Source organism: Apium graveolens, chromosome 5, assembly GCF_009905375.1.
Source record: "Apium graveolens cultivar Ventura chromosome 5, ASM990537v1, whole genome shotgun sequence".
Classification (NCBI taxonomy): domain Eukaryota; kingdom Viridiplantae; phylum Streptophyta; class Magnoliopsida; order Apiales; family Apiaceae; genus Apium; species Apium graveolens.
Window position 1 is genome coordinate 54,360,393 of NC_133651.1, and position 72,089 is coordinate 54,432,481.

At 36.5% G+C, this 72,089-nt stretch overlaps 3 protein-coding genes across 3 annotated transcripts; 1 reads left to right on the forward strand and 2 right to left on the reverse strand.

Moving 5' to 3' along the window:
- Positions 1 to 25,749: 25,749 nt before the first annotated feature.
- Positions 25,750 to 34,294, forward strand: LOC141724030 (phragmoplastin DRP1A-like). The gene is made up of 16 exons (XM_074526016.1): positions 25,750 to 26,109; positions 26,928 to 26,991; positions 27,066 to 27,170; positions 27,324 to 27,425; positions 28,694 to 28,744; positions 28,897 to 28,958; positions 29,079 to 29,169; positions 29,614 to 29,678; positions 30,229 to 30,423; positions 30,673 to 30,792; positions 31,030 to 31,100; positions 31,194 to 31,419; positions 32,667 to 32,717; positions 33,321 to 33,549; positions 33,706 to 33,845; positions 33,928 to 34,294. The coding sequence occupies exons 1-16, from the start codon at positions 25,981 to 25,983 to the stop codon at positions 34,054 to 34,056; spliced, it is 1,830 nt and encodes a 609-aa protein (XP_074382117.1). The 5' UTR covers positions 25,750 to 25,980; the 3' UTR covers positions 34,057 to 34,294.
- A 725-nt stretch (positions 34,295 to 35,019) lies between these two features.
- LOC141660070 (uncharacterized) lies at positions 35,020 to 35,658 on the reverse strand. The gene has a single exon (XM_074467029.1). It carries the CDS (start codon positions 35,656 to 35,658, stop codon positions 35,020 to 35,022), a length of 639 nt encoding a protein of 212 aa, XP_074323130.1.
- A 1,927-nt stretch (positions 35,659 to 37,585) lies between these two features.
- Positions 37,586 to 49,612, reverse strand: LOC141660071 (uncharacterized). Its single transcript, XM_074467030.1, has 2 exons — positions 49,067 to 49,612; positions 37,586 to 37,747 (listed from the first exon to the last, which is right to left on the reverse strand). The coding sequence occupies exons 1-2, from the start codon at positions 49,610 to 49,612 to the stop codon at positions 37,586 to 37,588; spliced, it is 708 nt and encodes a 235-aa protein (XP_074323131.1).
- Between the last annotated feature and the right edge of the window lie 22,477 nt (positions 49,613 to 72,089).

Genomic DNA, 72,089 nt, shown 5'->3' on the forward strand with positions numbered 1-72,089 from the left:
CATCCTCCTCCATCTCAGGCTCCTCCTGATCCTCAACATCTAGCAATGCCTCATCATGCTCACGCTCGAACATCTCAGGGTCCTCTATCTCAGGCGCCTACACATTAAACGAGCTAAGTTACTATCATGATACTTATAAGGGTTCCCATAAGGGTTTTAACTGTCAGCACTACTTTAAGTAGTCCGACCATGAACTTGGCAAGAGTTCTTATTATCTTTGTGAGTTTGTTATTATATCGTCGCATCATCTCTGAGGTTTATAACGCTTAGCTCTGATACCATTTCTGTAACACCCCCAAATCCGGGGTCGGGGATCCGGGTTGTCACGGTCTTTCTTTCCACAATATCACTTCACTTAATTAATAATAATTAACCTCATGTTGTGACCCCACATTAACACACACCACAACCCGTTATAGTCTCAGAGATGAAATTGAAATAAGTACAAGTCTTTGAATCCATAATTTAAAATTATTACAACCCAAAGTGATTACTTGATAATTTACAGTTAATTGCCATTATCTGCCACAAGTTATAATTATACATAATTTGATTCTCAAAAGTAGATGGTCTGAACTACAATGGATCTACCTCTGCAGCTATAGCAGCCACAACATCATCGGGAAGACGCGGGGCGCTTCCCACGCGCTTGCGCTGGGTCTGCTGGAGTCTGGCCATCTCTCCTAACTGTTGTTGTGTGATGAAGAAATAAAGCAAGAGTGAGCCTTACAGCCCGCAAGATAATACATAGTGATAACAATAATATAAGTATCTAAATGGATACTCACTATAATCTTTATCGTGTGTAAGATAATTACTTACTAGATATAATGTAAAAACAAGGAATGAAGTTACCAATACTTCACCACACTTATATCATTTATAAAGCTACTTGAACTACCACCGTTCAAAGTATTATAAGTTTTAAGAAAAACATCCCATAGATGAGACCACAAGTTAAGACTTGAATAGATTCAATCTTTGAAATATTATTGAATGAAAAAGTTATGAGATACTTTATTTAGTCCCGATATATATATATATCCACATATATATATCTCTAAAACATTTCCTGGAACCTCTGTTATGTAAAGTATGAACAGAGTTGCAATATCCAATGAATTTGGAAGGAAAAGAAAACCTTTGGCATAAACCAGATATCTTGCTGATCAGGCAAAGATACCCATAAGTAACCTTTTCTACTAGTAGATGGACGAATTCCCCACTGGTCATCACCCTGGTCATAATTAGGACCTTATGCTGGACTGCCACTCAGCCACTTATGCATTTGATGGACTCCCACTGAGCCACTTACACTATCATGGACGCCCACTGAGCCCATGTTGCTTATGCCGACTCAATAGATGGACTTACTTCCCGAACGTTGGGTAAGTAATCAATTCATTTACCAAAACTGCAACCTTGTTGCGAAAATACACCACAGAGCCGGATCCCTCAGGTTTTAAGCGAGTATTTAAATCCCCTTTAAAGGAAGATCTTAAATATAAAATGAGTTTTGGGATCCGCTCTAACTTTTAAAAATCATTTTGAAGACTCGAAAACACTTTAAAGAGTGTTTGGAGTAAAGCTGATTTAATGAAGTAAATCAGTCCCCAGAATATTTAGAAAATGACTGAATATTATTATTTAAATAATATTCCCATAAAGAATAATCTTTTATATAAAAAAATAATTGAAGTAGAAGTTTTAAAACTTATACTTGAAACGAGTATTAAATAACCAAAGATATACTTATATAAAAGTATTATCTTTAATTGAATAATCGAAAATAAGTTTGATTATTTACACCTTATTCTTTAATAAAATAAAGAATATATTTCAGCAAATAATCGGAGTCATAGATCCTCAAATGAATATTCAAATAATATTCAATAAATAAAATAAGCTGAGTCATAAGCCCTCGAATGAATATTCGAAATAATATTCAATAAATAAATAAGCTGAGTCATAAGCCCTCGAATGAATATTCGAAATAATATTCAATAAATAAATAAGCTGAGTCATAAGCCCTCGAATGAATATTCGAAATAATATTCATTAAATAATAAGCTGAGTCATAAGCCCTCGAATGAATATTCAAAATAATATTCATTAATAAAGTAAAAGGATTCATAAGTCCTCGAATGAATATTCAAAATAATATTTATTAATAAAATAAACGGAGTCATACGCCTTCGAATAATATTCGAAATAATATTCAATAAATAATATAAAAGAGTCATAAGTCCTCGAATGAATATTCAAAATAATATTTATTAATAAAATAAAGTTAAAGTTATCGAATAAACCTTATTCGATTAATAGTTTGGAAAAACTATAACCATATATATATATAAATATATATATATATATATATATATCCATATCCATATATATACAAAATCTACTCGGGATCCTCGACTCCCGGTTTTAGAAAATATTTTCACCTTTGGGTCCCTATACTAAGGGTATATGCAAGTTACCGCTATCCTCTAGCATAGGTATTATCAACTGAACCAACAGATATATATTCCAAGAATATGAAACAGGCATGCATATATACCATATCACATGCTACAATATATCGCATCATTTGCTAATTATCCAACATGCATCTATCGCAAGATAATGCAAATACATATATTCATCACAACAACAGTATAACGGATAGAATACTTGCCTGAGCGACTTGGGGGTGAGAAAGGCTCGGGACGAGTCTGATAACCTATAAACAACAAGTAAGTTGGAATTAAACCAAAATCACTTGTAAACCTATACTTTAACTAACTTAGACTCTAACGCTTGTTTTGCGCTCACCGATTCGCTTAAGTCACTCGGGTACCCTCGGCTCCACCATTTTTAATAATTTAACCTTTACGAGTTTTAAAGCGATTCCTTCGCGAATGTCTTACCAACTGCCTAACACACTTACCATAAATGTTTCATACATTAATTAACCCTTTTTGGTCTTTAACCTATGTTTCAAAGTAAGGCGAGGGAAAAAGTTTCGTTCGCGAAACGCCGTTACTTGAAACGGTCGTTTCTCCTAAACCGTGCATCGGAATCGAACGAACTACATATCAAAACGAAGCTCGTAACATGAGCTATCTAAACATGGCAGTGGTCATAATCTAGCAGGGGGTTCTCGGGTCCTAATGCTATGCACAAAAACAGTCCAAAGAAAATCGGACGTTACGACGGCTATGTTTACGCGATTTCCAAATTTTAAACCATACAAAACCAACCACAAACCAACCTCAAATCCAACACACAACCAACATCCATCCTTATCACATCATAACAACCCCAACCAATTCAATTTAATCATTCATACTTATGCTTAAACTTAACTTTAATCATACTTAAGTTCCTTTAAATCAAAACCACAACAATTACCATTCCATTTCACTACCATTCCAAATCCCAAACTCTAAATCATAACAACAAACTACAATATCAACCCTCTAATCAAAATCATCTTATAATATATAGGAATCTAGGGTTTGGAGATGGTATACCTTCCTTGAAGTGGTGGGTGGAGCTAGGAAGCCTTAAGAAGCTTTGAGAAGTCTTAAGAATGCTTGGATCTTCAAGAAAAACAAGAAAAAGTTCAAGTTAAAAACTTGAAAACACTATTCATTGTCTTCTTCTTTGATTAAATGAAGAAGATTGAGAAAGAATTAATGGCTTAAACTCATGATATAGTCCTAACTAAGCATGAAGATGATTAGGGAATTATCTTACCAATTTAGGAAGCTTGGATCTTTGATTTTGAAATTCTTTGCCTTTTGAATAGTGAAAAGCCGTGAGCAATGAAGAACAAAGCCTTGGTTGCTTTTGATTTTTGATGAAAATGATTTTACTTGGCTTGGTTGATTGGTTTTTGTGCTTGCTTTAGTCAATTACTTTCTTGCCCTTGAAATTGTGTGGTTACAAAGCTACCACACCTCCTTCCTTCCCATGTCATGCTTATGTCATCCTCATGATGTCATCCTCCCTTCCTTGTCCTCTTTCTATTGGTTGGATGACATCTTTCCCCCTAATCCCTTTGATTAACTTCCTAATCGTTTGCTTAATGACCGCTGATCTGTTATACGGTTCGCTTAACTTTCGTTCTCGTTTATCGTTTGAAGGATCATACTCGGGATCTTATTACTTAGGTTCCCTTAACCTTTCTCAATACATTATATTCCTTTTTATGATCCTCTATTATAATCCTTTAATTTAAATCCTTTTTATCCTGTTACCTTATATTCAATTCTCTCCGTATCTTGTGGATTTCCGGGAAAAACCAAAGTGTTCGGAATTGGATTCTGACGATCTTTACATACACTTATATACTTCATAGAGTACTAATAATATCCCAGAATATCCATAACAGAACCCCTACATAGTGTGGCATGAAAAGTTTTCTCATTCAGCTAAAACACTATTCACAAGGGTTACAAAAAGTTGAAAATTTTGGGGTTATTACAGCTCATTTCCAGTTGCAGCTCTCATTGGTACATGAGGACCTCTCTCTATGCAATCCACATAGGCCTCATCCTGAGAAAGTAAATGAAGATGCATCTTTACCTTCCAGTGATGGTAATTATCTTTGTCCAGAAAAGGAATCTTGACTCCAACATCCTTCTTGTTCATCTTGCTGTTTGTTGTGATCTTTAAACTCTTTGTACTTCAAGAGCTTGCTCTGATACCAATTGTTAGTCCCTAACAATGCAGCAAGAATTACAGAAGGGGGGTTTAATGTAATTCTAGTAAACTTTTTCTTGAGCTATAAAATGTTCTAACTCAAACTATATGAATATATATATATAAGTGTTTTGATTTGCAAGGTGCGGAATCACAAGTTAAATAAATCAAAAACATAAAGTAATAAAAACACAAGTCTGTACAACTTTCTAGTGGATTTGAAAGTATCCACCATATATATATATATTGAATTAAGAACTCTGTGAAGAACAAATTGTCTCACAGCTGCTTTACAAGTGAACAAACAAACTACAGAGAAATTCTTAACAGTTACAGCTTTTTCTATTTCTCTTCTAAAATTGTTTGCTTATTTGTTTGTTCTACTAGCTACACTTGGTTTATATACCACCAAGTTTACATGGTAATAAGACATGATAATAAAACAAACTTATCAAGTCAAACTCCATGCTACTTCACTACTCTATTCCAGCACTTTGAAAATCTTCTTAACTAGCATGGAAATGGTAATGCTTTTTTGTTCTTCATTTCTTGTTAAACAGGCTGCCACATTCCTTTTGCAAACACCCAATGCATGTGACTGTGTTGTCACTGTCAACAGATGTTTGAATTGATCATCCGTCGGGTACATGCTTGTCATCCGTCGGGTTGTCTTGTTGATCATCCGTCGGGTAGCTTTGTTAATCATCCGTCGGGTAGCCATTTATCACTTGACTCCATTTCATTTGTGCAGAATTACAAGACATCTTATATTTACATTTAATCAACCTATTCTACACATCTACTAGCAGTCTACATGACTCATAAGCTACTACAGAATCTACACAAAGATGTTTGCAGAAATGTGCTACATGACTTATTGTTACATAAGCTACTCACCCGATGAATATCAATTAGTCATCCGTCGGGACTATATTGAATCATCCGTTGGGACTATAATTGATCATCCGTCGGGTGCTACATTTTTCACTAAGTTAAATCTACTAAGGTGTTTTGTTTAGCTTATTATCAAGTACACAACATATTCCTAACAAATATTTTTCTAATATATGGCGCACGCGTACACACAAATATATCGTGTATATGATCCGTACATACATATTTTTGTGTATATGATTGCGAATACATGGTTTGATCGTGATCCAGTTGTTATATACTTAATGACAAATGTTTTATATCTAATTTTATCTAATTGAGCATCAATTTTAAAAGTAACATTTAAATTATATATATAATTATAAAAATAAATTATTGATATAATTTTACTAATATGAACATGGGTAAAATTGTCATTTGAAATTGAAAAAAATGTCTCATGAATTTAGAAGCTAATAAAATGTCTCAATCTTGCACCATTTTTGACATGAGACATTATTAAGCAATGTTACGGAACATAGAGCGTACAATTTTGTTGGGGTTAAACCCAATAGATAATATTGGCTTGGTGATAGAAAGTATAATTGGATTGGGTAGACAATTATTATCATAATTAAGTTCCATAATAATTGTATGTGTTGACAATTATTATTATAATGGGAATGGGTAATAATTGTATGGGCATATAATTATTATTGTAATCAGATTAGGTATGTCTTGTTGGCTAAATTTATGATGGCTATATATACTGTTATGGATAAAAAACTAAGGTTATTATTTGCTGTATTTATTACTAAGATTCGGGAGCTCAAGGCCTTTAATGGCTGCTCTCGTGTTTCGTAGCTTAATTCTGCCTTTACGAGATGCCTACGTATCTCTGTGAATTAGAGAATCAAGCCAAAAAATGTAGTTCTGATTTGTGGGGTGAGGCCCCTTATATAGATGTTGGGAGTCCTTGATTTGGACTTGGTATAGGAGACTTGGTGGGCAAGTCTCATAATTAGAATGGACTTTGGAGTCCTAGATAGTAGGAAACTGATTCCTTATCCTTTTAGGTCCCCTTGAGGCTAATCTATAAGGATTTATATCCTTATCGGGACTCTTCTCAATAGCTGATTTTTCCCTTATTAATTAATTATGAAATTAATTAATAATCAGGGCTTTTGGGCCTTCTTTATTCCATCAGACCTGATCTGGTCCATCAGGCTTAACCTTTCTGGTCTGAGTATCATATATTATTGGGCCTAGCAGCCCACACCTTGCAGTATTAAATTATACTATCATAATTTATTTATCCCTATCATTTGCCCCCCAACTTTTGGGAAACATTGATTAGGTTTCGCAGAAGTTAAGTCTGTTTATTCCCTTACAGGGTTTCGTTTTCGCGTAAAGTGTGGAGCGACCTACACATTTACAATGAATTTTCCTTTTATTCAGGAATTATCTTAATTTCCAGGAATTTTTCCCTTATTTCCGGGATTTTTCCCTAATTTCCGGAATTTTTCCCTAATTTTCTGGATTTTTCCCTTGATTTTTGGATTTTTCCCTAATTTTTTGGGATTTTTCCTTAATTTCTGGATTTTCCCTAATTTTCTGGGATTTTTCCTTTAATTTCTGGATTTTTCAGATTTCCAGCCCTTTTTCGACCAGGATCCTAGTCGAAATTTCGACCTGGATCCTAGTCGAAATAAGGGTCAGCCTTGCCATCCTGGTCGAAGGAATTCGACTAGGATCCACGACCTGGAATTCGACCAGGATCCTAGTCGAAATTTCGACCTGGATCTAGGACCTGGAATTCGACCAGGATTCTAGTCGAAAATTCGACCTGGATCTAGGTCGAAAATTCCCCCATCCTTTTAGCTTTTTGTCATGAGCCTATCGACTAGGATTTCGACTAGGATTCTAGTCGACATTTCGACCTGAATCCTGTTCGAAAATTCTTTAGTTTTCTTGCTTCCTGGTCGAAGGATTTCGACTAGAATCCACGACCTGGAATTCGACTAAGATCCTAGTCGAACTTCGACCTGGGTTTTTATCCCCCATTTTTGAAAGATGCTTGGTTTATTCGACCTCATTCCTGGTCGAAGCTTCGACCTCAATTCAGTTCCGTCATTCCAGCTATTTTCGGGTGTCTACTCGAAAGATTTCGGGCAGGATTCACGACCTGGAATTCGACCTGGATTCTGGTCTTTTTTACCCGTTATTTTCGGGTGTCTGCTCGAAAGATTTTGGGCAGGATTCACGACCTGGATTTCGACCTGGTTTCTGGTCTTCCACTAGCCTTCTTCATTTAGCTTTAATTTAGGGTATTGTATTTTCCAAATCCTAATTGGATTTGGGCCTGGCCTTTTTTATTGGGCCTTATTCAAATCTTATTGGGCCTCTTTTATTGGGCTTTTTCAAATCTTATTGGGCCTCTTTTATTGGGCTTTTTAAAATCTTACTGGGCCTCTTTTATTGGGCTTTTTCAAATCTTATTGGGCCTCTTTTATTGGTCTGGGCTTAATACACCCTGTTTAGAATGCTCTAGAATTCCTAGGAATATTCTGGAATATTCCTTTTTCTGGGCTTTTTCCTATGGGCCTTTGTCCTTAATGGGCTTTCGTTCCTTCCACTTCCTTTTCCTCTTATATAAAGGAATGAGGAAAGGCTACTACTCCTCACCTTCTCATTTCTAAGTTTTCTTCTTTCTCCTCCTGCTAAGATTCTTAGAGCAATAACAGCAAGTCGGAGCTCAAAGCCTTTTTCAGGAGTGCTTCTTCAGGTAAAATTCCTCCCTTCGCTTTTCGTATCTATTTTTCCATTGTGTGCCATTTTAAGATAGCCTGTTTACGTGCCCCCTTTTTTTTTTTTAGATGGCTGATAAAAAAATGACTCGCCTGGCCAAGATGAATGTGGCTAGAAAGTCCAACGAGTTCCCTATTCGATCGAGGTACACTTCTTTAATCGATATGATAAACACTCGAGGGGACGAGTACCCGACTGATGCGCATCTGGACGCGCACGATCATATCAGTGCCTTGCGAGACCCCAAGGAGCTGGAAAAGTTGAGCAGCTGCTTCAGAATCAAGGAACCTTTTAAGCTGGTTCTTGCAGGTCCGGCCGACAGGGCCTGTCAGTGGAAGAAGGACGCGCAATGCGTCTATAGGGATACTCTAAGGGCAGGTATCAGACTCCCTGTTCATCCATTTATTCCTTTGCTACTGGCTGATGTGGGCATCAGCCCTTGCCAACTTCCCCCTAATTCTTGGAGGCTAATTCTGTGCTATCTGTCGCAATGCGCCAAGCACAATGTCCCCACATCTGTTGCTGTCTTCAGAAAGATTTTTCAGTTCAAGAATAGCCCTGACAAAAGTCCGGGTTGGGTTTCTATAAATCAGCGCCCCACTATCCCCCATATCATGAATGGGAAGTCCATCCCTGACAACAACTTGGGGTGGAAGAAAGATTTCTTGTTCATTGTTTGGGAAGGTGGAGATTGGGGCTCCCTGTTTCGATCATCCTTTGGGCTGGCCGTGGACGGGAGCTCAAATGATATAACTTTGTCTGAGGAGGAGGCTAGAGCTTTCAACCTCCTTACACAAGACAACGGTACTTCCCATTCTTGGGATCTTATCCGGGAGACCATCTTGGTAGAACGCGGCCTCTCGCCCGTTCATAAGAAAAGTAAGTTCCCTTTCTTACCTCCTTTATTTCCTTTATTTTTATTCCATTGATCTTCAACTGACTTCGTTTGTTGCAGTGGCTGAGAAGATTGAGGAGGCTACTAAGCCTAAGGACCTGGAGACAACCAGGATGAAGAGGGCTGGGAAGGTCTTTAAAGACCCTCGACTTGGTGATCGCTTCCCTGAGTTCCTCCTTCAGGCAATGGAGCCAAGCGAGGAAGGCCCCAGCCAAGTTTTGCGCACCAAGCAGAGGCCAGGGGCCTATTTTCAACCTGCTTGGGGGATCCGGGGCAAGGACTCAATCGTGGGCAGCACGGCGCTGTCCAAGGAATGGTCTAAGCATTCCATCTCCCCGGTGGACTATCAAGATTTTGTCCTTCAACAGGACTTAGAGGGGAATGAGCAATTTGGAGCCCAGGCTCTGGTGACGGTACGTCCTTTACCTATGCCCTTCATACTTATCTTTCCATGTTTCTTTTATAAACTTCTGCTGTTTCTCTTGCAGGCTAACGCCCATTTCCAAGGGGCAATTCACCAAGCTAAGGCTTGGAAGGTTGGCCTGGAAGATGCCAACAAGAAGTTGGAGGAGGCCAACCAAAAAATAGAGGCCCTTGAAGCTCAACTGGCCTCTTCCACTTCTGACCTGGAAACGGCCCGGGCAGAAAATGTCATTCTAAAGGCGCAGAAGGACAAAGCTTTTGATGGCTGGATGGACACCCAGGAATTCAAAGACCTGATGGTGGAGCATGATGCCCTTCTTCACCCAGTTAGCTACAAAGAGGGCTGGGACGCTGCTGTGGAGGCCATCCAGGATGATTTTCCAGAGATCCTCGAGCAGTCCTCCTTTCCTTGCCCTGTGCGAGTTCCAGAGCTTGGAGGTGTTACTGAAAAGCTTGCTGATATGATTAAGGATGGAGAGGAGGAAGATTCTTCCGAAGAGGAGCTTGAGCCTGTCGCTAAGAAGGCCAGGGTGGAAGAGCCTCTAAGAGCAGCGCCTCAACAGCCAGCATCTCCCGCAGAGGGAACCTCTACAGGGACTTCGGAGGGGACGACCGAGACGTCCGAAGGAACGACTGAGACATCCGAGGAGACTTCGGATAGTGGTTCCGAGGAATCTCAGCCTTCCAAGGCCTAAGTTTTTTTTGTATATCTTCTTTTTGAACTTCATCCATATCAGAACTTGTTACCCTCCGGGGTTATATTTCATATGTTGCTTTTCTTGCTTCTTTCCATTTTAACTTTACAATCTTAATACGCATTTGAACTTTAAACATCCTTAGATTGAAATAATTTCAAACTCTTTAATATGAAGTCTGGTTTTCCAAAACCTTACACAGCATGGGTTCGACCCTAATCAACAATAACTAGACAATGTAAATTCTACTGGAATATAAAATCCTACGCAAGCAAAGCTTCAAGGTGCTTTTAAACCTACTTGTCACAATGACAAGTGAGAATCGTACTTCGCCTATCTTATACGTAGTAAACCTTCAAGTTTTGTGCGTGCCAGGTCCTCGGGACTTCAAAACCATCCATAGTTTCCAGCTTGTAGGTTCCTCTACCCTGAACGCTCTTGACTCTGTACGGCCCCTCCCAATTCGGGGCAAGCTTTCCTTTCTGTCCGACACCAGAAGCCTCTATTTTTCTCAAGACTAGATCACCTTGTTTAAAAAACCTCTCTTTAACCCTTAGGTTGTAGTAGAATGAAGCCTTTTTCTGATATTCTACTATCTTTGCATGTGCTTTATCTCGCACTTCATCAATTAAATCCAGGGCTAACCTCTGCCCTTCCTCATTTTCTTCCTCATCGAAAGCCTGAATCCTTGGAGAGGAATGTGATATCTCTACTGGAACTACTGCTTCTGCCCCATATGCCAACATGAAGGGAGTTGCTCCTGTCGTGACTCTACAGGTAGTCCTGTAGGCCCATAATATTGGAAGTATTTCATCCACCCAATTATTTCTTGACTTCTCGATCCTCTTCTTTAGTCCATCCAGGATTATCCGATTTGCTACCTCTGCTTGCCCATTGGCTTGCGGGTGAGCCACAGAGGTGAATCGTAACTCAATTTCATTTTCTTCACAATACTTCTTGAATTCCTCATTGTTGAATTGTGTTCCATTGTCAGTGATGAGGATACGGGGAATTCCATATCGGCACATAATGTTTTCCCACAGGAATTGTGCAACCTACTTAGTTGTGATCTTGGCCAAGGGTTTGGCTTCGATCCACTTGGTGAAATAATCAATGGCTACAATCAGAAATTTCCTTTGTGCTGTGACCATGGGAAAAGGCCCCAAAATATCCATTCCCACATAGCAAAAGGAATGGGCGAGTTGATAGAGGTTAGCATCTCGGGGGGTTGTCTAACAACAGGTGCATGCTTCTGACAGCGGTCACATTTCTTCATGTATTCTTTGGCATCAGCCATTATTTCTGGCCAATAAAAACCTAAACAAGTTATCTTATGAGCCAAGGCTCTGCCCCCCAAGTGTTGTCCACAAATACCTTCATGCACTTCTTCAAGAGCCAAGCGTGCCTCATCGGGCCTGAGACACCTCAAGTAGGGAACCACGAAAGATCTTTTGTAAAGAATCCCATCTATCAAAGAGTACCTTAGTGCCCGAACAGTTAACTTCCGTGCTTCAGTTGCATCGCTTGGCAACCAACCGGTCTGAATGTGAGCCTTGATGGGATCAATCCATGACGTCCCCAAGCCTATGGGAGCCACTAGCTTAACATCTATGCTTCGTGTCTTCAAAACACGGAAGTACACACTTCCTGAACTTTCTTCAATCTTAGACGAAACGAACTTTGATAGCGCATCTGCCTTAACATTTTCTTCCCTTGGAATGTGTTCAACATGGCATTCATTAAATTGGGTCATCACAGCCCTTACTAGGCGGACATACTTAGCCATCGTATCATCCCTTGCCTCAAATTCTCCCTTTACCTGGGATATGATCAGCTTCGAGTCTCCACGGACCTTGAAGTTTTTGACTCTAAGTGTCCCAGCTAGACCAAGGCCAGCTATCAGGGCTTCATACTCTGCCTCATTGTTTGTGGTTGGAAAGTCTAGCTTCATAGCATACTCAATTAAGAACCCATCAGGGCTTTGCAAAACTAATCCTGCTCCACTGGAGTTTGTTTTTGATGCCCCATCAAAATAGAGAACCCAATACTCTTTATCATCCTTCTCTTTGCCCCCATCATCGACTTTCTTGTCTTGAGGTACGGCATCTTCCTGCCTCCCGGCTTCTTGGTTGGGTATGGTACATTCCACCACGAAGTCAGCTAGTGCCTGGGCTTTTATTGCCGTACGTGGCTTATACTTGAGATCGAACTCTCCCAGCTCTATTGCCCACTTAATCAATCTCCCACTTGCCTTAGGACTGTGAATGATATTTCTCAGGGGCTGATTTGTTAGCACCTCAATCTGGTGAGCCTGAAAATAAGGATGCAGTTTTCTCGAAGCCATTACCAAGGCTAAAGCGAATTTCTCAATAGCTGAATAATTCAACTCAGCACCATGCAAAATTTTGCTGACATAGTAAACGGGTTTCTGGACTTTCAATTCCTCCTTAACCAACACCGCGCTCAAGGCGCTCTCTGAAACAGCCAAGTACAAAAATAAAACTTCACTCAGAACTGGCTTAGCCAACAACGGGGCCTGGGCCATATACTTCTTTAATTCTTCAAATGCCTTCTGGTTTTCCTCACTCCATACAAAGTCTTTGATGTTCTTTAGTGATTTGAAGAATGTCAGGCACTTGTCTCCTGACTTGGAGATGAATCGTCCTAGTGCCGCAACCCTTCCTGTGAGCTTCTGAACATCCTTGACAGTTTTTGGTGGTTCCATATCCAGGATTGCCTTTATTTTATCGGGGTTAGCCTCAATTCCCCTCTTTGAGACCATCAATCCCAAGAATTTTCCAGATCCTACTCCGAAAGCACACTTCGTAGGATTCAACATCATCTTGTGGTACCTTAGGACCTCAAAAGCTTCCCTCAAATGGGTTATATGATCAGTCTTTACTAGACTCTTGACTAGCATGTCATCAACATAGATTTTCATAGTCTTTCCAATAAGATCCTTAAAAATTTTATTCACCAACCTTTGATAGGTGGCTCCTGCATTCTTGAGACCAAACGCCATAACAAGATAACAATAAACACCAAAGTCAGTGATAAATGATACCTTTGGAATGTCATCCTTATGCATTTTGATCTGGTTGTATCCGCTAAATCCATCCATGAAACTCAGCATCTCATGTCCAGCAGTGGCATCAATCAAAGTATCAATTCTAGGCAGCGGAAAACAGTCTTTGGGGCATGCATCATTCAGATCAGTGAAGTCTATACACATACTCCACTTTCCATTAGCCTTCTTCACCATTACAGGGTTTGCTAACCACTCCGAAAATTGAATCTCCTCAATGAAACCAGCCTCTAAGAGCTTTTCTACTTCCTGTTTTATAGCCTCTTGTCTTTCCGGGGCAAAATTTCTTTTCTTTTGTTTCACTGTCTTCCGGCTTGGATCCACGTTTAGCTTGTGAGTAATTAACTCCGGGTCTATGCCTGACATATCAGCTGCTGACCATGCAAACACATCACTATTTTCTTGCAAAAATTTCACTAACTTCCCTCTAAGGGGCTCCTCTAATGTGGCTCCAATGAAAGTCATCCTCTCAGGATTCTCGGGGTCTAAAGGAACCGAAACCAATTCTTCTGCTGGCCTTCCTCTATTCTCATCATTTTCTTGAACATCCATATCTTCAATAGGAAGAACCTGCCCCCCGACTCCATCTGCCCTCAAAGAGGCCACATAACAGCTTCTAGCCATTTTTTGATCTCCTCTCTCTTCTCCAATCCCGTTTCGGGTGGGAAACTTCATGACTGAATGGTAGGAAGAGGGGACTGCCTTGAAGGCATATATCCCTGTTCTCCCCATGATAACATTATAAGTTGAACTAGCCTTTACCACCACGAAATCCAGCATCTGCGTTGCTTGCCTTGGCTCCGTACCTATGGTGGTCGGCAATTTGATTATCCCTTCCACAGGACATTCTACTCCAGCAAATCCATATATCGGCATGTCGGTTGGTGTCAACTGGGAGTCGTTATACCCCATCCTTAGAAAGGTGTCATGGAGCAAGATATCCACAGAAGCACCATTATCCACAAGGACCCTCTTACCGGGTTATTTCCTATTATCGGTGTTATGACGAGCGGGTCGTCATGGGGAAACTTCACACCCTCTAGGTCGGAATCATCAAAAGCCAATGTTACTTCTGTCATGGCCCTCTTCGGGGCTTCGCCAACAATATGCATAACCTCCCTGGTGTATGCCTTTCTGGAATTTTTGGACAATCCATTAGCAGTTGGACCTCCAAAGATCGTGTTTATCACAGGTCCTCGAGAGCGTCGTGGTCCTCCAAAAATTGCATTTATAACCGACCCTCTAGGTTGGGGATTCCGCCCCTGATCGTCTTGGTCCCTCCTACGATCTTCAAAGTTCTTCCTTCCATTATTGTTTCTGTCCCCTCCATCTCCAGTATACTTGTTCAACCTTCCTTTTCGAATCAAAAACTCAATTTCATCCTTCAATTGCCTACACTCATCGGTGTCATGGCCAACATCCTTGTGAAACCTGCAATACTTGCTCTTATCTAGCTTGGCGGGATCAGCCTTCAAGGGCTTAGGCCAGCGAATATCTCTATCTTTCTCAATCTCCATCAAAATCTGACTTCTAGGAGCACTCAGCTTAGCGTATTCAGTGAACTTTTGCCCAGGTCCTCCCTTCTTGGGGGTTGAATCAGGGTTTTGTTCGGTTCTAGGATATTTGTCCTTAGCGATATACTGCAGATCAGTTTTTCGCTTCTTGCCTCCAGTGGGCTCATTACTTACTACGGTCTTCCTCATGCTTTCTTCAACCTTGATATACTTCCCTGCCCTCTCTTGGAGTTGTAACATGTTTTCAGGGGGACGTTTGGCCAAGGACATTTTGAAAAACTCATCCCTAGTTCCTTGTTGCAGTGCTATCATGGCTACCTTATCATCAAGGTCTGGGACTTTTAAAGCCTCCTTTGTAAAACGATTCAGGTAATCTCTCAAGGATTCCTTAACTCCCTGCACAAGACTCATAAGAGATGCTGAACTTTTCTCATGGACTCTTCCACTGATGAATTGCTTAATAAAAGCCTGACTTAATTCTCTGAACGATCCAATAGAATTTGGGGGCAGGCGACTGTACCATCTTTGAGCCATACCCGACAGGGTTTGAGGGAAGGCCCGACACTTTATAGCATCATTCACGGGTTGCAGCAGCAGTGCATTAGAGAATGTCCTAACATGATTAGCGGGGTCTCCCGTGCCATCATAGACTTTGATAGTGGGCATCTTGAATTTCCTTGAGATATGGGCATTCATTATCTCTTCTGTGAAGGGTGGAGTTGGATCATCAGGATCTCCAAGGGGAAGGAGATTGCTTGGATCAGTTCTTGGGACAGCAGCCCTTCTTCTTACCGGACCATCCAGGTCTATGACAGGATGAGGATTTCTCCCCCTAGGAGGTATCTGGGGTCTGGTGGCCTGGTGATCCTCCAAATCACGCCTCAGCCTTTGGATTTCAGCCTCATGAGCCCTGATCCTTTCCTACACTTCTTGGGGATTCGCCCCTGGGGTGCTTTGGGGGTGTTGCCTTCCATCAGCCATTGGCTCTTTTCCAGGATGCCTCCTTCTCGGGGCCACTTCATCATCCGAAGATTCGGAGTCTCTCTCAGTGTAAGGAACAGAAAATTCCCGATCCTCAGGGATAGGACCCAAACCTTGTATATAGGGGGGCGACTGCCCTCGTGCTTCGCTTCGCCCAGCATATCCGCTTCCTCCAACCTCAGGGTGAAGGGGCATCCCATAAGGGGGGTTAGTAGTAACAATAGTTGAATATTCATACCCGACGGGTCGAGAATTCACAGGTATATGTACTTGTTGAACTTGAGGATTCGTACCTTGAATAGTCGGGGGAGTTGTCCCTTGTAGCTGAGGTTGAGTTGCCCCTGTCTGGGCTTCCCCCCTGGGTAGATGCATAAGTTGAATGGGGAGGAACCTCCACGGTTGATGAAATCACCTGAGTTGTCTCTGATGGTGTTCCTTCCTCTAGAGCTCCAATTATTCTCCGTGTTCTCGCCATGGTTGTTGTTGTTTTCCCACAGACGGCGCCAAATGTTATGGATAAAAAACTAAGGTTATTATTTGCTGTATTTATTACTAAGATTCGGGAGCTCAAGGCCTTTAATGGCTGCTCTCGTTGTAATAACCCCAATTTTTGGGAAATTTTTGAAACCCTTATGAATAGTGTTTTTGCTGAATGAGAAAACTTTTCATGCCACACTATGTAGGGGTTCTGATATGGATATTCTGAGATTTTATTAGTACTTTATATGGGATATAAGTGTATGTAAAGATCGTCAGAATCCAAATCCGAACACTTTGATTTTTCCCGGAAATTCACAAGATACGGAGAGAATTGAGTATAAGGTAACAGGATAAAAAGGATTTAAATTAAAGGATTATAGGAGAGGATCATAAAAGAAATATAATATATTGAGAAAGGTTAAGGGAACCTAAGTAATAAGATCTCGGGTATGATCCCTCAAACGATAAACGAGAACGAAAGATAAGCGAACCGTAAAACAAATAAGTGACCAAGAGACAAGCTTGTACAAGAAGCCAGGGATTGTGACATCATCAAACCACAAGGTGTGGACAAGTGGGAGCATTATGACATGTGCAAGGTGACATAAGCATGACATGGGAAGGAAGGAGGTGTGGTGGCTTTGTAACCACACAAATTCAAGGGCAAGAAGGTAATTGACTAAAGCAAGCACAAAAACCAAGCAACCAAGCCAAGCAAATCATTTTTCATCAAAATCAAAAAGAAACCAAGGCATTGTTCTTCATGCTCTCGGCCAAAACAGAATCAGAACACTAAAACTGCTGTATCTCCTTCATTTCTCACTCAAATATTGTGTTCTATAGCTCATTGGAAAGGTATTGAGATGGCCTACAACTCTTGTTCACAAGTCTCGTCCAAATAATCATGGTAAGACTCTCATTTTTACAGTTCTTTAAATCGGACTTTTAGAAACTTCAAAGCCTAACTTTGTGTTCTTGATTTCTTTGGAAAGATCAAGCTTGTAGGAGGCTCCCTAAGGCTTCCTAGCAACTTAACACCTCCCAAGGAAGGTATAAACTTCAAACCCTAGCCTTTACTTTATTTGTTAGTAAGTTTAATGGTTGGTGTTGTGAAATGAGAAGCATGGATTGTGATTATTAGTAGTTTGGTTTTATTTGGAAGTGTTTTGGTAATTGAAGATTGATTATAGTTCATAGGTCTTGATTGTGGTTGTTTGAGTTGAAAACCTTGGAGATTATGGACTGATGTGGTATGGTTTAGGTGAAGTTTTGTTGTATTGATGGTTATGAGTTGGTTGGTGGTTAATTGGAGTAGTTTAATCATTGGTAATCGCGTAAACATAGCCGTCGTAACGTCCGATTTTCTTTGGACTGTTTTTGTGCATAACATTAGGACCCGAGAACCCCCTGCTAGATTATGACCACTGCCATGTTTAGATAGCTCATGTTACGAGCTTCGTTTTGATATGTAGTTCGTTCGATTCCGATTTACGGTTTAGGAGAAACGACCGTTTCAAGTAACGGCGTTTCGCGAACGAAACTTTTTCCCTCGCCTTACTTTGGAATGTAGGTTAAAGACCAAAAAGGGTTAATTAATGCATGAAACATTTATGGTAAGTGTTTTAGGCAGTTGGTAAGTCATTCGAGAAGGAATCGCTTTAAAACTCGTAAAGGTTAAATTATTAAAAATGGTGGAGCCGAGGGTACCCGAGTGACTTAAGCGAATCAGTGAGCGCAAAACAAGCGTTAGAGTCTAAGTTAGTTAAAGTATAGATTTACAAGTGACTTTGGTTTAATTCCAACTTACTTGTTGTTTATAGGTTACCAGACTCGTCCCGAGCCATTCGTAACCCCCAGTCGCTCAGGCAAGTTTTCTACCCGTTATACTGTTGTTGTGATGTAAATATATGTATATGCATTATCTTGTGATATTGCATGATTGTTATTAGCAAATTTTGCAATATATTGGAGTATGCTAATATGGTATATATGCATGTCTGTTTCGTAATCTGGTTATCTATCTGTTGATTTCAATGCTTATAGTTGCATAATACCTATGCTAGAGGATAGCGGTATCTTGCATATACCCTTAGTATAGGGACCCAAAGGTGAAAATATTTTCAAAAACCGGGAGTCGAGGATCCCGAGTAGATTTTATATATATGGATATGGATATATATATATATATTTATATATATATGGTTATAGTTTTCCAAACTATTAATCGAATAAGGTTTATTCGATAACTTGAAACTTTATTTTACTATTGAATATTATTTCGAATATTATTCGAGGGCTTATGACTCCTTTTATTTATTTATCTGAATATTATTTGAATATTCATTCGAGGACTTATGACTCTTTTATATTATTATGAATATTATTTGAATATTCATTTGAGGATCTATGACTCCGATAATGTGCTGTAATATATTCTTTATTTTATTAAAGAGTAAGGTGTTAATAATCAAACTTATTTTCGATTATTCAAATAAAGATAATACTTTCATATAAGTATATCTTTGGTTATTTAATGTTTATTTCAAGTATAAGTTTTAATACTTCTACTTCAATTATTTTTATAAAGATTATTCTTTATGGGAATATTATTTAAATAATAATATTCAGTCATTTTCTAAATATTCTGGGGACTGATTTACTTCATTAAATCAGCTTTACTCCAAACACTCTTTAAAGTGTTTTCGAGTCTTCAAAATGATTTTTAAAGTCAGAGCGGATCCCAAAACTCATTTTTATATTTAAGATCTTCTTTTTTTAAGGGGATTTAAATACTCGCTCAAAACCTGGGGAATCCGGCTCTGTGGTGTATTTTATATTCGCAACGAGGTTGCAGATTTGGTAAATGAATTGATTACTTGCCCAACGTTCGGGAAGTAAGCCCATCTCATTGAGTCGGCATAAGCGACAGGCCGGGGTACGGTCTATTATTGTGTAAGTGGCTGGGTGGCAGTCCATCAACGCGTGAGGGGCCGGGGTACGGTCTAGCGCGAGGTCCTAATGCGGCCAGGGTGATGACCGGTGAGGAATTCATCCATCTACAGTAGAAAAGGTTACTTATTGGTATCTTTGCCTGATCAGCGAGATATCGGGTTTATGCCAAAATTCTTTTCCTTTCCAAAATTCATTGGATGTTTCAAACTCTGTTCATACTTTGCATAACAGAGATTCCAGGAAATGTTTAAAGGGATATATATATATGTGGATATATATATATCGGGACTAAATAAAGTATCTCATAACTTTTTCATTCAATAATATTTCAAAGATTGAATCTATTCAAGTCTTATCTTGTGGTCTCATCAGTGGGATGAACTTTTGAAATTGATTATAACTTGAACGGTGGTAGTTCAAGTAGTATTTGGGAATGATATAAGTGTAGTGAAGTATTTGGTAACTTCATCTTTTAAACTTATATCTAATTAATAATTGTCTTATGAATGACAAAGATTTTCAGAAAAACGTTGAGACAAGGTTAGATATATGAGATCACCTTGCAACGATATTTTTTTATACAGTTATACAATGGGACTCTGTGCATATTATGCATGGAAGAGGACTTCCATTATTTTGAAAAGTATATATGTATATATACTGAATATTTTGCGACTTCATCGCATTAAGATATCAAACTTGGTTCATTTCTTTTGACCAAGATTTTCATGAGTATTATGAGTAGACTCATATACTATTAATCATTATACATATTATTTTGGTGGGCTTGCTGCTCACCCTTGCTTTCTTCTTTCATCACACAACAACAGATAGAAAAGATGAACAGAACCAAGCTCCCGATTCGCAAGCGATTAGGAGACGTTCCACAGTTTTCTAGAAGCATTGATGCCGCCGTAGCTGAGGTAGGAACTACCAATAGGCTAGGCTTTCAACTTTTGATGGACCAGATTTATTTATATTTATGAATTGTAATAATGGCAAAGAAATGTAAATTTATTCAGAAAACCTTTTAAGGTGTATTGGCAGATAATTATGGAATAAAATGACTTGTGGTTATTTTTGGATGTTCATCTCTGAGACTATAACGTGTGGTGTGTGTGTTTATTGTGGGGTCACAGTACAGAGTAGTTGAGTAATTATTAAGATTGGGTGTTATTAAGGGAAATGGAACTCGTGACGACCCGGATCCCCGACCCCGGATCTGGGGGTGTTACACTCGTGTTTCGTAGCTTAATTCTGCCTTTACGAGATGTCTACGTATCTCTGTGAATTAGAGAATCAAGCCAAAAAACGTAGTTCTGATTTGTGGGGTGAGACCCCTTATATAGATGTTGGGAGTCCTTGAATTGGACTTGGTATAGGAGACTTGGTGGGCAAGTCTCATAATTAGAATGGACTTTGGAGTCCTAGATAGTAGGAAACTGATTCCATATCCTTTTAGGTCCTCTTGAGGCTAATCTATAAGGATTTATATCCTTATCGGGACTCTTCTCAATAGCTGATTTTTCCCTTATTAATTAATTACGAAATTAATTAATAATCAGGGCTTTTGGGCCTTCTTTATTCCATCAGACCTGATCTGGTCCATCAGGCTTAACCTTTCTGGTCTGAGTATCATATATTATTGGGCCTAGCAGCCCACACCTTGCAGTATTTAACTATACTATCATAATTTATTTATCCCTATCATATACATAGTCATGTTATTGTTTTGATGTATGCTTGAGTATTGTTTGACTTAAGTATCGCTTGAGTGAATACCGTTTGGAGAAATTGATTGTATTATTGATAATTGTTTGGATTAATAATACAAGTTGGGATGTGGGTTGTTCCGCATCATATATTGTGTGTGTATTTTGCATGGTTTATTTGGTTGTATATTTGTGTGTATTCCCCCTAACAAGTGGTATCAGAGATAAGGTTCATGATGAAGAAGGTTGGGGGATTTGAGATTGAATTTTTTAATGGAAGAAACAATTTTATCTTGTCGCAAAGCACAGTGAAAGATCTGTTAATTCAACGAGGGTTATATGCGACTCTCGGAGAGAAGAAGCCTACTGAAGTTGATGATACAAAGTGGGGAGACATGAAATTACATGCAGCATCACTGATCCGGTTGGCCCTTGCACCGGAAATCAAGTATGATGTTCTTGAAGAGGATAATTCAAAGAATTTGTGGGAGAAGTTAATGAAGAGTTATCACTCAAAGTCTTTGGCCAACAAGCTATTTCTCAAGAAAGATTTGTTCGGGCTCAAGATGGAAGAAGACGAAGATTTAAGAGATCATCTGAATCGTTTTAATGGCTTAATCAACCATTTGAATAATTTGGATGAAAAATTGAAGGATGAGGACAAAGCTGTTCTTCTACTAGTGTCTCTACCGAAGAAGTATAATATTGTGATGACTTCTTTATTGGTTGGGAAAACAAAGTTAGATTTGGATGAGACTATTGTTGTTCTTTTGGAGGCCAAAAGATTGATGAAACAAGAATCGAGTGACACATCTGATGGAAGTGCATTTGTGGTACATGCGCGTGACATGGAAAATAAGTATGTTAAGAAACATAATCCTAATATCTGGTGTTTTTATTGTGAGGAATTGGGTTTATACAATTTATGTGTCCAACGGCAAGAGAAGACTTGAGGGAGTTGAAGAAAAATCGAGGAGGAGGTAGTGTTTCGCTTGTAGAAACTGATGAAAATGTTCTTTTGATTCAAGAAGAGAAGGGATCAAAAGATGAATGGGTGCTTGAATCAGGATGTTCTCATCACATATGTGCTAGGAGGGAGTGGTTCTCGTCCTACAAAAAGAGTGATGAAAAAGATGGTAACTTTACCGAATGGTATAAGGGTAAAGGTTGCTGGCATTGGTGAGGTAACAATGAAACGTCACAATGGTCGTGTTCAGAAGTTAACTCAAGTAAGATACATACCGGAGTTAAATCAAAATTTAATTTCATTGGATAAATTAGATGATTTGGGATATACTGTTATGATGAAGAACAGTATGTTGGAAGTCACTAAAGGAGATTTAGAGATACTCAAAGGTCGAAAAGATAAGAGAAATCTTTTTGTGCTAGGAGGGGTTATTGTTCGAGGGGAGGCATTGGCGAATCGACTTCGATGGCTTGATGGTGACCGTTAATTCGATTGTGCATGAAATCATATTGGGTTGAAGGGGAGGATTGTTGGGGTTAAACCCAATAGGTAGTGTGGGCTTGGTGAAAGAAAGTATAATTGGATTGGGTAGACAATTATTATCATAATTGAGTTGGGTAATAATTGTATGTGTTGACAATTATTATAATTGGAATGGGTAATAATTGTATGGGCGGACAATTATTATTGTAATCAGATTAGGTATGTCTTGTTGGCTAAGTTTGTGATGGCTATATATATAGTCATGTTATTGTTTTGATATATGCTTGAGTATTGTTTGACTTAAGTATCACTTGAGTGAATATCGTTTGGAGAAATTGATTGTATTATTGATAATTGTCTGGATTAATAATATAAGTTGGGACGTGGGTTGTTCTGCGTCATACATTGTGTGTGTATTTTACATTGTTTATTTGATTGTATATTTGTATGTATTTCCCCTAACAAATTTTTGAAATTTCAGTTTGTGCGGATTTTATTAGAAAATAAAGTATAGATCCCCTAACAATTTAAATACAGTGTACGAAAAATTTGAGTGAAAACAACATATTCTCAATCAGTATCTGGTCTATTGAGTGATGGTGTATCATGTCATGTTTACGGTTTCCTTTTTCTAGGCTGTGATGATTCGGGTGATGACAAATATTTTGATTATATGCACTTTCTGAGTTAATGATTGTCGATATTTATTGTTATTTGTGTAGTTTATATATATTTATATATACACACACACAAAGTGATTGACAGTGTCATAAATATCAGTTTAAGATCGTAATCCTTTTAGATATAAATGAAATAATTCATATGACAATTCATGTGATTAATTAATTTATTATTCTTTTCATAACAGAAAAATGATCAAATCAAGTCATATAATTTAGTAAATCTAAATATTAAAGTAATTTTATACATATTTAGTTGGCTAATCTTTTCGGATCTCTTAGATAAATGTAATATGGTGATTGATTTATGTCAAATAGTATGATTTAAGTTTTTACAATATGAAATATTTTTTTATCTAATTAAATAATTGTGTGGGGTTAAACTATTTCATTCACAAAGTTTACATACACATATATACATATTTTAGAATTTGATGATAATGCACATTTTTTTAAAGAATGAAATATTGAGAAAAAGTTGGATGAGTACTACGTCCATACTTATAACTGATCGTGTGATAACTTATACCAAGTTTTAATTATTTTTTAATAACCGGGCTAAGTCCCTCGTAACTCGCCACAAATCAATGTAGCAAATTTAATCTATATTATTTATTAACTTGAAATTATAAAGGTTGCTAATACACTAATTCATTTGGATGTAGTTCGTTAGAAACACCTCGTTTCATTGAGATGATGTCCTCATCAGACCGATTAGCAAACATACTAAATTCGTGAGTAAATAATATATTTTACCTCGACAAGACTCATACACCAATGTATGACAAACAGTCAAATTTAGAGTAGTTTTTAAAATTTGACTAACATTCTGATTCTGATTTCAAAATAAGTTTAAATAATTAGTCCAATCAAAAATTTAAAAATAGTTATGCTTGTAAGTAGACTTAATAGTACTCCGCTTATTAGGCCTCAATGATACTATAGAAGGGGGTTGAATATAGTATCTACAATCAATTCGATTATAAACACAAGTATGTAACAGAAAACAAGTTTATTCAATATATCAAACTCTGTTACAGTAGTTCTCTCAGTGCTGTATGATATCACTAAGAGCTGTTAGGGTTACAATGAATAATATTCTCGTGAATGATAACACATATAGTGTAAACCCTAATCTGTGTTTATATACTACACAGTTACAAGATATCTCCTAATTGATATGATATGTTCTATTTCCTAAAATACATCAATCAGAGATTATCTACTGTAGTCCTTTAGTTGTACAACTCTCTAAGCATATCTTCTTTTGTTTAATCCAGATCTTCACCTGTAAATCAGCCGCTTTTTCATCCCTGAAGTGTATCCGCACTTAAGTTCTGATGGCTTAAGTCCTGATAACTTCCTGTCTTCAGTAAGTTCTGATTTCCAGTTAAGTTCTGATAGTAAGTTCTGAAACTAAACAAATCAGATTAGACATGACATCACAAATATATCTAACACCGCTTATCACATAATTGTTAGACTTCTTTCATTTTTTACGATCAATTTGACTAAATGACTAAAATATAACATTTTATTCTCTTCAAATTAAAGTACATACACTTTCTAACCATGTAATTTTAATAAAATACTCTCTCCATCCCATTTTAATAGTCCACTTTGCAAATTTCACACATATTAAAAAATATTAAAAAATAAATAATGTAATACCTCATAACAATAGTAACTTAATTTTTATACAGTATATTAATTACACATACTTCAAAAGGTAAGTAAGTGTATATATACACACACACAAAAGCAATGAAATATTGTGCATTTTAAATTTTTATGTAAATAATATTTATGAGGAGAATCTTGTGACTTAATTTATTCTATATTAAAATTATAAATTTTGTATGGGATAGAGAACAAACCAGATATTTTAGATTTTTCTTTTCTTCATAAAATGAACTATTAAAATTGGATTAAGGGAGTATTTTTTTATTGTACATGTAATGTAATCCCAACGGTTCTCGTTTTCACGTAACAATAGTAACTTAGTTTTAATACATTATATTAATTACACATACTTTAAAAGATAAGTAAATATATATACACACACAAAAATAATTAAATACTGCGCATTTTAAATTTTTATTCAATAATATTTATGAGGAGGGTCTTGTGACTTAATTTATCCTATATTAAAATTATAAAATTTGTATGAAATAAATAACAAGACAAATATTTTAGAAAATATGTTTTTCATAAAATGAATTTTTTTTTTCTCTGAAAATAACCCGCAGCCGTTACCTTTTGGATGCGCGCGGGTAAACCTTACGAGCTCACGCAATAACCTGCAAATTACGTGAACTAAAATAAAAAACATTTAAAATTGGATGAAACGAGTATTTTTTATTATACATGGTACGTTCCAAGAATTGGAGTTACTCTCCCTTGTGAGTTGTGAGCGTCAGTGAGAAGACCTGTACATTATCAAATTTGAAATCGAAAAGCACCTAAAACAAACCGTTTAAATTTTTAGTTTTCCTCGAAACCAAAACAATACAATCTTCGCACCTATTTAAACAAATCGGGCGTCCGACTTGAAACGGATCGCCCATCAACCCAAAAACAGAGTCTACACCTCTCTGACTAGCTCAAGACTCAGCTTTCCATTTCCAATTCATACATCCTCATAATATATACTCGCAAATATAGACACACAGATCTGTCTCTATATTTTCACACACCAAACGTGAATTAAACTCTCCGATCTGCTACTTCTCGCCGAGAAATGGAGAGTTTGATATCTCTAGTAAACAGATTACAAAGAGCTTGTACTGCTCTCGGTGATTACGGCGAGGAAAGCGCTTTGCCTACGCTTTGGGACGCGTTGCCTTCAATCGCCGTCGTCGGCGGTCAGGTTTGACTCTATTTTTTACTTTTTAGGTCGTAATTGTTCGTTAATTTTGTAGATTTGCTTGTATTTTGGGGATTTCAGTTAGTTTTTGTGAATAATTACTATTAGCTACGATGCAGTTGTTTGATTACTTTATAGGTCATAATTGATTGTTAATTTGATAGATTTGATTTATTTTCCGGTGATTTGAGTTGCTTTAACTAAGTTATTGTTAGTTGAGCTGTGGTTGCTGTATAATTGATAGATTTGGTTTTATTTTTCCGGTGATTTGAGCTGAATATGATTGTTACCTGAGCTGTAGTTGTTTTATTGTTGTAATTTTTATGTTTTAGTTGCGGATTTGTTGCACTGTGAAATTACAGAGTTTTATTATTCTGATTCGGTGAAGTTGTTGAGTTTTCAGAATTTTTAGGTCGATTGACAATTGTATGTATAAAATATGTATAAATAAAAGTAATTGGAAAAAGAATATTGTAGATCAATACAATTCATGAATATATAACTCTTTTTTCAAAAATAAATAAATAATTAATTGGATAAAAAGAGAATGATGCGAATGTCTTTGGAGTCCCTGCATTAAATGGATGTATTAAATAGATGTAGTAACCTTTGTCGGAGAATATTATTTTTCTTGTATAAAAATAATTAGGCTTTAGTTTGTTGAACTTTTACATTGAATAAATGAAGCAATTGTTTGACGGATAAATGTTTTGCTTATTATGGCAAAAAAACTGTTTAATAACTTTCCCTTTTTGGTTAGACCGCAAATTATTAAGTTCTTGCTTGGTATATAATCTCGTGTGACATTCTAATTCTTTCAGAGTTCTGGAAAGTCTTCTGTTCTGGAGAGTGTTGTTGGAAAGGACTTTCTCCCTCGTGGATCTGGTAACTAACTACTACCTCTTTTGTTTACTTAGACATGATGTACTACAAACAGAACTTAAAATGTTTGACTGCAGGAATTGTTACCCGACGTCCTCTGGTCCTACAGCTACATAGACTTGAAGAAGGAAGAGAATATGCAGAATTTGCTCACCAGCCCAAAAGGAAATACACTGATTTTGGTATGTGTTGTTGGCTTATGTTAATTAGTGGCAATGGCACATATCTTAGTTATTATTATTATATATACATATTACATTTTATAACTATTAATTATACATTATTATCCTTGGTATATTTGCTTAGTTTTAGTACCTGTTGTTGATTCTTTGCAGCCGCTGTAAGAAAGGAGATTTCTGATGAGACTGATCGAGAGACAGGAAGATCAAGAGCAATTTCCACTGTTCCGATATATCTTAGTATCTATTCACCTAACGGTAATATTATATTTTTTTGTTAAGTGTCATTGTTATTGTTATCATCCAGTCCTTGTAATTTACAAGTGACATCCCTTGGATGCTAAAGAAAAATCATATTAATATTATGTAGGTGTCCGTTAAAATATTTGAATACTAGAGGTTCATTGTGTGCGGTCATATTGTTTAGGTTTGTTGGTGCATCAACAATTGCATCCATAGTTAATTATTCGTGGCACGATTGCCCCGTAGCTGTACATGCTCTAAGCAATTGGTAAGAGCCCTTACACTTCAGGCGAGCATAATTGCCATAATGGAAGCTAGGATTTTTAGAAACCAAGAACTGCGGTTTACATCATGTAAAATTATAAATTAGGTGTTTAGTGACTTTTCAGTTTTCATTTATTCTTTGTCCATAGCTCAATAAAAATATGCTTCACAACTCAAAGCATAACCTGCGGTGCCTACGGAGAAATTAAAAAATAAATTTGAATTTTTTTTATGTTAGTCAGGAATAAGGTTCCAGTTGTATTTATTTTATGTTATTTGAGAATAAAGTTGATTGTAATGTATTAGAATTGAGTTATATTATATAAATAGTTCATTAGGAATATTCTATTTCATGTTAGTTAGGAATAACGTTATAGCCTCTCTGATACTTAACAAGAATTTAAGATAACAGGTTGTTTTTATTTTATGTTATTTAGGAATTTAAAGATGGTTGTACTATATTAGAATCTAGTTATATGATATAAATAGTTCATTTGGAATATTCTGAATTATGGTAAAGAATTAGAATTAGAAACTGACTTTTTTTGCATTAATGCTGGTAGTGATGCAAGTAGAAGGGCTCTTTTTAGGAATTTACTTGGTTGTTAAGGTTTAAGAATTTAATCCTACTATATATTGACATGGTAGCTCTTCTGCGGATGGATCGCCTTAAATAAGAAGCGAAAGTAGCAAATGCGGATGGATCACCTTAGGGATTGTGAATATTTTGCGTCTCTCTCTCTCTAAGAATTTTTTTTGACTACCAGCGTATTATTGTTATAAATTAATATATATGTTCGCCAGCCAACGAAAATGCAATACATTTACAAATGCATATCCTATTTTGTAATTTTCTTCTGCTACTCATACATGAAAGTTATGTGGCACCTATTAACATTTTTTGAAAATGTTTTTGGATAAGTATATGCAAGTATCTCTCGTCTTCCCTCCCTTCATATGTCAATCCTTGTAGAAATGAATAATTATATTATCTCACCCGCGTGTTCTGGTAATGACAGTTGTAAACTTGACACTGATTGATCTTCCCGGGCTTACAAAAGTAGCTATTGGTGAGTTTTAGCATCTTTTAGTTCCTGGTGTGTGTGTGAAATTTCTTGTTTCCGCTGGTCCGGTTGTATTTGGATGTAATCTCTGCTTTCATTTGGATTTTTTCTTCTTCTAGACAGTGATTTATTTTGATTATTTCACTTGGTCACTGTAGATGGACAGTCTGAGAGTATTGTGCAGGACATAGAGAACATGGTTCGCTCATACATCGAGAAGGTGAAATACTGTTATAATCAAAAGTTCCCTTTTTTGTATAAATATGTTAAGTGATGTATGTGTTAGTTTCATTGTGAGAATAATTGTAGATGAATATAACTGTTCCTTACAATTCTGCAGCCCAACTGTATAATTCTAGCAGTTTCTCCTGCTAACCAAGATCTTGCTACCTCTGATGCAATCAAAATGTCTCGTGAAGTAGATCCCAAAGGTAAGGATATAATATGCATGGTTATCCATATATAAGATAGCAATGAGAAAATAGTGTAATTAATATTCAGGCTGTTGGAGTAGGATTGATCTAGACAAATTTGCACATGTAAGAATAGGAGAAACTCTAGAAAAATATATGCACTTGGATAGAATCTATCCCATCTAGAATTGCCATCTCCACTTAATTTTTAGAAGCACAAGCCCCATTATATGCAACTCCGGGTCTTGCTTTTGGACAGGCCTCAGGGTCACCTAATTTCTGATTTTGAGAAATACCCGTATATATGAATATGATTCTCCTTCAGTTATCTGTTTTCCATTTTGTAAAATAAAAGGAGATAGGTTCTATAGAAATTATAATTAGCCAATATCTTTTAAGAATTCATCAAATTACTTATTTTAATTGCCAAGTCTGTTAATCATTTGGTTTGACCTTTATTAGGGGAAAGGACATTTGGTGTTTTGACAAAGGTTGATCTAATGGACAAGGGTACTGATGCAGTGGAGGTAAGCTGCTTCTATGCTCTATTGCTCTGTAAGCCAATGTGGTTAAATATTACTACTATCCCAAAAATGGTGTCCGACATTTTTTAGGCAATTGACCAATCTTGAGTTTAGAAATATTTTACGTAAGAATCTATATATAATATCTACAAGATTCATTTTTTCAGATTTTTTGAAATATAAAAGGATATTTAAATCTTAATTAACTGTTTAGTCAATTCCTTACAAATTTTAAACCGCGTTATTCTATCGGGACACGGGCAGCATTTAATCAAAGAAGACAATGTTGTTCTATTAGTTTGTATTTATGTTACACTTCAAGTTATTTAAATGTTTCTCTAATCCTATCATCACCTGTTTGAGATCCCTCCACAAATTGCCCGTTTTCAGAATTTGAACTTCTTGAAAAAGGCTTTATAATACCTAATGAAATTACTTCTGAAGAACTTGAACTTTAAGCAGCATCCAAGGTTTAATTCATACTGTCTCATGGTATTGACTTGTAATCTCATGTTAAAATTGTTATATTGAATTTTGTTGCTGGTTTGCGCAGATCTTGGAAGGAAAATCATATAAGCTACAGTTTCCTTGGATTGGTGTTGTGAATCGTTCTCAAGCTGATATTAATAAAAGTGTTGACATGATTGCTGCTCGGCGGAAAGAGCGTGAGTATTTTGCTAATTCCCCAGAGTACAAACATCTTGCTCACAGGATGGGCTCTGAACATCTAGGGAAAGTGCTTTCTAAAGTAAGCACTTCTTCTCTCTTTGGTTTAGTAGGAAAAAGAATCGGTATATAGACTGTCTATTAGTATAATGCTAGGCGCTTTCTAAAGTAAGCAATTTCTTCTTTCATTGATTTAGTGTAGAGAAATCTTATATAGACTGTCTATCATTGTCATGCTATGTTAGAAGTTGCTTTCTGTCCTTTTTTGTTTTGAACTTGGTTTTGATGGTATGCAACCTTTAGTAATGTACTTCTTGTATGACTATTCCAGCATTTGGAAGCTGTCATCAAGTCCCGAATCCCAGGTCTACAATCGTTGATCAACAAAACTATCATTGAACTAGAAACAGAACTGAGACGTCTTGGAAAGCCAATTGCCACGGATGCTGGAGTAAGTATGCCTCTATTGCTACGGGGTTCAATTACTTATAAACTGGTGCAGTAACCTATTTGTATGTGATTGGGAACTGTAGGAGCATGCTCAGGGTTTTTTATCTAGTGAGATAAATTACTTAGGCGAATGGTGTTTCTCTTAGCATCTGTTTGAATTAATATGGTTTAGAATATTTATGCTTCCTTCCAGATTGTATTTGCTTCTTAGTAATGATATATTCACTGCTTTTTATAGGGAAAATTATACATGATCATGGAGATCTGCCGAAGTTTTGATCAAATTTTTAAAGAACATCTTGATGGAACGTAGGTTTGGTTTTTTAGTTACATATACTAAAATTTATTGCATGTTTGGCTTATCTGTCTTTATCCAACGTAACATGATAATAACTGATGCAGTCGACCAGGTGGTGATAAAGTATATAATGTTTTTGATAATCAACTTCCAGCTGCTCTAAAAAGGTTACAATTCGACAAGCAACTTGCCATGGAAAATGTTAAAAAGCTAATTACAGAGGCTGATGGATACCAGCCTCATTTAATTGCTCCTGAACAAGGATACCGCCGTCTCATTGAATCTACCTTAATTACCATTAAAGGTCCTGCAGAGGCAGCTGTGGATGCGGTAAGAATTTAAGTTTTCATCTAGGTATTCTTCAATAACTATAGGTACCTAAGTGAAAATTCCTCTGTTGATCTAGAACCTTATACTTGCAAAGCTATGCAATGGCAACAAACAGTAAGATTGATGATCATGTCATTGTGTTCCCTAATTTGTGGATTATATAGTTAAGCTGGACTGCTAATTAGTGCAGTAGGCAAATTATTATTGTAATGTACAATGTGCAACTCTTTCTAAGAGCTTGTCATTGATTGCTGTTCTTTCCTATCTATACTAGCTATATTGCAAGAAAGCAGTTCTAAACGGGCTAATTATTGCGAACTAGTTCTTTTTTTCTAATATCTGATAAATTGATATTACAATAGTATCATGATAATGTTGGCAAGATTTGAGGAGTCTGTTTGTATACTCTTTTCTAGACTGAAATTCCTCAGGAAACATTTTTCACTTTCCTGTTTGGCAATTAGTTGTTAACTGTTAGCTGTAGCTGATTGAGTTATCTGTTTTTACTACCTGATAATTGAATTTAGCTGTTTCGAATAAAACTGATTGGTAAATTGATGTTTCAATTAGCTTTTTGTATTATCTACTTGAAAAAGCCCCTCCAAGTAGTTTTTTCAAAATGAGTTTTTTTGGGACCAAAAAACTGGTTCAAAAAGCTAACCACCAAACACTAAGATTAGAGGTTTCATTTGGTCAAACCTCTAATTTGATTCAAAAAGCTATTTTTTTCCAAAAGCTAACTTCCAAACAGGGGCTTTATCTATTCTTTTATGTTGTATATTAAAATGCAAAAGAGGCACTTTAGGTTCAACAAAGGAGGTTGTAATTTAGAATAAATGGTCTATAATGTCTCACTTTCCATGATTAGCATATCTTTGTTTGTAAGTTTGTGGTTGTTTATTATTTATAAATATATGTGATGTCAAAGTTGACAAGGTTTGTACTGGGCAATTTCAAGACCGAGAATGACTAAAGATTGCGTTTGGGAACATGTATTTCATTTCAAATGACATGAATTGAGTTGTTATTTCATATTATCAAATTGATATTAGTAATTGAACGTGTTTTGGAATTAAAATTCTTTTGACTAGCCTAACATGTAATTTTATCAAATCTAGAATCAAGTGTAATCCAAGTTCCCAAACGGGCCATTAGATGATTTGTATTTAGCATGTAAGGTACATGTTATGACACCGGTAATGAGCTTGCTAGTTGGTGATTTTAATATATCACAATTGTCTTTTCAGGTTCATGCTATTCTGAAAGACTTAGTACACAAGTCAATCAATGAAACATTGGTTAGTATCAAGACTCTTTTACTTTTTAGTTTTTCTTGAGTTTTTTGAATGTTAAGCCTTTTTACAGAGACTTATGACTTATCAGATTTCAGATCTATGTTATATGCACCTGGGTGCAAGCAAGTCTATATGAGAATGTAGTACAAATCTTGACTCAAATATAGTACATGTGATTGTTATGTTTAATCTAAACATTGTGATCGCCATTTTATGTAATTATTTAATACCTGGCCCAACACTTGTGTGTTCCAACTTCCAACTGATAAGTGCTGCCAAAGTTGATCGCATTAGTGACTGCTTTAATACTCTATTTTGGAACCGACTCATCCTAGTTTATCTGTTTTTACTGGATATTATCACCTATGTGTAATTTACAACTGGAAAAAGAAAAGCAGATCTATCAGCTGCGGTAATCAGCTTGATCAGGGATATGAAGCTGACATAAAATTTGATGGCACATTCTTCATATATAAAATAATTTCTAGTCTGCAAGATATTACAGTCTCCAACATGAGATACTGTTCTTATCTTTCTCCCAGTATTAGCGTCAATTATATATTTACCATTTCTACATCTATGCCTTATTCTGAATCTATCATGCAGGAGCTGAAGCAGTATCCCTCTCTTAGGGTGGAGGTTTCAAATGCTGCAATTGAATCATTGGACAAGATGAAGCTTGAAAGCAAAAAAGCTACTCTACAGCTAGTTGAAATGGAGTGTAGCTACCTGACAGTTGATTTCTTCAGGAAGCTTCCTCAGGATGTTGAGAAGGGTGGAAATCCCACACATTCCATCTTTGATAGATATAATGATTCATATCTTCGTCGCATTGGTATGTAAAACTGAGAGCACTTGCTTAGTACTCAATCATACTTACAACTCTATTATCAGGACAAGTTTAATTATTGCAGTATTGTGTTTTTGACATTTTCTAAATGTTTATCAGTGTGATCTTGACTTTTTATTTATGTCTGTCTTACGAACTTAGGATCTAACGTATTGGCATACGTCCATATGGTGGTTGGAAGTTTAAGGAACTCCATTCCCAAGTCTGTTGTTTATTGTCAAGTACGCGAGGCCAAGCGTGGCTTACTTGATCTTTTCTTTGCTGAATTGGGAAAAAAAGAGGTAGAAATTTATCACATTTCTCACCCCTCGAGTGTAGTGTGAAATGCAGAGGTTGTTTATCTACATGTTCTGAACTTTTCAGGGAAAGCAGTTGGGTAAATTGTTGGACGAGGATCCAGCAGTAATGCAGCGGCGTATCTCTCTTGCCAAGAGGCTGGAATTGTACAAAGGTGCCCAAGCTGAGATTGATACTGTCGCTTGGTCGAAGTAGACAGAGATACTGTATTCTACACTATTATGTTGTAAACTTTTCAATTTTGAGAGTCGACTATGCTGAATTCATTCTTTTCAAAGTCATATATAATTTTTTTTTAATGTAGGTTATTCTGGTAAGTCCGTTGTACAAAATTACATATTTTGATTGTATTACTGTAGATCGAACTATGTAAAACATGATTATGAATTCTCTTCGCAAGAATTCAAAGTTAAGTCTTTCCACATTGTAATTACCTAATTTTGGTTTGTAAGCTTTATGATAGACCGTCAAAATTAACAAATGTAACAAATCCTTCGAGGAAAAATATTGATTTCTCGAGGTACTTTACTCAAATAGAAAAGGTAGTTAATGGAATAAATTAACAAATATATGTAAGTAGTTTTTTTGACGAAATGTGAATGTTTATATCATTAAGTCATTCAGAATACAATCCTTAACATTGATCGGAACAGACCTCCAATTAAACGTACGATCAGGATACATATGCGACACTCGAGCAAGTTTGTAAGTTGATATATGCAGACCGCTTAATAAAATACAACTTAAAGTTGTTATGCTGACAAACTATTCCTCTGCAAGCTTTAATTACCATTCCAAGCCTCGATCTCATGGGTGTGCTACTCCTGATTAGCTGAATAACCACCATACAATCAGACTCTATAGTAACCGAACTCCACCCCATCTCCATTGCCCAGCTCAACGCCTCTTTAACAACCATAGCTTCCTCCAACGTTGGATTCATAACATCTGGACTATATATCGACTTTGCCAAGATTAAATGGCCATCATGGTTGCGAGCCACAATACCAGCACCTGCCATTCCAAGGTTTTGAAAAATAGAAGCATCCACTGTGATCTTTACTGATCATGTTGTGGCTTGACCCATGTTGTAGCCCTATCTCCTTCGACTGTAGGGATGAGAGGCACTAAATATCCTCTACTCTGAGTCACATTCCACTATGAAAGATACTCCCATACTTTTGCAACTATTCTCAAAACTGTCCATCTTTTGTTATGCCAAACCAGATCATTACGAGACCTCCATATTGACCAACACATAGTTAATATTTTCGCCTTATTATTCTTGGACTGTCCCTCCAAAATCCCAGCTAACCAATCTGTAAATTCCAGAGCTCCCTCAATATTTGTGCCATCTTTAAAGACTTGCCAGCACGCCTTCGCAACTTTACACTGAACTAAGATATGTATAATGGTCTCTGCAGCTTCATTACAAACTGGGCACATGTTGTTGACGCGCACATGTTTAGTTTGAAGTTGCACCAGAGTAGGTAAACAAAACGTAGAGACTCTCCAGATTAAATTCATAACCTGAGGTGGTGCTTTAATATTCCAGATGGACTTCCAGAAATCAATATTGTTTCCCTCGTTCCAGACCCCCTTCTGCTGTTGAATTAACCTACAGACACTTTTGACAGAGTAGTGCCCTGTATGCTCCAGATTCCAGCAGAGAATATCTTTATCCAAATCATGCTCAATCACTGTATTCAAGATGGCTTGACGATCTCTATCATAAAAAATATCGAGCAAGATTTCCCGATCCCAATCTTTAGTGTCTACCTTAAACAAAGACGCCATATTTTGATTGAGTAAAGTTAGTGAGGTAGATTCTATATACGGATTGCTTTGGTCATGTAACCAATCACCCTATTACCAATTCGCTAACTTGACCCTGCAAAGATGACTTTCCTTGCTTCACAAATGTTTCTCCATATGAAACTTGGGCTACTTCCAAGATCAGCATTCAAGAAATCACCATTTACATAATATTTGGCCTTGTACACCTGGGCTACTAGGCTCTCCTGATTGGTAAGAAATCTCTAGCATTGTTTCCCCAACATGGCTATATTGAAATCTCGAAGACACCTGAATCCTAAACCCCCTGAAAGCTTATGCTTTGACATTCTTTTCCACGACATCCATCCAATTTTTGAGTTGTTTTTCTGATTGGAATTCCAGAAAAACTTTGCCATACAACCCTCAATATATTTTATCAGATAAGCTGGGAGTAAAAAGACATTCATAGCATACAAGGGAAGGACTTGAGCTACCATTTTAATCAGAATCTCTTTGGCTGGTCGAGATATTTTCTTTTCATTCCAACTTTGCAAACTAGCTTTCACCTTGTCCTTTAGAAACCCGAAGATGATCGACTTATTAAGGCCTAAAATATTGGGCAAACCCAAATATTTCGAAGAAGAATCAGCTTCCGATATTTGAAGTTCTTGACAAACTAGGTTTTTGTTGTAGTCAATCACATTAGCACTGAAAAAAAATTGATGACTTGTTTCTATTAATTCTTTGGTCTGAAGCATTCTCGTATGTATTCAGCAATTCCACTACTTTGTTAGCTTCCTTTGTATCTGCCTTGGAATAGATATAGCTGTCATCCGCAAATAACATGTGACTTATTACAGGAGCTTTCCTACAAATTCGAACACCGTGCAGCCGTTTTTGTCGTTCATACTGCTTAAGAAGAGCTGTTAAACCTTCCGCACACACAATAAATAGATAGGGAGACAGTGGGTCTCCCTGTCTCAAACCTCGAGTTGGAACTATTGGACTAAGAGTATGCTCACCATGCACAATGTTGTACTTGACTGTCGAAACACATTGAATGATTAAATGTGTCCACCAGGTACTAAATCCCATGGCAAGTAAGATGTCTTGTAAAATCTTCCACTCAATCCTATCGTAGGCCTTCGACATATCTAGCTTGAGTGCCATGAACCCTTCCTTACCAAATTTCTTTCTTTTTAAATAATGCATAACCTCGAACGAGATCATGATATTATCCGTGATTAACCGACCTGGAAAGAAGGCACTTTGAGTGGTTGAAATACTTTTATCCAGAATTTCCTTAAGCTGATTGGCCATCACTTTTGTGACAATCTTCATCACAACATTACATAAAGCAATTGGTCGTAAATCATTTAAAAAGGACGGGTGCTTCTTCTTTGGAATTAACACGATATTTGTGGCATTCATGTTGTCTCCAATTACTCCAGTCATAAAAAAAATTCATGTCAAACAAACCACATCCTTTCCTACTATCTTCCAATTCTTTTGAAAGAATGTCGGGGTCATGCCATCTGGCCCCGGTGCTTTATCATGATGCATGTGAACGACCGCATCTCGAACCTCCTCATCAGAATTAGGCCTGAGTAACTCTGCATTTTGCTGCTCTGTCACAACCTTACTAATGCAAGTCAACACTTCATCTGTATGGGTAGTCACAGCTGTGAATAGTTGTTGAAAATAATTTTGAATCATGTCTCCCAAACCACTCATTCCACCCAACCCAATCTCCTTCCTCATATTTCAATCTTTGGATATGATTGTTACGCTTTCTTTTGCTACACGAAGCATGGAAATACTTCGTATTTTTATCACCTGCTTGCAACTAAAGTTGTTTCGACCTCTGCCTCCAAAATATTTCTTTCTGGTCAAGAATGAGGTGCGACTATTTCTTCGTACTCGTATAATCATCCATGGATTGAGTATCTCATTTCTGTCTTAGGGCATTCAGCTTAATTTTACACTCTTTTATACGCTTGCCAAAACAGCTCGTTATCTCTCTTCCCCATATGTCTAGACTATCAGCACATTTCTTGACCTTCTGACTAACGCTGTAGTGTATATCCTCCTCCCACTGATCTTTAATTATCTGAAAACATGTAGGGTCAGTCAGCCAGACATTCTCAAAACGAAAATGTCGTTGCTTCTTACCTCTTGTCTATTGCTTTGGGATTAAGAGAAACGGGCTATGATCCGAGGGAGATTGATAAGTGGCATTTTATACCACTTAGAACATCTTATAATGGCTTGAATTGATATCTTGAAATTAAGTATTTTATGTATTTGATGCGTTTTTCTATTGTCTTTGCATTTCAGGGTATAACTTGTGTAATTAGGGAGATTTCATCATAATAAGCCTAGGGAAGTACTTGGGATCAGTTGCGGGGAGTTGTGCGAAGAATTCAGCAAAATCAGGAGCAAAAAGATAATATTTTCCAGAAGCTGTGCAGGTGCTCTCCTGGGATGTGCAGGCCCCGCCTGGAGATGTAGGCGCCCGCCTGGGAACTGAGGCGGCCGTCTGGGGTCATAATTTTAGAATCTGAATTTTCTAATTTGAGTTCTACCGGGCTTCTGACGGTGCTGTTTCTTGTGGACTTCTATATAAGTAATCTTAGGAGACGTTTTACAATAACAAGTATCAACAAGCGACAAGCAAGGAGCAAGGAGAGAAGATTAAGAAGACCGTTTTAGCACACCACAACGAAGAAGAGGAAACATACGTTATCCTGTGATTCTTTTATTCATTGTAATAGTGGATGCTAGTTTTATTTACTTTGAACCTTAATACTCGTGTGACGTACTCTGGTTTTTATAAGTATTTTTATTAGTTTATATTATTGTGTGATTATCACGTTTTCATATGAGCCCATGATGACGATGAGTTCTATCATGGGCTAATCGTGATCATGGGGTCTTAGCGGATTTACTATGGATTTCTTTAGTTAATTGTTTAATATCTTGGTATGTGATGATTGTATGCTATCTAGCATAGGTTGTGCTTATTCGTCTTATTTGCGTCGCGAACATATAAGATAGCGTGTTAATCTCTATTGAAGCGACAATGAATATAGAGGTTTAGAACTTGCCATGCTAGCATAGGTTCATGTGTTGTATGCATGATTAGTGGGTAACTCTAACCGTTTTACTTGCCCTGTGTAATCATAATGAATAACTTGTGCTTAAATTGTTATGTTGTCAAATTCTGTAGACATATAAGGTCTCAACATAATTGATGCCTATTCAACTTCTATCTTAATTGTGGATGCTTGGTAGAATGGTACTTGTGCAACGAAATTTGGCTTTTATCAGTTTCGTATTGTTCGATTAATATCATCACCGTTACATGCTAAGGGTGATTACAATAACTATTGAATGCAGTAGTAATGAAGTTATGATCTCATGTGTGTTTAATATTGTTAATTCAAGTGTTAATTTAAGTGTTTAATTCTCGTAGTAATAATTAGTTAATCAACCTTAAGTGTTATTGTCTTGACATTGAGAAGTAATCATACATTGGTGAGTAAGTGTTAATTGAACATAATTAGTCAGAGTCTCTATGGGAACGAATTAGAAATCATTCTATATTACTTGCGAACGCGTATACTTGCGTGAATTATTAGCGCATGTTTTGTGCCTAACAAGTTTTTGGCGCCGCTGCCGGGTACTCGGTGTTAATTTATTTAGTTTATGTACTTGCCATCAGTGGTCATTAGGACTCATTAATTAAGACTTGTTACTTATTGTTTCTGGTTGTGTTTCAGGTACTCTAGCGAGCGTTTATACAAACACGTTCTCGCACTCGCAAGAGGGCTCTAGATACGGCTGAGGAGACAGATTCACTTCTTGACATTTCAGAGAAGTTAGATTTTGAAGATACGGATAAAGAGAGTGAAAAGGAAGTACCGGTAATCATGGGTGATCGTATAGTTCCAGCTCTTATGGACTTTTCTCGGCCTAAAATTGACGACATTCAGTCGAGCATCATTCATCCGGCTATTCAGGCCAATACTTTTGAAATCAAGCCAGGCACTATTCAGATGGTGCATAATTCTGTTTCTTTCGGAGGTGCCGCGACTGAAGATCTCAACATGCATATCAGGAATTTTGTCGAGATCTGCAGTACTTTCAAATATAATGGTGTTACTGATGAGGCTATCAAGATGAGGCTTTTCCCATTCTCTCTAAGGAATAAAGCTAAGGACTGGTTACATTCTTTACCAGCAGGGTCCATCACTACTTGGGAAGATCTTGCGCAAAAGTTTCTAGTGAAGTTCTATCCAATGGCCGAGACTGCAGCTATGAGGAATGCTCTTACTCAGATTGCGCAGCAACCAACAGAATCTATGTGGGAAGCTTGGGAGCACTATAAGGAGATGTTGAGAAAGTGTCCACATCATGGTATGCCTGACTCGATGGTGATCACTGGGTTCTACAATGGCTTGGGGGCCCAATCTCGGCCCATGCTCGATGCAGCTGCTGGAGGCGCCTTGTGGGCCAAAAGCTATACCGAGGCCTATAATCTCATTGAAACTATGGCTGCAAACGAGCATCAAAACACAACTCAAAGGATGATGCCTAAGAAGGTAGCAGGTATTTTGAAAGTTGATGCAGCTACAGCTATTGCAGCGCAGCTCCAAGCGCTGTCTATGAAGGTCGATTCTTTAGCCAACTATGGAGTCAATCCGATAGCTATTGTCTGTGAGCTTTGTGTTGGCTCTCATGCTACGGATCAGTGTTCTCTTATTAATGAATCTGTTCAATATGTGAACAATTATCAGCGACCGTAGCAGCATGTGCCAACTACTTATCATCCTAATAACAGAAATCATCCCAATTTCAGCTGGAGCAACAATCAGAATGCTGTTCAGCAACCATATCAGCAAGCTGTAAGTAAACAGTTTAATCCACCTGGATTCCAGCAACCTCAGCAATATGCTCAAAGGCAATCATATCCTCAACAAGAAGGTGCTGCTCCACCTTCTAGTGCTGATTTCGAGGAGTTAAGCTGTTGTGCAAAAGTCAGGCTGTTTCTATCAAGACCTTGGAGAATCAAATCGGTCAAATAGCCAATGCCGTGCTCAATCGTCAACCTGGCATACTTCCCATCGATACTGAAGTGCCAGGAAGAAAGGAAGCTAAAGAGCAAGTCAAAGCTATTACCTTAAGGTCTGGAAAAGTTGCTGATGCTGAAAAAGCAAAAGATGGAAAAGCTAAAGTTGTAGATGAAGAAGAAAAACAAGAGGAGAAAGAGGGGGAACCAAGGAAGACTACTACTGAACACACTCTTCCTGAGGGTAATACAGGGGAGAAACAACTCTATCCTCCACTACCTTTTCCTAAGAGATTGCAAAAACAAAAGCTGGATAAGCAATTCAGTAAGTATCTGGAGGTGTTCAAGAAACTTCACATCAACATACCTTTCGCTGAGGCTCTGGAGCAAATGCCTAGTTATGCGAAATTTATGAAAGGTATTCTTTCAAGGAAGGTGAAACTGGATGATCTTGATACCGTTGCTCTAATGGAAGAGTGCAGTGCTATGCTGCAATAAAAATTACCGTCAAAGCTTAAGGATCCAGGTAGCTTCACCATTCCTTACACCATTGGCAAGTGTCATTCGACAAGTGCCTTTGCGATTTGGGAGCAAACATCAATCTGATGCCATTGTCTATCTTCAAAAAGATGAATTTGCCTGATCCGAAGCCCACCTACATGTCTCTACTATTGGCTGATCGTTCTATTACATACCCACGAGGCATCGTGGAGGACGTGTTAGTAAAGGTGGATAAGCTCATCTTTCCTGCAGACTTTGTCATTCTGGATTTTGAGGAAGATAAGAAGATTCCCATAATCTTGGGAAGACTTTTCTTGGCTACAGGCCGTACCTTGATAGATGTGCAAAAAGGTGAACTTACTATGCGGGTGCAAGATCAGGATGTGACATTCAATGTATTCAATGCGATTAAATTCCCTACAGAAGATGAGGAGTGCTTCAAGGTGGATTTGATTGATTCTGCAGTAACTTCAGAACTTGATTATGCGCTAAGCTCTGATGCCTTAAAAAAGCCTTATTGGGGGAATTTGACTGTAAAGATGAGGAAGACAATAAGCAACTACAATATCTAAATGCTTCTCCTTGGAAGCGAAAACTAGATATGCCATTTGACTTTCTTGGTAATACTGATCTCAAGAATGCTGAGGGAAAACTCAAACCATCTATTGAGGAAGCACCTACTTTGGAGCTTAAACCATTGCCTGAAAACTTGAGGTATGCTTTTTTAGGTGATGCGTCTACTTTGCCTGTTATTATTGCATCCGACCTTTCAGGTAGTGATGAGGACAAGCTCTTGAGGATCTTGAGGGTATTCAAATTGGCCATCGGATGGACTATAGCAGATATAAAAAGGATCACCCTTTTGTACTACATGCATAAAATTCTGCTAGAGGAAAGTAGCAAGCCGACTGTTGAGCAACAACGAAGACTTAATCCTATCATGAAAGAAGTGGTGAAGAAAGAAATTTTAAAGTGGCTGGATGAAGGAATCATATATCCTATTTCTGACAGTTCTTGGGTGAGGCCCGTGCAATGTGTACCTAAGAAATGAGATATTATTGTGGTAGCAAATGAGAAGAACGAGCTCATCCCCACTCGAACAGTCACAGGATGGAGGGTATGCATGGACTACAGAAAGTTGAATAAAGCCATGAGGAAGGATCACTTCCCTTTTCCATTTATTGATCAGATGCTTGACAGGTTGGCTGGTCATGAGTATTATTGTCTTCTGGATGGCTATTCGGGTTACAATCAGATTTGCATTGCACCAGAAGATCAAGAAAAGACTACTTTCATTTGTCCATTTGGCACGTTTGCTTTTCACAAAGTGTCTTTTGGCTTATGTGGTGCACCTGCCACTTTTCAGAGTTGCATGATGACTATATTCTCTGATATGATTGGAAATAATGTCTAAGTGTTCATGGATGACTTCTCCGTCTTTGGACATTCATTTGATGAATGTTTGAATAATCTCCGTTCGGTGCTCAAAAGGTGTGTGGAAACTAATTTGGTGCTTAATTGGGAAAAATATCACTTCATGGTGCAACAAGGCATCATTCTTGGGCATAAGGTCTCTGGAAAAGGCCTTGAGGTGGATAAAGCCAAGGTGGGGGTCATTGAAAATCTTGCGCCACCTATTTCTGTTAAAGGAATCCGTAGTTTTCTTGGTCATGCGGGTTTTTATCGGCGTTTCATCAAGGACTTCTCTAAGTTATCTAAGCCGTTGTGCAACTTGCTCGAGAAAGATGTGCCTTTCAAATTTGATGATGAATGCTTGGAAGCATTCGAGACTCTCAAGAAGATTTTAATAACTGCACCAGTTATTACGACACCTGATTGGACATAATCTTTTGAGATAATGTGCGATGTAAATGATTATACAGTGGGAGCAGTTCTTGGGTAGCGCAAGAATAATATCTTTCATGTGGTCTACTATGCTAGTAAGACGCTAAATGGAGCTCAATTGAACTACACCACTACTGAAAAGGAGCTCTTGGCTATAGTTTTTGGTTTTGAAAAATTTCGATCTTATCTACTTGGGACAAAGGTGACAGTATTCACTAATCACGCTGACATTCGCTATCTGGTCTCAAAGAAGGATTCGAAGCCTAGACTTATTCATTGGGTGCTCTTGCTACAGGAATTTGAGTTAGAGATCAAGGATCGAAAAGGTACTGAAAATCAAGTAGCTGACCATCTTTCTAGATTGGAGAATCCCGATTCTACTTCACATGATAAGACATTGATCAACGAATCTTTTCCGGATGAGCAGTTGTTCGCAGTTCAAGGGGAAGAGCCATGGTTCGCAGATATTGTGAACTATCTTGTCAGCAATATAATGCCTCCTTATATGAATGCGGCTCAAAAGAAGAAGTTTCTGCATGAGGTGAAGTGGTACATATGGGATGGACCATATTTGTTTAGACAAGGAGCTGACCAGATTATCAGGAGATGTATCCCATTCTGTGAGACGGAGGGGATATTACGAGACTGTCATTCCACAGTTTATGGTGGATATTATGGTGGTGAAAAGACAGCAGCTCGTATTCTTCAAGCAGGTTTTTTCTGGCCTACGTTGTTTAAGGATGCATATCAGTTCGTTTTAAGGTGTGATCATTGCCAAAGAGTTGGGAATCTTACTAGAAAGGATAAGATGCCTTTAAATGTGATGCTTGAAGTTGAGGTCTTCGATGTTTGGGGAATCAATTTCATGGGACCATTTATCTCATCCTGTAATAATCAATACATCTTGCTGGCAGTCGATTATGTCTCAAAATGGGTAGAAGTCAAGGCTCTACCGACGAATGATGCAAAGGTAGTGTTGAGTTTTCTTCATAAGAAGATATTCACAAGGTTTGGAATGCCACGAGTTATCATAAGTGATGAGGGGTCGCATTTCTGCAATCGTAAGTTCACTTCTATGATGCAGCGCTACAATGTGAATCATCATATTGCTACTGCCTATCATCCGCAAACTAATGGTCAAGCTGAAGTGTCTAATAAAGAGATCAAGTGCATTCTAGAGAAAGTTGTTTGTCCGTCAAGGAAAGATTGGTCTTTGAAGCTCGATGAAGCTGTTTGGGCTTATAGAACAGCATACAAGACTCCACTTGGGATGTCCCCATTTCAACTTGTCTATGGTAAGGGATGTCATTTACCTACGGAGCTTGAGCATAAGGCTTATTGGGCATTGAAAAAGTTAAACCTTGATCTAGATGCAGCTGGGAAGAAGCGAATGCTTCAGTTAAATGAACTTGATGAATTTCGACTTCAAGCGTACGAGAACAACAAAATGTATAAGGAAAAAGTAAAAAGGTGGCATGACAGGAAGTTATCTCCTAAGTTATTTGTGCCGGGGCAACAAGTTCTTCTATTCAACTCTCGTCTCCGACTTTTTCCTGGAAAGTTGAAATCAAGGTGGTCTGGACCATTTATCGTCAAAACTGTGTTTCCACACGGAGCGGTGGAGATTTTTGAGAACGATCCGGGCCAAGCATTCAAAGTTAATGGTCAGAGATTGAAGCACTATTATGAGGATACATCAAACCGGGAAGTGGTTAGTTTCGTGTTATTGTCAACTTGATCGAACTACTCTACGTCAAGCGAATGACGTAAAAGAAGCGCTTCTTGGAAGGCAACCCAAGATATGAGACCATAGGAACCCTTAGAAGTTAGTACTCTATCCAAAAACCCAAAAAAATCAGAAAAAAACTGGCTGAATTTTTTTTCCAGGAACCTTTCAGGCGCCTGCCTGCAAGTTCCAGGTGGTCGCTTGCTGGCAGGCGCCCGCCTGCTGGTTCCAGGAGACCGCCTGCGGCCCAAATTTTTGAAAATTCGTTTCAGCTTATAAAATAACACAAAAAAAACACAAAAACAATTCCACAGCACTACAACCCCATTACCCATTTTCCTTCTCCAAATTAGTCACAACCCCACTACTAATCTAATTCTAACCTAAATCCTACCCTATATACACACAACCTCTCCATATACACTCCCATATACTTTCAACTTACAAGCCCTTTCCTACACACAAAACACAACTCTCAAACTCTTATTCTCAGTTTCAATGGCCCCAAAGAGATCTCGAACTGTCGATAGCAGCAACACCATTCCTACTTCTGATTCTTCAAGGGGTACTGCTGCAAAGCCCCGATTGGTGGATAGGGATGCTGAGGAGGAGTATGCTAGGCTTCTGACTAAGCCGATTCTGAAGGAGAGGTGATTCTTTCCATCGGGGAGGGATGGTGAGTTATTGCCGATGATTGCAGAGAAGGGTTGGATTACTTTTTGCGAGTCGCTTGAGGTGGTCCCGTTGAGTGTTGTTCACGAGTTCTATGCGAACACCAAGGCTGACAAGAATGGGTATTCTGTGGTTCGGGGGCTTACGGTTGATTATCAGCTCGAGGCGATTCGTCGTGTTATTGGGAAGCGACAAAGGAAGCCCTAGGAGGAGAATTGGAATGAGAAGACCCCCGAAGATTTTGATTCAGATTTGATTATTGCTACTCTCTGTCAGCCGGGCACGGTGTGAAAGTTTAAGATGGGATCTAACGAGTATCGTTCTTTTCCGGCTGTTGTGATGAACAGGTATGCCTGTGTATGGAATGCCTTTATTTATGCTAATATTTTGCTTTCTTCGCATGCACGTGAGGTTACAGTTGAGAGAGCCAGGTTGTTGTGGGGGATTCTGAATGAGGAATATTATGTGGACCTTGGTGAGTTCATGTACCAAGGAATTTTGAAGTTTTTGAGGGGGAGGACACGTAACAACATCCCTTATGCCTCCTTTGTCACGAAGCTGTGCAAGGCAGTTGGAGTCCACTGGCCTTCTTATGAGCACCTGCAGATGCCGGCCGCTCCTATTGATTCATCGACGCTGAATGCGATGCAGGAGTGGACGGGTGGAGAGCCTGAGGAACATGGTTTGGGATATCGTCTTCCAGGAGGACGTCCAACAACTGGTGCTACGATGGCTAGGCCCAGTCAGGCTCATGGTGAGGCAGATTCTTCTAGAGCCCAGGGAGGTGATGGTTCAGGGATGGCTGATGTCCAGTACAGGAGGCTTTTCAGGAGGATGGATGCGATGTATGAGTCACATAGTAGGTTTGCGCAGGAGCTCACCCTAGCACTTGGGACTGCGTTCAGAGGCCTTGGAGTTGACATCCAGTGGCCCGTTTTTGGTGAGGACTCTGCTTATCCGCCTCCTGACACTCCACCCTCTGAGGGTGATGATGATTTCTCTGAATAGGTATACCCTGTGTTCCTTTTTATTACCTTCACTGGGGAAAATAAAGATTTTAAGTTTGGGGGTGGTAGTTAAGGAACATATCTGTGTGTGTCATGTAGTTGCATATTCATGTTAGTTTAGTTCATATAGTTGCATATTTTTTGCCATATAGTTTTTTTTATTATTTTATAGCTTTATTTATCATGTCATATAGCACATGCATATACCATGATCCCTTTGTGTTGCTTTACCAATTGATATGTGATATTGATGCGAGTGTAGTGATAACGTTAGAGTGATGTTGAATCTTGCTAGGTTGGCATGCATGGTAGAAACACTTGTATTTTACTAAGTCTTAAAGTATGCTTAAGGACTAGATTATTGTCATGGTTTGATGGTTTTTGAGGTTAATCTATTGCTTATGCTTAGAATGTATGATAGGCTCTTAATGATAAAATGCATGAAAAGATAAAATTGAAGTAAAAATTGGAATTCATTGCTAGTTGTGGCTAGGCGTCAAATGGCTAGTAGCCGGCTCGTATTGTATGCGAGTAGTCTAGGGTTGAGCAAGATGGAGCGAAACACACTTGCTCAGAAATTGAAAAGAAAAAGAAAAAAAAAGAAAAAAAAAAGAAAAAAATGGTTTAATGCATAATTGATCACGAGTGAGCTCTTTGGTATTCGAGTTATTAAGTTCTTAGGGGACTTTGTGCCTAGTGACCTAAGGCTTTTATAGTCTGAGATCCTCTAACCTAACGCTCGCTAACTGGATGTCATTGTATAAGTCTTTTGTGGACCTCACTCATTGCACGATCAAATAAACATTTGTTTATTGTGTTGAATAAAAGCATGATTCCGTAAATAAGCTCCATTGATCTTGAAGTGTTATAAGTCATTTTGTGTCTAGAATATATTCTTCGTATAATCTTGTGATTGCCTTGAAGATAATTTAGTTATGATAATTGATCTAGTTTCGAAGCATATCTGTAAACCATTCGCACACACCACGTTTCTAGTTGTATGTTAGCTTGCGTGATTTGATTGATCTTTAGTCGCCTAATTGCATTTGTTGAGATGTTATGTGTTGGTTGGTTTAGTCATTACAACGGGGATCACTGCATTTCATGTAATTTACATTCATGCATGTTTTTATTTTGTTTTTAAGTCTGTGACGCTTGAAAACAAGCATCGATTTAAGTTTGGGGGTATGATAAGTGGAATTTTATACCACTTAGAACATCTTATAATGGCTTGAATTGATGTCTTGAAATCAAATATTTTGTGTATTTGATGCATTTTTCTAGTGTCTTTGCATTTCAGGGTATAACTTGTGTAATTAGGGAGATTTCATCATAATAAGCCTAGGGAAGTACTTGGGATCAGTTGCGGGGAGTTGTGCGAAAAATTCAGCAAAATCAGGAGCAAAAAGATGATTTTTCCAGAAGCTGTGCAGGCGCCTGCCTGGGATGTGCAGGCGACCGCCTGAAGATGCAGGCGCCCGCCTAGGAACTAAGACGGCCTCCTGGGGTCGTAATTTTAGAATCTGGATTTTCTAATTTGGGTTCTACTGGGCTTCTGACGGTGCTGTTTCTTGTGGACTTCTATATAAGTAATCTTGGGAGACGTTTCATAATAACAAGTATCAACAAGCGACAAGCAAGGAGCAAGGAGAGAAGATTAAGAAGACCGTTTTAGCACACCACAACGAAGAAGAGGAAACATACGTTATCTTGTGATTCTTTTATTCGTTGTAACAATGGATGCTAGTTTTCTTTACTTTGAACCTTAATACTCGTGTGACGTACTCTGGTTTTTATAAGTATTTTTATTAGTTTATGTCGTTGTGTGATTATCATGTTTTCATATGAACCCATGATGACGATGAGTTCTATCATGGGCTAATCGTGATCATAGGGTTGTAGCGGATTTATTATGAATTTCTTTAGTTAATTGTTTAATACCTTGGTATGTGATGATTGTATGATATCTAGCATAGGTTGTGCTTATTTGTCTTATGTGCGTCGCGAACATATAAGATAGCATGTTAATGTCTATTGAAGCGACAATGAATATAGAGGTTTAGAACTTGCCATGCTAACATAGGTTCATGTATTGTATGCATGATTAGTGGGTAACTCTAACCGTTTTACTTGCCCTGTGTAATCATAATGGATAACTTGCGCTTAAATCGTTATGTTGTCAAATTCTGTAGACATATAGGGTCTCAACATAATTGATGCCTATTCAACTTTTATCTTAATTGTGGATGCTTGGTAAAATGGTACTTGTGCAACGAAAGTTGGCTTTTATCAGTTTCGTGTTGTTCGATTAATATCATCACCGTTACATGCTAAGGGTAATAACAATAACTATTGAATGCAGTAGTAATGAAGTTATGACCTCATGTGTGTTTAATATTGTTAATTCAAGTGTTAATTTAAGTGTTTAATTCTCGTAGTAATAATTAGTTAATCAACCTTAAGTGTTATTGTCTTGACATTGAGAAGTAATCATACATTGGTGAGTAAGTGTTAATTGAACATAATTAGTCAGAGTCTCTGTGGGAACGAACTAGAAATCATTCTATATTACTTGCGAACGCGTATACTTGCGTGAATCATTAGCACATGCTTTGTGCCTAACAGAGACCCCTCCAAGTTATAAACTTTCGCCATTTGATATAGCATACTCCATTGCATATTGACGAAAACCCTATCTAACTGAATTTCGATCCAGTTCTCAGTACTTTTTCCCCGTTCCCAAGTATATTGATGCCCGATAATATCAAGATCGTGTAGCTCAACATCCAATAAACACTCATTGAAGCCTTCAATTAAATTATTAGGATAAGCTGCTCCTCTTTTATCATCCTGAGAAGTTACATTATTGAAGTCCCCAATCAAACACCAGGGTAAATTGGCATCACGGGATAAGTTGCGCAAAAGCTCCCAGGTTTTAAATCTTTGAGTTCTTGATGGTTCCCCATATATACCTATCAGCCGCCACTCCTTGTTGTCCCCCATGTTTATCAAAATATCTATGTGGTTTTTAGAAAAACTTAGCAGCGTGACCTTCTCCGCATCTTGCCAAAACATGGCTATACCCCCACTCTTTTCTTGAGGTTCAACTGCGATGAACCCTTCAAAATTCAATTTACTACAAAGCTCTTCCATCTTCTTATAACCACTGATTATTTCTCTCAGAAAAAAAAGATGGTTTCTCTAACTGGGTTACGTCTTTAGGGAACTGAACTTTTTCAGGTGAACTCATGCCCTGGCAGTTCCAAGCTAAAGCATTCATAGTGAATGGCGGAGTTGCAGTGCAACACCCGCCGATAACTCGTTTTTTGAACTCTGTGCCTCTCCCTCTTGTGTTTCCATGTCAGTAAACTCAAGATTGTAATAATTCATATAAATGGATATGAAGAGAAGAAATAAGGCTAATGATTGGAGATAGGTTAAAACAGAATACGAAGAAGTGACTTTTACTTCACAGAACCTCACATGTTAGATGACAAGACGAAAACCTTAATTAGGGTAAACTTAATTTAGGGCAAAACCATAACAACTCAACATCTAAACTACCTGTTATAATTAGTGCAACTTACAGTATTAAACCGATCAGATAGTTTAATCTACATAGACAAACACTATATATAGAGAGAGAAAGGGCGAGGGAGGGAGGGAGCGTGGGGAGGGAGGTACTTACGGATCAATATATGTAAGTAATTAATTTAGGGAATTGCAAACTAAAAATTTCAATATTATAATGCTAACAAATACTAGTAACATTTAATATATATATATATATATATATTATATTTTATAAATTACGATTCATAGAAGGGGTATTTTCAAAATTACTATTAGTATAGTAAAATTTTGCAGTTTTACTGCTACTTTTAGAATTTGTTTTCAAATGTACGATTTTCCTGTTATTAATTAAAAAAGACGTTCTTATCTTTAACTAATTAAAGTTAGGTGTTTGAATTGTTAAAAAACTGAATATTCATTGATTAGCGGTGCAAAATTTCAATTTTTATCGAATTGTGAATCATAGCCTCTAAATAATATCATCATAATTATATTCGTCAATTGTTCTTTGTGTTTATTCACCTGAATCTAAATAGATAATAATGCTTAATAGTAGACTCTACAATACTCTCCAAATTGAGGTATTGTAATTAATAACTCGTATATTAACAATCATATGTTTAGATCTACTATTATTAAAAATACACATTTTAAATGTTTATTGAATTGTTTGATTAAAAATTTGTGTAAATTTGGTTGTTTTAATTATAAAAGATGTTACGGATTCTAAACTTGTAACATATTGTAAGTTTGTTACTGATATCGCATAATTGATATTGCATTATTGATTTACCTATTTTAATTGTCTGGAGTTGTGAATAAGGTTCCAAGGAATTAATTGGCTTAAATTTTTTTATGAATGACATTTTTGATTTTTTTAATGTCAAGTATACTAGTTTTTCAATTGAGATCATAGCTAGTTGTGTTGCCTTCTTTTTAGTCTTCGTTGGTTGCGAAAAAGGTTTTGAAAGGTGAATTGACTTTAATGTCTATGATACGACAATTTTGATATTTTTTGATTGTTTTATGCACTATAGCTTTGCAATTGCGATCAAAACTAGTCGCGCTGTGTTTTTTTAATCCCCGTTAATTGCAAATAAGGTTTTGTGAGGTGAATTAGATTAAATTTCTGAGATATAACAATTTTGATCTCTTTTTTTTTTATCGTAGGAAACCCGCAGCTGCTATCCTTTGGGTACGCACTGGGTAAACCCCACGGGCTCACGCAATAACCTGCAAACCACGTGAACCAAGGTAAACCGCGTTTAAGCGATATGCTCTGGCTCATGAGACATAATCATAAATTCTCCTCACGTAGGATTCGAACCTGGGACCAAGAGGATAGTTATTCCCTTTTAAACCAACTGAGCCAACCCTTGCGGGTACAATTTTGATCTTTTTTGAATGTCTTTGCACTAGTTTTATAATTAAGATCAAAACTAGTTAGTGTTGCCTTTTTTTTAGTCCCAGTTAGTTGCGAATAAGGTTTCGAGTGACGAATTGGATTGAATTGTTGTGCGATTGGACTGTTAAAGTTTTTTAAATGTTCTCAGTACTAGTTTTGAAATTGAGATCATCTAGTTGGATTGCGTGGTTTTTGGTTGATGTTAGTTATGAATGAGGTTTTGAAGCATGAACTTGTTGGAATTGCTATGCTATAGGAGTTTGATTTTCTTTTAATATTCGCTGCTCTATTTTTACAATTGAGATCAACCGGTTGCATTTAGATATTTTTAGTTTTTTGTTAGTCTCCGATGAGGTTTTATAGTATATATTGTCTGAAATTGTTATGTTATATCAGTTTTTAAATCTTTTTGAATGTTCTCAGCACTAGTTTTGCAAATGAGCTCGCCTAGTTGCACTGTGTTGCAGGATAATTTACAATCATAATAAAAGAAAAAAGATGTAGCATCAAACTCGCTAATGACAACATGGTGGAAGTAAATAAAAATATTATTGCAGATTACATGGATTATACTGAAATAGTTTCTAGAGAGATGGTAGAAATATCGGCTGAGGCAAATACAAAAGATGAAGTTGTAGAAATTAACTAAGACATGGTAATGTCCAAGGCAAATATAATTTATCTTGGAGATTTAAAGAAAAAGCGTTAAAAATGGTGATATGAATGAAACTGAATCGTATAGAGAGTTTTATCCATATTTGTTTATGTTATACTCTACGAATTTGGGATCAACAGGTGAATTCAAGTTAAATGGGAATAGACGTTCTTTATGCGTTCTTGTAGCACTAAATGCCCTAAAAAGGGTGGGCTTATTGTATGTCTATCATTGTTGTACATTGAGATATGTTATTGGTTGTAGTAATCCAAGATGTTGCGAAAATCTTTCCACTAGCATTTTGTATAGTTGATTCAAAGAAATTTCAAATGCAATTATAGGCGCAACTCAAAAAAAATTCCATACTCTAAATCCTATATGCAACTACATGTGCCACACAAATAAATCTTAAATGAAACTGGAAACCTCAACTGCAACCATATTTGTAACTCAAAGAAACTCAAAATGTAAATATAGGATCGTCTTGCGTTTTTCCCGTTTTTTTAACCTTTTCATGAAACACGCTGCAATAAGTCTCGTTTTGAAGAAAAAGACCCAACATAGTGTTATGTTCTAATCTAAACACAACATACATTAACGTTTAATGATTATTTTTTAATTTATGTTTTACTTTTACTCAGAACACTATATACTATTGTGATTTCAAACTTAAAATGTTATTTTAAGGGGTATTCTATTCAGAACTAAAATATTATCTTAAATGAAATATTAAAGGATAATATTTCAAAACATATATATAATATTATTGTCCCAATATTATTAAAACCAAAATTGAGAATTGGTGAATTCTAAAATATTAAGAAATGTTAAATTAAGTTCCAAGATTAAATTAGAGTTTGTTTCTTAGATTAGAGCGGGGTTCCTAAGATTTAGGGCCCCTAGATTAAATTAGGATTCAGGCTCTAGAGGTTAGGGCCTATCCTAAACCCTAAATCATTGTTTTTTATATTTATTTATTTTCTAAACGATTCCAAATCTCAAACGGAGAATTGTTTAACCATAAAATATTAAAAAATATTGAATTAGGGCCATGTTTGAATTATAAAAAATTTATTTTTAAATTTTAATATTTTTAAAATACGACTAAGTAGGATTTTGCAACAAAGTGCGACTAAAATAAAGTACAATGCAACTCAAAGAAACCTAAAATGTGACTAAAGCTGCAACTCAGAGGAATCCAAAATGCAACTATAGGTACAACTCAAATAAATCCCAAACTCTAAATCTTGCATGTACAACTCAAATAAACCTCAATTGCAACTAGATGCCTCAAATGCAACTATATTTGTAACTCAAAAAAACCCACTCTCTAAATTCTATGCAGCTGCATGAGAAACTCAAATAAATCTCAACTGCAACTAGTAACCTCAATTACAACTCAAAGAAACTCAAATGCAACTGTAAACCTTAAAAATAAATTCATTTGCAACCAAAAGAAAGTGACTAAAAGTAACTAAATTTGAACTGAAATAAACCAAAAATATAACTAAATATAACAAAAATCAAGTATAAGTAAAAATATATAAAAAAGTTTATTACCAACTAAAAGCAACAAAAAATGTAGATAAAAGTAATCAAACATGACCGTTTCAAAGATTTTATATGGTCTTCCTACTAAAAAGAACTAAAAGCAACTATAGTTGCAACTCAAAGAAACCATTAATGCAACTAATTATAGCAAAATTCAACATAAAGAAAATTTAAATGCAGATAAGGACAACATAAAGTACTCTGTATTCCCATAAAAAGCCTGTTTGGGTAATCTTATTATATGTTACTCTTTACTTATTTTAGATAAGTGACAATATGTAATAAGTAAATGATGACATATAGATTAATAACGGGTGTTTGGATGATTTACTAATAAGTTAAAGTGTTTGATAAATTTTCTTATAAGTTAATAAAAAAATTATAAATAATATATTAAAATTAAATTAAATAGTGTTCTTATATAATAAAATTTTAAAAAATACAAGTACTCTGCCTCCAAATAGCTATCAAAATTATTTACAGCCTTGTACTTTGTAGACTTCCGGAAAATTTTAAAGAATGAACTAGGGAGACAACTACAAGTTACAAATAATTCCCAACTTGCTTCTAACTCTGTAACAAAATACAAATGTTGCGCTTTTCCAAATAGAGTATATACAGATTTACAATGCAGATTTACTAAGCACTAAAAATAAATTTTAATTACAAAACTTGACATGAATTATGTGTGTATATTTATTATATATACATACGCATAAACATGTCCAGCCAAAAACATAGAAATCAAGCACATACATCAGTACATTTAGAACCAAAATTTGTAGAGTTTGACAAAGACGAAATTAGAAGAAACTGAGACGATTTTTTTTATTAAAAGACAATAGCAGGAGATAATTAGAGAGAAGGGCGCTAAGAAAGAATTAGGGATGAACGGGGAGAAACGATAAGTGAAATGAAAAAGTACCTCTTAATCTACTTTTACTTATGGGCTCAATAAGTTGTTAAAATTCCAGATCTCATAGTTAGCCAAATAATCAGAGTTAAGTACAAATGGGTTTTCCCCCATAAGTGCAACTTAACGGATTTAACAAACATACACAAAATTGCCAATAGTTTAAACAATTTTACAGGGTAACCATATGTGACATAAAGTCAAAATCTAAGTATAATTAAGTCTAAGTCGGTTTAGAATTTCACTAGAAAGGAAAAAGGCCATCACTTGCGCCCATTTATAACATAAAATCAAAATTCAAGTACAATTAAGTCCAAGTCAATATAGAAGTTTGACCAGAAATGACAAGGGCCATCACCTGCAAACAACTTTTTTTGTTTTCTGTCGAATTATTTGATTTCACTTGTGAATCTTCTGTTTTCTTTCTTTTTTTCTTGTAAAAATCTCTCTCATTTTTTGAGAAGACCTCTTCTTTCTTTTTTTCTTGTAACAATTATGTACAACACCATGATCAACATACTGAGGCTCACTATCATACCCATAATTTTGATTTTCCATTGAATATGAATAAAATTAAAAATCAATGCTACATATGTGTTCAAGGTCAAAAGTTTCTTTAGAAAAATATTTCCGCATGACAAAGTACTCAACAATTGAGAGCATATATGTTTCACTCTATCTGCATTACATAATAAGAAGCCACTTAACAAATTAACTAAGATATGATGAATATAAAATATCATAAAAATAATAAATTTTAGCATAATTAATTTGTACAAACACGCATTGGCATTGCACGAGGGTAGTCATTGAACACAACCGACCTGAAGCAATTGATCTTTGAATTTTATGAATACCACTTGGATGAAAAAGTTAATATCAATTCTCGAATAAAACTCAATGAGAAGTAAATAGTGAGGTAACAGTTTACAAAATAGTAGAAGTGATTTTTTAACAAGTAGTTCAACATCATAAATGGCCAATGTATTAAAAATATTTATCGCCCTATCATCAAGTTTAAAGTTGTAAGAAGCCGGTGTTTTTTTCAGGCAACCAAATCGGAAACAACACAAAATCAACCAAGCACCAAGAAGAATTACAAGACATTCCACGTCCCCTGATAAAAACTCTAATGTCTTGTTTTAAACTAAATATGGATTCAATATTATCAGATCGTGCAAATTTTGCCAACACAGCAACAAGTTTCTTCTGAAACTTGGAATCAGTCGAAGTCAATCTCATTTCACATTTAGGATTAACTTTGACACCATCCTTATATAATGGAAAAATATATCAACATGCTGCAAAGTAGAATTTACAAGAATCTATAATCAACCATGTAAAATTGTTATGAAAAATAATAGTCATAAATCATAAACAAATTTAAATTTTAAAAACCCAAAATTGATTTTTATGACAGTAACAATTACTGAGTTTGAGAGGCTATTTATATCAGACTCTAAAGTGTGGAATCATATTTTTTTCATATATCAACTCATTGCCAAATAAAATTTGGACCTAATAATAAGTGCATCAAGATTAATTTACATACAAGTAATTAAGTTAAAACAAAAAGAAAAGAATTTTTTTGTTCACTTGTTCTTGTCCACGAGAACTCAATTTACATATATACTGACACAAACATATAACAAAAAACATAATAATATCACAACATATTTAATGATAATAAAATTTTAGAGTTTATATGTGTATATATAACATAGAAGATGTGCACAATCAAGTATAACAACTAAAACTGAGGCTTAATTAGGCTGATTAACATTGAAATTTTAGGGTTTATATGCCCTTAAAACTTGTTAGGAATATGTTGTGTACTTGATGATAAGCTAAACAAAATACCTTAGTAGATTTAACTTAGTGAATTTTGTAGCACCCGACGGATGATCAATTATAGTCCCGGCGGATGAACCAATATAGTCCCGACGAATGACTAATTGATATCCGCCGGGTGAGTAGCTTATGTAACAATAGGTAATGTAACACATTTCTGCAAACAACTTTGTGTAGATTCTGTAGTAGCATATGAGTCATGTTGACTACTAGTAGATATGCAGAATAGGTTGATTAATTGTAAATATAAGATGTCTTATAATTCTGCATAAGTGAAATGGAGTTAAGTGTCAAATAGCTACCCGACGGATGATCAACAAAGCTACCCGACAGATGAGCAATAAAGCTACCCGACGGATAACAAGAAAGTACCCGACGGATGATCAATTCAAATATCTGTTGACAGTGACAACACAGTCACATGCGTTGGGTGTTTGCAAAAGGAATGTGGCAGCCTGTTTAGCAGGAAAATGAGAACAAAGAAGCATTACCATTTCAATGCTATTATGAAGATATTCAAAGATGCTGGAATAGAGTAGTGAAGCAGCATGGAGTTAGACTTGATATGTTTTATTTTATTATCCTGTCTTATTACCATGTAAACTTGGTGATATATAAACCAAGTGTAGTTAGTAGAACTAATAACTAAGCAAACAAATTTTAGAAGAGAAATAGAAAAAGCTGTAACTGTTAAGAATTTCTCTGTAGTTTGTTTGTTCACTTGTAAAAGCAGCTGTGAGCTATTCAAGCTTCACAGGGTTCTCTCGATATATATATATATGTATGTATATATATATATATATATTTGGTGGATACATTCGAATCCAACAAAAAATTTTAAAGACTTGTGTTTTTATTACTTGTATTTTGATTTATATAATTCTTTCATTCCTCACTTTGCAAATCAAACACTTATATATTATTGAGTTAGAATAGTTTTAAAAATCTCAAAAAGAAGCCATAATTACATTCAACCCCCCTTCTGTAATTCTTGTTGTATTGTTATGGAATAACAATTGGTATCAGAGAAAGCTCTTGAAGTACAAAGAGTTTAAAGATCACAACAAACAACAAGATGAACAAGAAGGATGTTGGAGTTAAGATTCCATTTCTGGACAAAGAAAGTTATCACCACTGAAAGGTGAAGATGCACCTACATCTTCTTTCTCAAGATGAGGCCTATATGGATTGCATAGAGAGAGGTCCTCATGTAATAATGAGAGCTGTAACAGGGAATGAACCATCTGTTCCCAAGCCTAGGCATAAATGGTCAGATCCTGATATTGAGCAAGTCAGGAAAGACAAGAAGGCCATGAATATATTGTTCAATGGAGTTGATGGTGATGTGTTTGATAACATCATTAACTGCAAAATAGCCAAGGAGGTTTGGGACACAATTCAAATTATATGTGATGGTACTGAGCAAGTAAGGGAGAATAAGATGCAACTGCTAATTCAGCAATATGAGCACTTTCATTGTGAAGATAGTGAGTCTTTCACTGACATTTTTAGTATATTTAAAAAACTACTAAATGCTCTGAAGTTGCATGGAAGAGTCTATCAGATAAAAGACTCCAATCTCAAGTTCCTTAGATCTCTTCCAAAGGAATGGAAACCAATGACAGTCTCATTGAGAAATTCTCAAGACTACAAGGAGTTTACCTTGGAGAGACTGTATGGCATCCTGAAAACTTATGAGCTTGAAATAGAGCAAGATGAGAGGATGGAGAAAGGAAGGAAGAAAGGAGATTCCATAGCACTGGTTGCTGAGTTAGAGAAAGAGAAAGAGATGAAAATAGCAGCTGTTGAGTCTACTTCAAAGGCCTGTGAGAACAAGGGTAAAGGGCTCGTAGCTGAAAATGAAGACAATTTGAGCCAAGATGACATGGATGATATTGATGAGCATTTAGCTTTTCTTTCCAGAAGATTTGCCAAGCTCAAGTTCAAAAAGAACTTTGTAGCAGCCAAGCCAAATAGAAACATGGTGGATAAATCTATATTCAAATGTTTCAAATGTGGCTTGGCAGGGCACTTTGCCAGTGAGTGTAGAAAGTCAGATTCCAGTAAAAAGAAGATTGAGCCTGTTGATTATAAACAAAAGTATTTTGAGTTGCTCAAGCAAAAGGAAAGGGCTTTCATTACACAGGAAAATGACTGGGCAGCTGATGGTTTGGATGAAGATGAGGATTTATCTATGTCAATCTAGCCCTAATGGCCAAGTCTGATGAAACAGAAACAAGTTCTTCAAGAAATTAGGTAATTACCACTAACCTAGCACACCTATCTAAAGCTGAGTGTAATGATGCCGTAAATGACATGTCCACATAATTATATCATTTACGTGTTACACTTAAGTCCCTCACCAAAGAAAATGCTAAAATCAAAGAAAACAATTTGTTTTTAAATGAGAGGAATAATGTGCTAGAATCTCAGTTTATTAAATTTGAAAAATTGAGAATAGAATGTAAGATTGCTAAGGATGAATTAACTGAGTCCTTGAAGAAAGAAGAGATTTTGAAGAAGCAGCTTGAACGAGAACAGGAAGTGATTAAAGCATGAAAATCATCAAGAGATGTCCATGCTCAAATCACTAAAGTTCAAGGTATTGAGTCCTTTTGTGATGCAGCCTGGAAAAAGAGTAAGGAGAAGCTGGAATCCAATTTGGTTGAAGGATTGCTAACAGATGTAGACTCGACGGATGATGAGAGTCATCCGTCCGATAATTAAAAGGATTATCCGTCGAGTGACATAAATCCTCATCCGTCGGCTGTGAGCAAACCTGTGAGCAAAGCCAAACTTTCCAAGTTAAATGAGAAATATGGATCAGTTTCCAAAAACTTTGTTTCAGAAGAATCAAGTCAAGTGAAGAAGGAGAAGAAAGTGAATGTTGCTCATCTGTCCATCAAGCAATTGAATGACTGATTAGAAAAGATAGAGGTTAAAATAGAAATTAAAAAGAAAAACAATAGAAATGGGAAAATAGGGATTAACAAACATAATAACTACACACCTGATAAGTATGCTCCAAGAAAAATCTGTGTTAAGTGTGGTAGTGTTAATCATTTGTCTGTTAACTGCAAACTTGCCATGCTTACTCCAATATCTGTACCCTCTCCTTTTCCCACCATGAATGCCATGCCTTTTATGCCTTTGAAAGCTATGTCTGTTCAGAATATGAATGCACAATTTGCTAATAATATTCCATTTGCACCTAATCCTTATTATGCTGCATTTAGTATGCCACAAATGCCATTTAGCATGCCTTACTGGAATAACATGTTTACAAACAGCATGCCTTTTCCTGTTAATCAAAATGTGCATGATAATTCTGTTTTAATGACTGGTTTCAAAAGTCCAACTCAAATGACTAAGGATGAATCATAAATTCCCAAGTCAAATGAGGTCAAACCTAAGAAACCAAAGAAGAAAGCTAACAAGGTAGGACCCAAGGAAACTTGGGTACCAAAATCAACTTGATTTGATTTTGATGTGTGCAGGGAAACAGAAAAAAACTTTGGTACCTAGATAGTGGCTGTTCAAGGCATATGACTAGAGATTCTACCTTGCTCACAGAGTTCAAGGAGAGAGCTGGCCCAAGTATTACCTTTGGAGATGACAGCAAGGGTTATACTGTGGGATATGGCTTGATTTCAAAAGACAATGTCATCATTGATGAGGTTGCCCTAGTGGATGGTCTCAAGCATAACTTGTTGAGTATCAGCTAGCTTTGTGATAAGGGCAATTCAGTAACCTTCAACTCAGAAGTCTGTGTTGTGACAAACAAAAGAAGCAACAAAGTGGTTCTCACTGGTGTGAGAAGAGGAAATGTGTATCTAGCTGACTTTAACTCATCTAATGCAGAATCTGTCACTTGTCTTCTCAGTAAAGCAAGTCAAGATAAAAGTTGGCTATGGAACAAGAAGCTATCCCATCTAAACTTCAAGATCGTGAATGAGCTTCTCAAGAAAGAACTAGTTAGAGGAATTCCTAAAGTGGAGTTTTCTAAGGATGGATTGTGTGATGCCTGCCAAAATGGGAAAGCAGATTAAAGCGTCATTCAGAAAGAAGCTTGATTCAATAATTGAAGAACCTTTGCAATTGCTACACATGGATTTGTTTGGACTAGTCAATGTGTTGTCCATCTCAAGGAAAATATTTTGCCTAGTAATTATAGATGATTTCTCAAAGTTCTTTTGAACATATTTCCTAAAGTCTAAAGATGAGGCTAGTGAAATCATCATCAATCACAAAGGCAAGTCAACAATCATCCTGATTTTAAAGTAAGAAGAATCATGAGTGACAATGGAACTGAGTTCAAGAATTCTGTGATAAGATCATTTTGTGAAGAGAATGGGATAATGCATGCATTTTATGCAACAAGAACTCCTCAACAAAATGGAGTAGTGGAAAGAATGAACAGATCTCTTATTGAAGCTGCAAGGACAATGCTTGAAGAATCAAAATTACCAACATATTTCTGGGATGAAGCTGTGAATACTGCCTGCTACACTCAGAACATTTCTTTGATTAATCAAGCAAAGTGTATGACACCCTACCAATTGTTCAAGAACAAAAAAACCAACTCTAAATTTTCTTCATGTCTTTGGCTGCAAATGTTATATCTTGAGAAATCAAACTGATCAACATGGGAAGTTTGATGGTAAAGAAAATGAAGGAATTTTTGTTGGATATGTTGTGGGAAAAGCATATAGAGTCTACAATATGAGAACCAACATTATTATGGAATCAATACATGTTGTGTTTGATGACAAAAAGATTGAAGGACTGCAAGATGATGATTCTCATGAGAGTCTCAAATTTGATAATGTGGAGATTGTTAGTGATGATAGTGATGATGAAAGTGATCAAGAAATAATAGAAAAGGATAATGTAGAAAAATCTACTACGAATGAAGCACAAAATTCAACATCTGTCGAGTTGAAAAATGCTTCATCCGTCGGGAGACAATCTGCTTTATCCGTCGGGAGACAATCAGCCTCATATGTCGGAACACAAAGTGCACCATCCATCGGGTCATCAAAAGAAGCTGAAAGTCAGAATAGATCACTTACAGAAAATTCTCCTTTGTCAAATCAAAGATTCACAAACTCAGGGGGAGTTTCTAATAATCAAAACTCAGTCACACATCAAGACAACAATGAGGCCTCTTCATCTAGAGCTAATCTACCTCAACAAAGAAAATGGACAAAAGATCACCCCTTTGAGCTCATCATTGGTGATGTGTCTTCTAGAGTTCAAATAAGGAGATCAACTCAAGAAGAATGGCTATATAGTAGCTTCCTATCTAAAGAAGAACCAAAGAAGGTAGAAGAAGCTTTGTTGGATCCTGATTGGATTTTAGCTATGCAGGAGGAGCTAAACCAATTTGAAAGGAACAAGGTATGGAAGCTGGTACCCAAGCCTAAAGGAAAGAATCCAATTGACACCAAATGGGTATTCAGAAACAAGATGGATGAAAATGGCATAGTAAGGAACAAAGCTAGATTAGTTGCTAAAGGCTATTGTCAACAAGAAGGAATATATTTTGATGAAACTTTTGCTCCTGTTGCAAGACTTGAAGCCATCAGAATTTTCTTGGCCTATGCAGCTCATGCCAATATCAAGGTCTATCAAATGGATGTCAAAAGTGCAATTCTGAATGGAGATTTGGAGGAGGAAGTCTATGTTAGTCAGCCTCTTGGTTTTGAAGATCAAAATTTCCCAAATTATGTCTACTACATTTTGAAAGCACTTTATGGACTGAAACAAGCACCCAGAGCCTGGTATGACAACTTATCAAAGTTTCTTTTGGAAAATCACTTCACAAGAGGTACTGTTGATAAAACTTTATTCTTTAGAAATGTTAATGGCTCTAGTATACTTGTTCAGATTTATGTAGATGATATTATATTTGGCTCTACAGATGAAAAACTTTGAAAAAAGTTTGCCAAATTGATGCAAAGTAAGTATGAAATGAGCATGATGGGAGAACTAACTTACTTTCTTGGTTTACAAGTTAAGCAAGTTAGTGATGGAATATTCATTAGTCAAGCTAAATACATTCATGATCTTTTAAAGAAGTTTGAACTAATGGATTGCACATCTGCAAAGACTCCCATGGCCACTATAACTAAACTTGAATTAAACACTACTGAAAAGTCTGTGGATATTTCAAGCTATAGGGGCATGGTTGGCTCACTTCTGTACTTAACAGTTAGCAGACCATATATAATGTTTGCTCCTTGTCTTTGTGCTAGATTTTAGGCTGATCCTAGAGTATCTCATTTAGTAACTATTAAGAGAATTTTCAGATATCTCAAGGGAACACCAAAACTCGGCATTTAGTACCCTAGAGATTCTGGTTTTGATCTAACTGGCCATTCTGATGCAGATTATGCAGGTTGTAAAATGGAAAGAAAAAGTACAACAGGAACCTGTCAATTTCTAGGGAACAAGCTTGTGTCCCGGTTCAATAAAAAGCAAAATTCAGTTTCTACTTCTACAGCTGAAGCTGAATATATTGCTGCTGGTAGTTGTTGTGCACATATTTTGTGGATGAAAAACCAATTGTTGGACTAGGGTCTACAAGTGGATAGGATTCCTATTTTCTGTGATAACACAAGTGCAATTGCCATCACTGAAAATCCAGTACAGCATTCAAGAGCAAAGCACATAGACATCAAGTACCACTTCATAAGGGAACATGTGATGAATGGTCTGTGGAACTGCATTTTGTTCCAAGTGAAAAATAGCTTGCAAACATATTTACCAAGCCACTCGATGAATCCACCTTTTCAAGGTTGATAAGTGAGTTAGGTATGCTCAATTATTCTTGAATCATTTCAGATATTTTGCAAGTTGTTATGCAGCCAGAAACTTAATTGATCTTTCTATTTTGATGAAATTTTGGTTAAGTCAAAATTTACATCCCGACGGATGCTCATTATCCATCGAGTTTGATCATCCGTCGGAATACAATTTGTCTATAAAATCAATTATTTTTCTTGAATATTTTATAACTCGACGGATAACTAATTTATACTCATCCGTCGAATTATCTCAATCCTAGATGTTAATTCTCTGAAAATTATCCATCGAGTATACTTACAGTTTGTAAGTATGACACGACGGATAAGTGATGGAATTTTTACAGTTTATTCATTTTTAAACGGCTATTTTGGGCAATTTTTATTGGTCACTTTATTTCACTTTATTATTTTTGTCAGTTTATCTCTAAGATAGTATAAAAGCTAAATTCTTTTTCATTCTTTTCTTTTATCATTCTCAAGATTCAATTGCTCTAATTTCTTTCTTCTCAAAAGCTAACTCTCTCTATGCAAACTTTCAAATCTTTAGCAATGGCACCTGTAGTAAAAATCATGTCTCAAACCGGTTACATCTATGAGAAAAACAACTTCTCAGCTTTAGTAAACAAGGAGATTCAACAGTCTGGTGACTATCACAAAATGATGGATTTTGTGAAGAACTGCAAACTCAACTATGCCATGTTGGAATCACCTACTATTTACTGTGAGGTTGTAGAAGAGATATGGACAACTGTAGTGTACAACTCAACAGACAAGACCATCACTTTCACTCTAAAAGGTAAGCAATTTTGCATAAATAGTGATATTGTCAAAGCATGCTTTAAAATCCCTGATAACAATGTTACTTCTCCACACATAGACACTTATATTGTTAACATGCTTAACTCTATGGGCTATGCACTCACTACCTCTAAATTAAGTGAAATTAGAAGGTTGGGTCTTAGGAAAGAATGGAGTTATCTATGTTATGTGGTAACTAAAGTGTTTTCTGGCAAGGTTAGCAATTTTGATCCTATCAATATTTCCATGCTTAACATGCTAGTTACTGATAAGTATTTCAATTTCAGTGACTTGGTTTTGTTTGAGTTAGGCTTTAAGTTATGAGAACTTAATAAGAGAGGTAAAAATGTCTATTATGCTAGATTCTTTATGATGCTTGCTAACCATCTTATTGAGAATATTGTGATTGAGAACCCAACCAACAAGCTGGATTGTTGGGTTCAAGAAAGAAGGATTATTATAGATTTAAATAGAGCAAATCATCATAAGGAGGTACCCTTATACTATTTTCCAGTAATGGAGGGACCTTAGGTAAGTGAGGTAATTTCTACTGTCTCTACTCTTCCAACCCCACACCACATTTCTTTGCCTTCTAGTGTAGCTATGACATCTATGCCAATGACCAAACAGATGCCTACCCAAGCTGCCAAAACAAAAATTCCAAAATCCAAAGCTAAGAAAGCCCCCTCTGATTTCTTTCAAAAGAAATCAGTTGTAAAATCTACTAAACCTAAAGAGGGGAGTGTGAAGGAGGGTAAGAAAGGTGAGGGACAGGGTGAAAATCAAAGAAGCCCTAAGAATAAGGTTGGAGAGGTGAGTATTTTCCATCCTAGCCACACTGCAGTTTCTCAACAAACTGCAGTGCTTAAAAAGGATTTAAGCTCATTACTAGTTGCATCCTCCCAAAAGGATGTGACTATTGAACAAAGCTCTCAGCCAATAGCACAGACCAAGAGGGTAAGGGACACAAGCTCACCCCAAACTTATATCAGAAAGAAGAAATAAAAAACCCTTGGGGATGCACATGGCACACACTCAGTGCAAACTGGTGCTAAAGACCCAGTCACTACACCTTCTCAAAGTCAGGTTGATGTGGCTCCAATAAATGTGGAGTCACAGCCAAAATCTCTCATAATTGAAGCACCTAATACACCAAATTCTCCCACACACTCACTGGATGTTGACATGATCAATACATCACTTCCAAATTCTCCATCTTTAACTTTCTTGGAGAAGCCAAAAATCCAAGTAAGTGAGCATCATCATTTAGATGATTTGTTGGCTCATTTACCATTCCTTTCTGAGACTGTTGAGACCTCTGTGCCAAAATTTTCATCAATCTGTACAGAGTCTACAATAGTCTCCACTCCAATCTCTTTGATTTCTACTATCCCGATGGATATTCATCATTCGGCGAGTAGTGATTATATCCCAACGGATAAGCCTAACAACAGTCATCCGTCAGATATCCATACTACTAACCCGGTGGATATTCATCATCTATCGGGTGTCTCTGCACAACTTCAAATTTCTTCAATTCTTACAAGTGCAGAAGACTTAGTAGTAGTGTAATCACTCTTATGACTGAGGGAATGGAGTGATTTGAGTGAGAGTCTGGGATGCTCCCAGGAAAAAGGAGAGAAAAAGAGTGAATAAATGCAGTCCATTTCTTCAGGACTGGAAAAAGTGAGTGAGAGGAGTCCCATCTTAGACGGTGAAGGTGAGGGTGTGAGGTTGGGGAGCCAAGGGGAGCCCTTGATGCAAAATGAGAGAGAAATTGAGAGAAATGCAGGTACAGGAGGAATAAGGGTGGATATCATTGCTAGTGAGTCAATGAATGCCAATGATGCAGACATTGAGAGACTATCTCAGTATAATCAAGCTGTTATAAGTTCCATCTCTTTGGATGCTGAGGCATTTACTCATCCTGTTCCAGCATATCAAATATTGGTTGGACAGGGCACTGAAAATGCAGAAAGAATACTGAACTTGGTGCACACCACCCAGTCAAGGCAAAGAGCTAAGGATGCCATCACAGCTATGCCACCTAGAGCTGATGATGATATTGACTATGGGACTGGGGAAAATCCTGATTTCTTTAGTGATGCAAGTGAAGAGGGGTCACTGGACATAGGGGGAGAAGTAGACCCTAGTTCCAGATCTGGTATGCCATCTTGGGAATTTTCAAAGCAATATGATGAACACTATTTCAAGACCATCCTCATTCAACTTATAAGTCAGACACACTCTTCTCTTCAATCCACAACAAATTCCAGCACCAAGAAGCTCCTACAAGCACACCTTGCTTCTCTTCAATTATAACAAATCAAAGGTTTTCAACACAATCAGGATGTCACTTCTATCAAAGGTGAAATTGATCAAATGAAAAAAGGACATTTCTGAAAGTTTGGATTCTAAACTTCCAGAAGCTACAATGCTTGATATTAAGAGACAACTCAGGAAGAATTCTGATCTGCTATAAAGATAGATTCCTTGGATACCAGAATGACTGCAATGGAAGCTTCTTTAACAACTATACATCTACATCAAGCTCAGCAAACTCAACTGCTACAACAACTAGTGGCTGCACAATCTTCATCCTCCACTCTACTTGATGATAACAAAAAGGGGGAGAAAAGCTCAAGTAAGGGGGAGGGGGAGAAAGGCTCAAGTAAGGGGGAGTTTCAGCTAAACATACAAATCAGCAAAGTGATTGTGTCAACAATTGCTTTCATAAAGCCACCGGTGTTGGACAGCATTGATCTAATCTAAATAACAACTGAAAAGCTTGAGTTAAAATCAAATCCTATGATGCTTGATGTTACAGCTATAGAGAAGGAACTAAAAGAAAAATGGAGAAAGATAGATGCAAATAAACAACAAAAGTTTGGGCCAATTCAATAACCAGATAAAGTCTTCAGTCATCAATCTCAAGTCATGAAAATCTCTGTGAATGACATAAGTATGAACTATCTAGAAAAGGGTCAAACTTCCTGCATAAAATCTCCAAAAGTAAATTTCATCATGAAGCCTAAAAGAAACTACTCCAAGTTCTCAGACAAAAATCCTATGGATATTGTGTATGAGACACATAGGCCAGATGAGAAGAAGCTGTTGGCTAGGTCAATTGCATTTTACAAGGATCCAACAGATTCAGCACTTAAAAAGAGAATTGCAAAGATCTACAGAAATGGTAAAGAGATATGTGTGGTGGCTGAACACCCTCAGTTTGTAGAAGCCAAAAAGGAAGAGAAAGAGAGAATAAGGCAAGAAAAGAAGCAAGCTGCCTTAGATGCTAAGAAGCTCAAACAAAAGAAGGAGCAAGCTGCTATCTTAGCCAAACTTTAAGCTGTGAAGACTACAACTGAGATCTCTGCACAACCATCTGCGATTGCTGAACCTCAAAATCAGAAAGTGCAAGTTGAACCTCAATAGACAAAGAAACCAAGGTACAAGCAAATAATCAAGAAAAAATTGGACTTCAGTGATGAGGAAATGAAGACTCTATTCCCAAGAAGCCTACAACTACAACTCAAACATCAAAACCCTATGTGGTATTTGAAGAATTCAAAGTGGTGGATCCAACAAGGAATATTCATGGTGAGCCCATAATTCCTAAGGATGAGCCAGTAGACTGGGATAGTTTGCCAATTCCTGAACTAAACTTTCCAATCTTTAACAAGCCAAAGAAGACAAAGACTAGAGAAATCAAGAAAGTGAAGCCTGTGACTCTCAGATCCAAGACACCAATCAAAGCCAAATCTACAGTCAACAAGGGAGACATGTTGTACATCTGTGACATCAAGGAGTTTTCTGACATAAACCTTTACTTAGATGAATTGGAAGAAGTTAGAGGAATTGATGCTCACAGACATCTCCCTGAAAGGCTGGTATTCAAATATAAGGGAGGAAGAGAGAACATATGGCCACTTCAATGGATTCTTCTAGAAGGTCAATCTATTTTGATAAAGGTCTACTCTTCATTCAAAAAGAACTTTGGGTACAATGTGACAGCAAAAAGACTAAATCTAAAGAAGATTGAGGAGCTGAGGAGTACTAAAGCCAAAGATGCACTTCTAAAAACTCTATCCATTCCCTTTACAGGAAAGAGAGTGCATCTGAGGCCCTATTGGCTGATGGAATTCAGGGATGAAAAAGGAGTTAGAAGATTCTTCAGATTGGAGGACCAATTGAGTATCTCTAGTAATGAGACTCTTTTGGAAATACAGGAAATGCTAAATCTCTCAGAAGCTGATGAACTTGAATTCCACAGAAAACTCTAGAGTTAAATTGAAGAAAACAACAGAAGGCTTGGAAAGAAATCCAGACAATCAAGGAAATAGATCTATCTGCTCAGACTAGAGGAGCACTTTGATAATTATTGTGAGCAATTTCTTTGTGTACTTTACATTGTTCAATTTTCAGTAATCTTGTAGCACTTATTAGTTTTATCTACTATTTTTCAATCTGTATTTTTAGGATGTTTTGTTATCATCAAGTTTCTCTTAATTTATGGCTACAATTCCAGTAGACATAAATTGGGGGAGATTGTTGGAATAGAGTAGTGAAGCAGCATGGAGTTAGACTTGATAGGTTTTGTTTTATTATCCTGTCTTATTACCATGTAAACTTGGTGATATATAAACCAAGTATAGCTAGTAGACCAAATAACTAAACGAACACATTTAGAAGAGAAATAGAAAAAGCTGTAATTGTAAAGAATTTCTCTGTAGTTTGTTTGTTCACTTGTAAAAACAGATGTGAGCTATTCAAGCTTCACAGGTTTCTCTCGATATATATATATATATATATATATATATATATATATATATCTGGTGGATACATTCAAATCCACCAGAAAGTTTTAAAGATTGTGTTTTTATTACTTGTGTTTTGATTTATATAATTCTTTCATTCTTCACTTTGCAAATCAAACACTTATATATTATTGAGTTAGAACAGTTTTAAAAATCTCAAAAAGAAGCCAGAATTATATTCAACCCTCCTTCTATAATTCTTGTTGTATTGTTAGGGAATAACAAAACTAATCCACGGTTATTATTGGTGAAATGCCTGGAGAACTAATTAAACCCGATTTTGAACCCATTTGGCAGTACAATTATACTTACAAACAAAAATTCAATTACATACGATTTCTTGGCGATTTTAAGGCGAATCCTACCATTATTCACCCATTCTACTTACATTTCTGCAAAAGGTTAGATTCTTGGTTCTCAATCTATCCGTAATTTCATTTTATGCGCGAAAGTTCGGGTTTCCAAATCTACCCGATTTGGTTGAATATAATTGGGTTTTGATTTCGTCTGATGATTGCTAAGTTTTCGTTCATTTGATTTGTTAACTGCCTGTATGTAATCGATTATGGTAATTATTTTGGTCAAAATTAGGATTGATTTTGCATACGGATTGATAGAAATTGAATTTGGTTGCTATTTGTGTATGGACTGATTATATTTGAATTTGTGTATGAATTGTGTGATTTTACGTCCAAATTATATGAATTAAGTCCGAAATTAAGAGATTATGAACAAGTTGTGTAAATTGAATTTCACGATTGTTTAATTCGAATTGGTAAACAGGTTGTTGAATTCAAATTTTATTTTATAAATTCATTTCAATGCGGAGGTACGTAGTAATTGACTTCTATAATTCTATGCATGAATGGTGTCTTTACTTTACTAATATTAGTGATTAACTGCACACATATTTTTCATCAAATATGTTAGAAATGTGTAGTTTAATAATTTGAAGGAATGTTGAATGTGGATTCTTGTTGTTGAAATGTTGATTGTGATTAAGTGGATTATACGTTGCATATTTTCAGTACATAGGTTATATGCTTTTACGTATTGTTTTTGAAATTTTCATATTATAATCGAAGTAGATTAATGTGGATTATATGTGGGGCTAATTTGGAGTTATATGTTTGTTATTTCAGGATGGATAACATATTTCCGGGTCTACTTAGTTGTACCGTTATCTTTGATAACGAGTATCACGTGAGCGCGGATGTTTGAGAGGTACATGAGCGGGGTCCTTTGGAGTATTATTATGGGAACCAGCCGACTTCACTCGTTTTTACATTTTTAAAACCCGAAACTCTTCCGAGAACTCCTTCCTAACCTAATTACAATATTCCGAGCATTTTTCATGTTTCGACTTTTTCGATCCGACGTACGGTTTGTCTTGTGCGGGTCCCGGCACAATATTTTCGATACATTATTCGTTTCGGTAAATCAATAAAATTCATATTTTCGATAAACGGGATCTTTTTATTAAACTATTATAATTATCACCTCGTAATACTTGTAACCAGGCGCTGAGACCAAGACCGCAATATAAATTGTACTGATATGGATAATTATCCCGAAAACCGGTACCGTTTGGATCTGTTTTTATAAATAAACGTACAATTTTATATCCGGAATGATCCAACGGGATACTAATTTTCCTTAATTATAAATAGCCATTACCGTATTTTATTTCGCACCGAAAATCATTTGCAAACAGTAATTATAGAATTTTACAGAGAAAATACTTATATTCATATAACCTTTCAAGAATCAAACTGCAAATCAGAGGTGTTATTGAAATCCGTTTGGAAAGCTCTAGTAATCAAAACAAAGGGTTTGAAGAGTACTATCAGATTATACAAGTTTCAGAACTGCAGAATCAAAGGTTGATTTTATATATTTTTATTTATTTTCGAATTATTTTGATTAAAAATATGAATTTTTGTACGGATGATTGTTTGAATGATTTGATGCTTGGATGTTGTAGAGCTTGTTTTGCTGATGATTTTGATATGACATATGACTGATTTGGAGTTCAATAACATGTTCAAAATTGAGTTTGATTTTCGAATTTTGAAATTAGGGTTTATAACCCGTATGAATGTTCTTAATTGAAATTTAGGGCTTTTTGTTCCGGGGGTTATTAGATGTTCTAGATGGGTGGGTTTTGTTCCTCTTGAAATTTGCAATCGATTGGTGTATAGCTCATTAACAGACGATCTCTGGTTCGAAGGGAGTTGTATTTTAAAGTTTTCGTCGAGCTCGCCGGAAACCGGCGAGTTTCTTGAGCATTTTCTGACCAATTCTGAAATATGTTATGTGTTTTGATTACTGGTATAAGTTCCTGGTGGTCTGTGCTTTAATTCTGGAGAGTTTGGTGGCCTGAGGTGGCCGGGATCGTGTTCTCCGGCCACACTCCGGCGAAGTCGACGGCGGGGCTAGTAAAATTGGAAACAGGCCCCTGTAGTTTAAAAAACGATACAGTTTGGTCCCCCAGGTTTCCAGAACTTACAAATTTAGGATTCCTGTTTATAAATTATTTAAAAATCATATTTTCTATTTATTTTAATTATAAAAATTCGTTTTTAATTTCTGAAAATTCCAAAAATTATTTTTAATTCAAAAATAAATCTGAATTAATTAGTTAATTAATTTTAGTTAATAATTAATTAGTTAATTAAACAATTAATGCGAAAATTAATTGATTAATTGATCTAATTAATTATTTTTTGATTTTAATTAATTATTTAATTAGATTTAATTATTTATTAATGATTTAAAAATTCCGAAAAATAGTTTCGAGCTTTAAAATATTATTTTAAATTGTTTTCAAGGCTCGATAATTATTAGAAAATTATTTTGAAGCCAGATGTGGCCAACCGAACCCTGTTTATTGCTTTAAAATTGATCCAACGACCCTTTTAATTCCAAAAAATGTTTTAAGAATGATATTAAATACCCGAAAGCCTGTTTATGACCCGAGACTTCTTTATAAATGGAATGTCATTGATTGTTTGACGTGTTACATGTTATATGTGACTTGTTGTTTGACTGTCGATCTATATATTCAGTGTTTACTTGTTTTTAGCGTAACTTTCAATCCGTTCGTCGGATTTGGGTAAAACGAAGGGTAGAAAGAAGTGTTTACCGAATGGAATCGTATGAGTTGAGTATTGATAGATACTTATGTTATTTGAGTAGAAGAGGCAAGGCGTAGGAAAGGGAAACAGATAGTCAAAGAGTAGGAGATTGTGACTGGAA

What these genes read in the sequence shown, in the direction of transcription:
- LOC141724030 (XM_074526016.1), top strand. Translation starts at nt 25,981, where the DNA reads ATGGAGAGTTTGATATCTCTAGTAAACAGATTACAAAGAGCTTGTACT. An exon ending in TCGCCGTCGTCGGCGGTCAG is followed by an intron (nt 26,110 to 26,927) that starts GTTTGACTCTAT and finishes TAATTCTTTCAG; the next exon opens with AGTTCTGGAAAGTCTTCTGT. An exon ending in TAGTATCTATTCACCTAACG is followed by an intron (nt 27,426 to 28,693) that starts GTAATATTATAT and finishes TGGTAATGACAG; the next exon opens with TTGTAAACTTGACACTGATT.
- LOC141660070 (XM_074467029.1), bottom strand. Translation starts at nt 35,658, where the DNA reads ATGGCGTCTTTGTTTAAGGTAGACACTAAAGATTGGGATCGGGAAATC.
- LOC141660071 (XM_074467030.1), bottom strand. Translation starts at nt 49,612, where the DNA reads ATGGAAGAGCTTTGTAGTAAATTGAATTTTGAAGGGTTCATCGCAGTT. An exon ending in CTCTGTTAGGCACAAAGCAT is followed by an intron (nt 37,748 to 49,066) that starts GTGCTAATGATT and finishes ACATGTTTTCAG; the next exon opens with ATAATTAAAGATCAGTGGGA.